This window comes from Thalassophryne amazonica, chromosome 5 (assembly GCF_902500255.1).
Source record: "Thalassophryne amazonica chromosome 5, fThaAma1.1, whole genome shotgun sequence".
NCBI classification, from domain to species: domain Eukaryota; kingdom Metazoa; phylum Chordata; class Actinopteri; order Batrachoidiformes; family Batrachoididae; genus Thalassophryne; species Thalassophryne amazonica.
This window is the reverse complement of record NC_047107.1, coordinates 90,451,471-90,520,849: the sequence shown is the minus strand read 5'-3', so window position 1 is coordinate 90,520,849 and position 69,379 is coordinate 90,451,471. Positions and strand designations below refer to the sequence as shown.

Here is a 69,379-nt window from a genome sequence, read left to right as displayed (position 1 = left end):
AGTCCTGACTCATGTCAGGCAAGTTCATGTCTAAGCTTATACATCCATCTCTACCATTCAAGCATTTGTATTGTAATTATGACTATAAAATAAGGCTTTATTTTATATTGATTAATTATAGAGCTGATAACGTAAAAAAAAAAATGTATCAGTCACGTCATTTTGTGTCCCGCGGCCATTCTGGATTACGATACACTACGTGCATTTGGCGATCAATTGCAGAAGCTTCAACAATGGTCAACTTTTGTGCTGTCGTTGGTTGTTCAAACAGAGGTGATAAAAATGAGGCAGGTCGTTCATTTTACAGGCTACCAGCAGTTATTGTGCATCAAGCAGTGGAGTGTTATGAGCTTTCTAAGCGACACAGAGACCTGGCTCAGCAGATCGGAAGGAAGCTTTAATATGGCCAGAACAAAGCAGACCGCCCGGAAGAGCGCTCAGCTACGATCGGTGTGAAGAAGCCTCAGCGTTACAGGCTCGACACTGTGGCGCTGAGAGAGATCCGCCGCTACCAGAAATCCACCGAGCTGCTGATCCGCAAGCTGCCCTTCCAGCGCCTAGTGAGAGAAATCGCTCAAGACTTCAAAACCAGCCTCCGCTTTCAGAGCTCTGCTGTGATGCTCTGCAGGAGGCCGGCGAGGCTGACCTGGTCAGCAGTTTCCTCCAAGGTGTACAGTGGCGAAGTGGAAAACACCAAAAAGTTCACAATATCACAGTGTGACACTGTCGGCCAGTTCGTTACATCACCAATAAATTCACTATCTGGTATAAGATACGGATCCACTGAACCAACTGCTACACATCTATCATGATAAATAGCTTTATCTCGAGGGTTTAAAGCATCGTAATAACCGTACATTCTCTCCATTTTTCTATCACGCACCAGCCTCCTTGTAATCCAGAATGGAGACGGCACCTGTCCTGCAGCAAATTGGTCACATGATTGAAAACCCTCTATTCGTTCCACTGAAAGAATGTAAAACATTCATTATTTGTGTTATATAATGGCTAAAATAGATCCTTGTCATTTGATATTTTATTAATTTAGAAACAACAGAAAAGGGACTTACATTTTGGTGTTCCACTGTAACGTGTAGTCCAGTGATGTTGTGCACTGACTTCGGACTTCCATAAAAAAAAAAGACTTTGTGTAGTTCCTCGGTCCAGCCAAAAATCACATCAGCATTTCATGTGAACAGGTCTTCATGCATCCAGACGGCTTACAGTGGAGTGGATTTTGTGTGTGTGTGAGTGTGTGTGTGTGTGTGTGTGCGAGTGTGTAGCAGCGTCAGTTAGCTCAATCAAATCATCGTGCGTGCACACACATGCAACTGGCTCGGTCGACTGTGTATGTCCTCAGTCCAACGAAAAAAAAACGTCAGCAATGAGTCCAGCTTTTCTTCTCTCTTCCTGCCAACAGCCTCCAGGCAGCACAGCGGATTTGTTTTGTGTGTGTGTGTGCGCACATGTCCTCGTGCACACGCGATCATGTGCGCACGTGCGCGATCACGTGTGCGAGTGCACGAGGACATGCGCGCGTGTGTGTGTGTGCAGAGTCCAATGGTACCAAAAGTATGAAACCAAATTTGCACTTTAAATGGAACCAAGCTGCACTCTAAATGCAATGCAACACAAATGGGATGAATTAATTCCATTTCATGTGACATACAAAGCACCAATCAAATGACAAGGATCCACTCAGCAGTTATATAAAATATACAAATAATGAATGTTATGAGTTCAATGGTACAAATATTTCATGAGGTGAAAGCTGGAACGCCATTCAGCTCGATTGTTGGTTTGTTCCAGCTTTCACCAAATTAAATATTTGTTCCATTGAAAGAATGTAAAAACATCCATTGTTTATTTTTATAACGACTAAAATAGATCCTTCTCATTTGACATTTTATTAACTTCTAAACATCAGAAAAGGCACTTACATTTTGGCATTCCACTGCTGCTAAAGTCCAAATTGTAATGTGTAGTGTGGTGATGTTGTGCACTGACTTCAGACTTCCATAAAAAATGAAAAAAAATGACTGTGTAATTCCTCAGTCCAGCCAAAAATCATGTCACCTTTTCATGTGAACAGGTCTTCATGCATCCAGACGCTTACAGCGGAGTGGATTTTGTGTGTGTGTGTGTGTGTGTGTGTGTGTGTGTGTGTGTGTGTGTGTGTGTGTGTGTGTGTGTGTGTGTGTGTGTGTGCGTGTGTGTTACAAGAATTAGCTGCGTCAGTTAGTGCAATCTAATCAATGTGTCGTCCCCGCGCACGCGCACATGCACACGCAACCTGTTCGGCTCTTCTGCACCAAAAAAAAAACAAAAAAAGACTTTGTACATCCTCAGTGCAGCGGAAAAAAAAATCACGGCAGAAATTAGTCCAGCTTTTCAATCCAACTTCCTGCCAACAGCCTCCAGACAGCATAGTGGATTTGTTTGTGTGTACGCGCATGCATGTGCGTGCATGCACATGTGCGTGCACGAGCACCTGTGCGCGCGTGTGCAAGCAAACATGCGTGTGTACAGAGTGCAATGGTACCAAATGTATGGAACCAAATTTGCACCCTAAATGGAACCAAGCTGCACTCTAAAAGCAATGCAACACAAATGGGATGAATTAATCCATGTCATGTGACATACAAAGCACCAATCAAATGACAAGGATCCGCTCAGCTGTTATGTAACACATGTATGATTATGAAATTTACATGCATAAACATAGTAAGTATAGTGTGCAAAGGATTGAGCTCAGAAACAGTATGGCTTCAGATCGCTTGTTGTCATCCCTCTCAGTATGTAGGCACTCTACTGCTGCTAATTTAGTAACGTGTGGTCATTATCTGTATTGTATCATTCTTTTTCACTTTCTGTGGCACCAGCCCATGAGCTCTCACAGGATTTCCACCAACGAAAAAGCTGAAATAGGTTTCACAAAAAGACTGAGCATTTTAGAGTGTGATTTAAAAAAAATCTCTCATAAAGTAACGTATTGGTCCAAATATGAGACAGGGTTGCTGTTATTTATTTATTTAGTGGTGGTGGAGGGTTCATACATCTGAAAAATATGGGGTCATCTTACAATAGTGGACTAGACTTTGATGTGCCATATATACATCACACTTAGTAGCAGCAAGTCAACGGAGTTACGCACTGCCAAGAATGTGACATTTGGAACTGCCCCATTGGTGCTTCACACCCAGTCTTCAAAAAACATACATTGGGACGTTGTGTACGCAAATAAACACAGATTACAATGATTTGCAAAACCTCTTTAACCTATATTCAATTGAATACACCACAAAGACAAGATATTTAATGTTCAAACTGATAAACTTTATTGTTTTTGTGCAAATATTTGCTCATTTTGAAATGGATGCCTGCAACACATTTCAAAAAAGCTTGGACAGTGGTATGTTTACCACTGTGTTACATCACCTTTCCTTCTAACAACACTCAATAAGCGTTTGGGAACTGAGGAGACTAACTGTTGACACTTTGTAGGTGGAATTCTTTCCCATTCTTACTTGATGTACAACTTCAGTTGATCAACAGTCCAGGGTCTCTGTTGTCATATTTTGCACTTCATAATGCGCCACACATTTTCAATGGGTGACAGGTCTGGACTACAGGCAGGCCAGTCTAGTACCAGCACACGTTTACTATGAAGCCATGCTGTTGTAACACGTGCAGAATGTGGCTTGACATTGTCTTGCTGAAATAAGCAGGGACGTCCCTGAGAAATAAGTTGCTTGGATGGCAGCATGTGTTGCTCCAAAACCTGGATGTACCTTTCAGCATTGATGGTGCCATCACAGATGTGTAAGTTGCCCATGTCATGGGCACTAACACACCCCCATACCATCACAGATGCTGGCTTTTGAACTTTGCAGTGGTAACAATCTGGATGGTCTTGTCCCTCTTTGTCCAGCGGACACAACATCCATGATTTCCAAAAACATTTGAAATGTGGACTCATCAGACCACAGCACACTTGTCCACTTTGCGTCTGTCCACTTCAAATGAGCTCGGGCCCAGAGAAGGCGGCAGCGTTTCTGGATGTTGTTGATGTGTGGCTTTTGCTTTGCATGGTAGAGTTTTGACTTGCACTTGTAGATGTAGCGACGAACTGTGTTAACTGACAATGGTTTTCTGAAGTATTCCTGAGCCCACGCGGTAAGATCCTTTACACAATGATGTTGGTTTTTAATGCAGTGCCGCCTGAAGGATCGAAGGTCACGGGCATTCAGTGTTGGTTTTCAGCCTTGCCGCTTACGTGTAGAAAGTTCTCCAGATTCTCTGAATCTTCAGATTATATTATGGACTGTAAATGATGGAATCCCTAAATTCCTTGCAATTGGACTATTTTTCCACAGTTGTTCACAAAATGATGATCCTCGCCCCATGTTTGCTTGTAAATGGCTCAGCCTTCTGGGGATGCTCCTTTTATACCCATCATGACACTCACCTGTTTCCAATTAACCTGTTCACCTGTGGAATGTTCCAAACAGGTGTTGAGCATTCATTAACTCCCCCAGTCTTTTGTGGCCACTGTCCCAGCTTTTTTGAAACATGTTGCAGGCATCCATTTCAAAATGAGCAAATATTTGCACAAAAACAAAAAAGTCTATCAGTTTGAACATTAAATATCTTGTTGTGGTGTATTCAATTGAATATAGGTTGAAGAGGATTTGCAAATTGCATTCTGTTTTTATTTACATTTCACACAATGTCCCAATTTCATTGGAATTTGGGTTGTATTTCTGTGTAGCATCTAGACAGCTCCAAATGAGCATTTATTGAATATTTGCTCTAGAAGTGCAGGGCTTGGAACAAACATCTGTTTTTTATTATTTCACGTTTGTTTACGTGTTTAGCCAAAGTGACTGTACATTATTAGTCTTGGTATTTCAAAATGATCATAAATATAAATAAATCAGTGATGGAAATGAATGGTTGTCTTTTGACCATGGGTAGCTCTTATAAAAAAAATTAAATTAGTGTAAATGGAGTAGAATGGGAGGCAGAGCCTTCAGCTTTCAGGCTCCTCTCCTGTGGAACCAGCTCCCAATTCAGATCAGGGAGACAGACACCCTCTCTACTTTTAAGATTAGGCTTAAAACTTTCCTTTTTGCTAAAGCTTATAGTTAGGGCTGGATCAGGTGACCCTGAACCATCCCTTAGTTATGCTGCTATAGAACGTAGACTGCTGGGGGGTTCCCATGATGCACTGTTTCTTTCTCTTTTTGCTCTGTATGCACCACTCTGCATTTAATCATTAGTGATCGATCTCTGCTCCCCTCCACAGCATGTCTTTTTCCTGGTTCTCTCCCTCAGCCCCAACCAGTCCCAGCAGAAGACTGCCCCTCCCTGAGCCTGGTTCTGCTGGAGGTTTCTTCCTGTTAAAAGGGAGTTTTTCCTTCCCACTGTAGCCAAGTGCTTGCTCACAGGGGGTCGTTTTGACCGTTGGGGTTTTACATAATTATTGTATGGCCTTGCCTTACAATATAAAGCGCCTTGGGGCAACTGTTTGTTGTGATTTGGCGCTATATAAAAAAAATTGATTGATTGATTGATTGATTGATTGATTGATTTCATTTTTTTCACATTTCATCTTCTTTGTGACTCAAAGACTTTGATAAGCCTATTTCTGACACCAAAACAGTTCATCCACCTGAATAAAGGTGTATTTTCACCAAATATTTGAAGAATTTCTAAAAAATAAATTATTTCACATTTTCAGCATTTTAGCCAAATTATTTCTCTATAGAGTGAGTGTTGTGGACAAGTAGTATAGGTCACATTCAGAAAGTTGAGGTTATTCTTGACATTTTGATATGTAACACACAAGTATTATACTTTGTACACATACCTTAAAAGGCGAAGCTTTTTCTTACTCTTTTTAAACCTCAGTGGACATTTTTCTTGTCCCTTCATGTGAATCTCTGAGGAGCTTTTAGGGATTTACCTATCTGAAAAACCTGCCATAGCTTCTCAGAGTGTTGGCATGCCAATGGAAATTTCTCATACCTGTAGCCACTCCCACTTGGGAAATGAGTCTGGTGCTTGTAGTCAAAAATAAAATAATAATTTGTTTTGTGAAAAGATAAAGGTCAGGTACAGTTTATTCACAATAGTTCTCCAAGTACATGAATCTTTCTTTCGGAGTCTTGGAGTTATGCTTTTATTTTTATTTTTAATTACTCTGATTTCAAACAGAAGTAGAGCAAATAAAGCTTTATCAACTGCAAATCTGTTTACCAGAATTCTGTTATCTTGTTCAAGCAGTTACACCTCCAGAGGTCAGCTTTTGAATTGTGCAGAACTCTTTCTATTTATCCTTATTTATTGCTTTGTTATCTCTCTTAATGGTGATCAAACTTTCTATGCAAGACTTACAGCTTATATTTGTGACAGTGGAGTGATTTTATTTTGTTACAGCTCCTTACAGGAGACCGAACTGGAGTGCACAAAAAGGGATTTCTGACATTTGTTTTGATTGTTATTTGGAGGCTTCTTTGACTGTGAAGAACGTTCATCTTTCAAAATCCTGCGTGTGTTGCTGGTCCCAGCTGGACAGACTGCTCTCTATGCACTCAGTACTCTCAGCTTATTTCCCTGAATGTCAAATTAATTAGGAGACTGAAGGAAAAACGATACTGGAATAAGAAGAAATTCCACACAAAAGTCATTCATAAAGGTTAAGATGATGACAAGTGTCAACTAGTGGGGACAACAAAAAAAAAAAAAAAGTCTGGAAAACTTTCTAGACAAACACCTGTGCTGGCACCTGAATCTACTCACTTCTCAAAATGTAAAGTTTACAGTACTTATTGTGCTAAATTATTTTGATTACGTAATTACTGTGCTGTATATACATACATATATATATTTGCATTGTGTAAATAATACACAAGGTGTGATTATTTCATTGATGAAATATGTAATATTGTTGGTGGTTTTAAGCTGCTGTGGGATTTAAGCCACGATATTAAAACTTTATTACTGAAAAGGTACAGCAGCTGGACTTTAAGATTGGATAACCCTTCATAGGCCTGTTTCTTTCTTTAGATTTGGTGCAATGCTGAAGCAGAATGTACTAATGACAAGTATTATTTACGCACAAAACCTTTTTTCCAAGTAAATTTCAGTCCATATTCCCCAGTGAAAGAACCATTGAGACAAATTGGGACAAGCTGAAGCTTATGTTTGTGCAACTCATGTTGTAAGGAATAATCAAATAACACAGCTCAATAAAATATAATAAAACTGTTTTAAAACTAGATGGACGTTGCTTGCAGGTAATTTTATGGAGAGACTGGACAGTACAAATATGTTACCTTCAAGCAGTGGTTATTATCTTATCAGCAACCAGCTAGCTAGCCTAGCCCATTCTATACCAAACCAGCTAGCTTGACTGGTTAGCATATAACTGGCTTGAATACATTTCTACTGATGTTTGTCAGAAAATACTGTATTCCAGCTACATATGTTCATCAAGTAATGTAAGATTGTGATTTATTGATCTGCTGACAACACAAAAACATCCACCTTCCCACCATGCACTGCAATTTCACAGAAGACATTTCCTGCGAACATCACATGACGTGAAGGTAGCATGAAGGCTAGGAGACATCAGAATTCCAGACATTAAGGAACATCGTGTCCGTGTAAACATGGCAGCCATTAGCTCTGGTGGCTAACACAAGATTCTTACAGTCTGCATGTGTCATATTTTTAATTTTTTCTTAGCTACAGTACTTTACTGTGTATGAGACTTTGTTGCTGTCCAGCATGCTAACAGTAGTAATTGCTTTCTGTTTAAAGGAGTAAAGTTGAAAATATGACAGCATCAGAGTAATGAACCAGTTTTTCACTTTATTTTTATTTTATTCAGTCCTTGTCATATTTCTACAAATTCTACACATCTTACTGATATTTTTTCTGCATAGCGGACAACAATGCTATCAGATTTAAGAGGGAACTCTAAGATGTTTTTAACCCACATTCCAGTTTTATTTGTTTTTAGGTTTGCCTTTTCACTCAGAACAAAAGTGCTTTTAATCGGTTCAGTACTGATTTAGAACTCAAATATGTCATGGGCTAAACTGCTGCACAATTTAATTTGACAGGGCTAGCAAAAATAAATACATAAATAAAAATGTATATATATCTATAAAAAATAGATATCACAATATACCACTTCATGCTGCCACCAGATACATGAAAATGTGATCAGAAGTGTCTGGTAACATGTAGGGGCTCCATAAAAAATTAAACATATGGATCTTTAACTTATTAAATGTCAAGATTATACCTTTTGATAATGACGCTCTCCACTCAGTCATTAAGAGTGAGTTGTTAATGAGTGGCCTGTTTCTAAGTAGAAGAACAAATCCTGTGTGATTCCCTTCTAAATCAACAATGGACCTGTTAAAATTGTTCTTGTCCTGAAGGACAAGCTAAGATCAAAAACATGTGAAATCTGAGCCCAAGTTGAAAATTTCTGGAGTTTCCTTTTAACATAAATCCACCCAGACTGCAAGTACTAGATAAAATTAATTTGTCCAAAAAAAAAAAAAAAAAAAATGCTGTTGTGTTTACTGGTTTAAAAGTTGATTTATTTCTCCTTTTTTGTACATTTCAAAAGCTTTATATTTTAAACTTACAGGTTGTATCTTAACTGTATTTTTTAACTGGATTATTCTGGCACCAGTGCCACCTTTGGACTGGAATGCTTGGACGGCACATGGCACACCTTCTGGAAATAAGCTTACTGCTTTCGTTGGCTTCGTTGACCTTTATCATCACAAAATGTTCAGAATCCCGATGTCAAAAGTGTTGCTTTGTTTACCTTGGTGTGCAAAATGACATTCTGAGGAAATGTTCTTTGCGAATTCCTTGTTGCAAACCAGTAGCAAGACCCCAGTATTGATCATCTCACCGTGGTGAATGGTGCCTGGAAAAGAAACCAGCAGGAAATAATCAAAGGACTCCTTTGCTATTTTAAAATTCCAATAATGAGGCCACAGCAATCGTGATCCTGGCTTAAGTGTTGAATTATGCATATTTTCTTGTTTTCCATGAGAAGGAGAATACTGCTTCACATTTGATCTTGAACTCCACGTTGTAATAAAGTGTCTCCTGGGAACTGAACCGACCTCACCGCGTGTTTACAAGAAGCTATTATAAAACGTTATTCCCTGAATAATGTATGGCTCGTTTTGATTCTCCTCAGGCCTTTTGACAAAAAGGACTTCTTAGCTGTTTTGTTTTATCCGTACTGTGACATCAGTATGCTTGACTTCCATTCTTATCTATTAAAAAGCCAGTGAGTCACCAGCAGAGGCAGATCCAGCTCTGTACTGACATCTGCTTAGTAACTTAATTTGGTCAAAAAAGGAGGCTGGCCTATGGTCAGCTGTTGCGACTACACTGAAAAAAAAAATCAAACCAAAACTTTTGGTTGATCCTGAGTCTTTAATTTAATTTTGCAGCTCAGGAAGTGTATTCGTATTTTATAACACTATTATTATTATTATTATTGTTGTTGTTTAAAATTTTTTTCCGCTGTTTTAGCCCTTGCGTTATGCAGATTTTGGATATTGTTTTACAGTGCGGGTGCGCTCCAGATCCATCCAGCCCTTTCCAGACACTTGTTTTGTGTCGTCGCGTCGTCCGGTATAAAGCACACAGCCAGGAAGGATTAAATCAGTTTACTTTAGAATTTAAGAAGATTTACTTGCAGTTTTTATGCTGGATCAATAGTTGACCGGAGTGCGTAACGGTGATGCGTAAAAGTATTCAAAAAGAGCTAAAGTTTTATCAGACGTAGACAAAAAGTACTGGTACTGCTTTGAAAGTAACTTTTTGATTCCTGGGTAACTTTGTACCGGGTTTTTATTTATTTATTTATTTAATCGCCGCTCAGCTGGACATGGCGGAAGGAGACTTCTACACGATGGGAAGCCGACAGAGGTTTCCGAGGGATCCGTTCAGCGAGTCTCCGTTCAGAGACCAGTCCCCATTCAGGGATCAGCTCGCGACCCGGTTTATGGATGATGACTTTGGGATGACTTTCCCCAACGATCTGTCGATGGACTGGCCGGGCTGGGCTCGGCCGGGCCCCCGGATCAGCACGCGCCTCAGCCCGTCGCCTTTCTCCAGCACTTTACGCACAGGGCTCTCCCCGCGTCAGTCCACGGGAGGTCCCGCGCTCTACACCAGCAGGTACAGCGATCCCTCCTCCAGGAGCTCACCCACGACCACAGGGGGAGAACCGTGGAAAGTTTGCGTGAACGTACACAGCTTCGCGGCGGAGGAATTACACGTGAAAACGAGAGACGGCTTCGTAGAAGTGTCAGGTGAGTGTTATGTCGAAATGCCCAACATGATCGGATGATGGGAAAGAAAAGATCCTATAGAGAGGAAACCAGTTGGGGACAAAGGTTCTCTCATCTATGTTTGCATTTCACCATATATGAAAAAAAAATGTCTTAAATAACAGACACCACTAGGGGATTATTTCTATACAAATAAATTCAAGTTCAATTTTGGGGGGTACATTTCGAGCTCACTTTTTCATGATATTTAGGTCTATGCAAAATTGTAATTCCGTTGCTTATGGACACGGTGGAAGGAATGTAGCACTGCTTTCAGTTCAGCAAAGGTCAAAATTTATAGTTTTGTAAACACAATGGTGAACAGTGAGATCTTACTGACGGGAAAAGTTCTGTCCCTACACGATGGATATAAGCTTTAAAGAAAATATAAAATACATAATTCCATATGGATGCACATTCATGAATTGTCCAACAGGTGGTTGTGTACAGTGGGTCTTCCTTTTGATACTGGCTCTGGAAAAATGTTCCAAACATGTTGTAGACTTTTCAAAGCACTGTTAAACAGCGGTTTGAGTTGGCATCGCAAACTTGTAGTACCTACAAAAAGTTTTGACGCTGTCCCCAACCATATGTTCTATCCATTCTTTAATTTTCGGTTTATTTTCTGGTTATGCGGTATATTTTTTCCCAAATTTGGCCAATGTTATGGGCATGATATTTCTTCCAACGGGTTCTAGCTTAAGGTCCCTTTTCCATATAGTATGGAATATATATATATATATATATATATATATATATATATATATATATATATATATATATATATATATATGCTGTTTTTCCATTTTGAGTTTTCTGTTGGAGGGGGCAAGTCAAGTCAAGTTTGGCAGCATGCACTGGTGCTGCACATCACCACATGCAACACACCACAGAACTGCACTGGATCCTGGATGGCAACCAGCCAGACAAGCAACTGTTCCATCCCCAAATCTCTAATATAACCAACCGTCTCTGTCGGTGACTCACTGGCTTGGATGGAATAAAATATTTTTTAATTCATTCAGCTAAATATTCATTCAGGTATTTTGTATTGTATTTTTTTTTAAATGCTAATGATTTGCACCATTAAAAGCAAATTTAAAGGTACAAGGTGGACTAGTGATGTATTAAAAAAATAGTAAACGAGCGGATTTGTTATTCATTAATTGTCATTGGGGCTAGGTGTAGGGACAAACTAAACCATTAGTTTACAAAGCATATAAACTTCAGACATAATAGGTTTAATGATGCAAAATCAATAAATAAATGCTGGCAGATCATACAGTGAGATTTCAGAGGGCCATAAATCAACAAATTGTGAAGCAAAGTCTAAATGACAGCTGACAAGTCCAGCATTAATTTGCCTCAGTATGGAGAAGTTGGGTCCATTTGGGGGACTGGGACTTACACATTGGCAGGCAGAGCCTCAAGCTTAGACACCTGTTACAGATTTCAAGAGACTCACTCCCTCAGTCACCCATGAGCTACATTTAGATTTAAGGCAAGGCCCCTGACAACAGTCTCAGTTTACAACAAAGATCCTGGTGGAGCTCTGGTATCTTTGGTTTACAATAAGACAAGGCCGTCAAACACCGGCCAGAAAGTTCTGGAAACATGACGAAGCTCAGGCTTCAGACATGGTTGTTATTTCATGAGGCAGACAGAAACTGAACTAAACAGATGGGCCAGGCGTCCAACACCGTGACTCTTCTGCAACATATTGTTTGTATGGCAGTTGGGTCATTCCAGCAGAGCCTCTTGCAGTGACTCAACCCTGTTCTAAAACTGACCCTGTGGATGTGGAACAAGTATGTGTGATGACCACTGCCCACAAAGAATGAAACATGGTGGTCGTCTTTATACGTATCACACAAAGTCAAAGTCCTAAAAAATTTAAAAAAAAAACCCTGCTGTCATAACTTGAAAGTGCAGGATGTGCTTGATCCTTTCAGAGAAAATATTTTAGTGTGTTCACTAAAACGGTTTCTGTCACAGCAGCATCTTACATTATTGATTACAAGAAGTGCTAAAACGATTGACAGGAAATCATCAAGTGAGATTTGCTCATTACTTCTGCCAAGGGGTGTGTTTTCACTCTCATTTGTCTGTCACTTCTGTAGTCACTTAATTAGTTAGTTAATTTAGTCAGAAATATATCTGAAAAAAGCTATATTCATGAATGTTAATGAATTTCACTTAAAGTTGGAGTAGAGGTAGGTCGGGTCCGGGAAGAGATGATCAAATTTAGGTCCATGTCTGGAGGGGTGGATTTTTCCTCTGATCTTTCATATTGATTCCTTTGATCCTGATCCTGCCATTAATCTTTGATCACTGATCTTGATTGTGGGTGTTCAGGATCAAATGTCAGAAATCCAGATCAAAGCTCAGCAAGTAGGTTTCTACTATCAAGATCAAAGAAGAATGATCATAATTAAAAATCATGATCAAAGTCCAGGAATAAAGTTTTAGGCTCAAGATTGAATGATCAAAATTAAAGATTGTGATGAAGTTCAGAAATAAAGGTTTTAAGGTGAAGATCAGAGCTGGGTGCTCAGAATCCAAAGTCAGATGTTCAGGTCAGAGCTCGGCAATCAAGATTTTGCTGTCATGATCAAAGATGAAATATCATAATCAAAGATAATAATCCAAGTTTAGGAATAAAAGTTTTAAGAACCGGATCAAAGATGAGTGATCAGAATCAAAGGTCACAATCAAAGTTCAACAATAAAGGTTTTAAGGTTCAGATAAATGTTATGTAATCAGAATAAAACAATAGCAGTTAGGGTTCTATCCTCAGGATTGATGTGTGAACACAATCAAAGATTATGATCAAAGTTCAGGAATAAAAGTTCAAAGGTCAAGATCAAAGTCAATGAGGGTTTTACTTTCTTCTAATTTGTTGAATGAGAGAAATGTTGGTTTGACCGATGTTCACCAAAGAACATCAGTCAATCCAAAGACAAACAAATGTGTTTAAATGTGTTTCGAGATTTAAAAAATAAGTTGAGTAGGCTGCTTACACATAGGGTAGAGTGATAGGACCAGCTGACACCTAGCTGACTCATCCTCACTCCAAAGGTCTTGTGCAGTGGTCAGCAAAATGGTCGCCACAGTGTCGTAATAGCATTCTGCATCATCAAGAAGCACACAGAGTAAACATCAGTGCATTTCTACTGTGATTGTAGAGCCTATATTAATTAAAGTGCTGGGATCCCTGCTTGGATCCCTGCTTGCACAGCACACAACTATCAGTTATCATGTAAGCAGTCTAAATGCTGGTTTTTATTATTATTATTTTACTTCTGCATGGCTTCTTGTCTGTCAGCGCTACTGACATTCAGAGAAAGTTGTTTGCTTTTACATTCCCTGCAACAGAAACAGCAGAAGGTGTACATAGTAGAATCGTTTTCACCCTGATAGCATAGGCTAGCCTAGTCTAGCATAGCCTAGCCTAGTCTAGCATAGCCTAGCCTAGCATAGCATTGCATAACATATAGTTCTGTCTTATTGTAAAATTTCTAACATTATGCTCTTCAACCTCACTGTAAAAATTGTCTACAACACAACATATATGAAATAAAAACACAATAGCCTGGAATAGCACATTAATGGAATGCTTAAATATCGACACCTTTGATTGTCATCACAGCATCTTCAGTTTTACAGCCAGTCTCATTTAGACAAGTTTGGGGATGGATGCATGAACATTTGCAAGCATTGGAATTTGTCTTGGACTTTATTATATCAATTACAAAGAACACTGTGGTACTATATATATTAAATCTGTTTAGAGTAAGAGGGTTTTTAAAAACTGAGTGAATGACACAAATGAGGAAAGCCACCAAGACTTTCAAGAAGCTGTCATGCGTGGATTTTTTTTTTTAATTGCATAATTCATTATATCTCAGTTTTAAGTGGTTTAAAACTGTATAATACATTGAGTTTGAGGCGTTAGGCAGCTATAAATAGGTTTCAACCTAATGCAAAAGTGATATTTTTGGTTTTGAGTTGATTGTAAACAATGACTAGCCAATGAAAGATAAGTTTAAAAAGTATTTAAAGTGGGTTTGAATTACTGTCAAAAAGTCAACTGTTCCAAATTTAATTTTGTGGACAAGACAATCTATTACTCAGAAAATTAAGGGGTATACGATTTAAAGAAAATACTTGGAGGTCTAATAAGACACTGTGTGCCGTCTCTATTCCGAGGACATATTACACACACCATCTGGTATTTAACATGACGTGAGGCTTGAAAAGAAGGCGAGGCGCCTTACTGGACTTGTGACCAAACCGTCATTCTTCACGAAGACAATCAGGGAAGCAGCTGTACTTCTTCTGCTGCTGATGAATTTAAACGATGAATCACACGACTTCTTCTGTGATCTTTGCTCAGCGTTCTCTGGGGCATTACACATCCAGTGCCTGGTTGCTGTTGGAGCCGTCACAGTGGGGGTATAAGGTAGCAAGCAGTCACACCAGAAGTGCACAGCAGGGTTGACAGGTGGGGTGGGACACGCTGCTGTTGACATTTAGCAGCCCCAGAGCAGCTGCTAGCAGGCTCGAGAGATCGGACTGCAAAAACGGAATTGTTTCTCTCAGCGGGCTTTCTGGAACTGGCAGTTCTTTCTGAGCTCTTCAATTAATGGAAGAAAGTAACACCATGATCATTTCAAGATGTTTATTAAAGCTCAGCGCAGAGATCACCGCACAAAAGCACAGCTGGGAAAACAGCCTGTGTCCCAAACAAAATGCCTGATTTCAGGTTTTTGCTCATCTGGACCCATGGGGGTGAAGACTCTGAAATTCACCCAAAATTCTTCTTAACCTTCAATTCTTGATTGATTTGGTTTCTGATGGTTTTGGTTGCTTCATCTAAGCACTGTACACAATAGCATAAATGCTAAAATGACTCAGAAAATTCACAGCTATTGATTAAGAAATTTACAGTATGTCATCATTTTCTTCATCTGCATAATGTGAGGAGATAGTTTGGAGAGTAAACCCAGATGAGGTCTGCATTATAGATGCTGTGGTTTGTTCATACTACGGGACAGATTTAAAATATTTGTGAATGCAGTGTACATGTTCCTACGTCGTACTGAAGGCATAATTTGCCATCTACATCATCGATGACCATAGGCAGCTCTATGTCTGTGGTGGGACCTGATGGAGCTGTGATCCAGTTATTATTTTCATCACTGTTCGAGCCTAATTTAAAGAACTCGATTGTTTCCTCAACAAAAACATCTCTGTCCAGGACCCAGACCTTGGTGATATGGGGAAACAGGAGAAGCCCAACATTCAGAAAACAGTGTAACAGAATACACCAACAAAACACAAACCAGTCTTTTCCCCATCTGCATTGTTGTTGTTGTTGTTATTTCTCTTCTTCTGCCTCAAACAGGCATGTGAATTCTTCATGGGTTCGACAACATCTGCATTTGCGCAAGACTGGTGTTCTACAGCAGTTATGGCTGTTGAAACAAGGAAATATGTCGCACATGCCGGTACTCAAGGCACATTTGTATTGCTCAACAGAGTCTTTTACCACAATATCAATGCAAATGGCTTTCATTTAGATGACATCACTCAAGAAAGTTCATGGAATTTTGGTCAGTTGTCTACCATAGCATCATCTAAGCATGGCCATTGAGATGATGTCGTGTAGACGACTGACTGAAACTCTTAACTATGTGAAGTCAATCTGGAACATGGCGCTGATGCAGTAACTACCATATCACAAAACCGCCACAGGGCCTGGATAGCAACCACCAAAAGCAGACAACTGATCCATTCCCACTATTCAAAACTAACCAACCATCTATCTGCCACAGCCAGTTGAAACATGAGCAAACCATTGTCCTTCTGTAGCCACTGGGGTCCTGACCAAAATGTTATATCTGATATTTACCCAATAGATGTGATATTCGTTATCCCGTCTCTCAGTCTCCCCATGCAACCATTCGTTTGATGCAAAGTCATTCCAGCAGGACGTAAGGATTCTCTAAAGAGACCTTGTACATAAGATATTCAGTGGTCACCTTAAGTCACTGGTTAGCGGTCAAGTGTCGCAACCATACATTAAAACAGGAAGCACCAGGAGCCTCAAGATGTGGATCTTCATTCTGGCATCACCAAACACATCTGTCCAGGGATCTCATGACTCCATTAGTTCTTCCAAGATGTCTCTAGGCCAAGAGCCTATAGGCATGAATGTCACTGCCAAGATAAGCCAAGCAATAAAAATGCACCTTATACAGCACAGGAATATGCTACACACTCCTTTGTATCAATTGTCATAATTGTGGTTGCACAACAACATTGTGCCAACTTTGATATTCATGGATCTGTGGGGAATTCTTATGACTGACCTGAAAGCTTTCCCACATTTTCCAAAATTTCACTTGCATCATGTTAGAAGAATAATTGTGATATTTTTTGAAATAATCACTGCTTTTGTCATGCTATGTGTTGTGATTTGTTTGTGTATGGTACTTTAAATGAACTTTTATATGAATATTTGTAAGGCACTACAAATTCACCCCTCCACTGAAAATCATGCTCCATCTAGACCCACCAAGAAAAACCTCTGTGTGACTTTGCAAAGTTGTCCAACATGTTGTACCTGATCCTTTCTGGAGTTGTTTAAGGATCCTCTGCTCACTCACTTCTTGTTTTCCAACACAGGAAAACATGAAGAGAAGCAGGAAGAAGGAGGCATAGTGACAAAGAATTTCACAAAGAAGATACAGTGAGTAATGAGTGTGAACTCTGCAACTCGCCAAATGTTTCCACAATAATTCTCTTATGTCTCACAAATTCACATGGCACAAAGACCACAAGCCTTGTTCTAACCTGCAGCACAGGTCACACAGACAGTTGCACAAAGGAATAACTTTGTAAGACTAGAAGCATACAGGATTTTCATATTCTGCCTGAATTCTGTCCAGAAAAGCATAAAACAGGTGGTGCTATAAATCTTTACAATTTATGTAATAATGTTTCAATTGCTGAATGTTTTCTGATTGCAAATGCAAGAACAAGCAACACAACAATCATCATAGTCTTCTTCTGAAGAATATATATTCTGCACAAATCCTCTGTAACGTCACCCATAGGTTTTCTGAAGAGTGGGATTGAAGTTGAAATGCTGCAGCTCCGGGTGTTGCCAACTTGGTAGTGTCTAACTCTGCCTAACTCTCAGCCGTCCCATAAGTGGGCAAAGCAGTAGAGCGTGTGTAAAACTGATGTGACCTGGGTGGGATAAATTAAGCCTGAACACGCCCCATCTCAGAGTTAACTAACAACAGAAATTTGAGAAGCTTTAACAAGCTCACCACAAGAACCAGCATAAAGTTTTCTGAATAACAGAATAGACAATTATTTGCCATTACAGTTGTCCCAGAATCCTTTGCGCTCTAGTGGTGTCACCACACAGATGTTTTTATTAAAGGGTGATTCTTAGACTACGGGCACTTATTATGTCCTTTGATCATATTGTATGAAAAACAGAAAAAAGGGGAAATTTCACACTTTTGTAGTTATCTTTACAATGAAAGTGTGTTAAGAAATTTGTTCTAGTAGTCTGTGATGACTTTTTCACCTTTTTTCAGCATCATTATATGCAAATATTGCTGTTTTGTGCTTGTCCCACACCCAGACTTTTGATCTTCAATGATAAAAATGAATGGTAAAGAAACATTTTTTCTAATGTTTTAAAATATCTCTGAATAAAATATCAGTAAAATAATCAAAACATAATTGGGGTATTCAATGTCATACAACTGTTGTGATTTTTTTTAAACAAAATGTAGTTGTCCCACACTATTGCCGTAATTTCCACCACAACACTGTAATGTCCCTAAACAGTTTGTATGAAAGATTGTTGGGGTAGTTTCTATGGAGATAAACAGTGACATCAGAGCACATGTATATAGCGCCAAATCACAACAAACAGTTGCCCCAAGGCACTTTATATTGTAAGGCAATGGTGTGGTGGAAATTACATTTACAAGGCCAATTATAGTTATAAAAGAGGCTCCTGATTTTTTTGTTTCTTATTGTGTTTATTATTATTATTATTATTACTATCAATCAATCAATCAATTTTATTTATATAGCGCCAAATCACAACAAACAGTTGCCCCAAGGCGCTTTATATTGTAAGGCAAGGCCATACAATAATTACGTAAAAACCCCAATGGTCAAAACGACCCCCTGTGAGCAAGCACTTGGCGACAGTGGGAAGGAAAAACTCCCTTTTAACAGGAAGAAACCTCCAGCAGAACCAGGCTCAGGGAGGGGCAGTCTTCTGCTGGGACTGGTTGGGGCTGAGGGAGAGAACCAGGAAAAAGACATGCTGTGGAGGGGAGCAGAGATCAATCACTAATGATTAAATGCAGAGTGGTGCATACAGAGCAAAAAGAGAAAGAAACACTCAGTGCATCATGGGAACCCCCCAGCAGTCTAAGTCTATAGCAGCATAACTAAGGGATGGTTCAGGGTCACCTGATCCAGCCCTAACTATAAGCTTTAGCAAAAAGGAAAGTTTTAAGCCTAATCTTAAAAGTAGAGAGGGTGTCTGTCTCCCTGATCCGAATTGGGAGCTGGTTCCACAGGAGAGGAGCCTGAAAGCTGAAGGCTTTGCCTCCCATTCTACTCTTACAAACCCTAGGAACTACAAGTAAGCCTGCAGTCTGAGAGCGAAGCACTCTATTGGGGTGATATGGTACTATGAGGTCCCTAAGATAAGATGGGACCTGATTATTCAAAACCTTATAAGTAAGAAGCAGAATTTTAAATTCTATTCTAGAATTAACAGGAAGCCAATGAAGAGAGGCCAATATGGGTGAGATATGCTCTCTCCTTCTAGTCCCCGTTAGTACTCTAGCTGCAGCATTTTGAATTAACTGAAGTCTTTTCAGGGAACTTTTAGGACAACCTGATAATAATGAATTACAATAGTCCAGCCTAGAGGAAATAAATGCATGAATTAGTTTTTCAGCATCACTCTGAGACAAGACCTTTCTAATTTTAGAGATATTGCGCAAATGCAAAAAAGCAGTCCTACATATTTGTTTAATATGTGCTTTGAATGACATATCCTGATCAAAAATGACTCCAAGATTTCTCACAGTATTACTAGAGGTCAGGGTAATGCCATCCAGAGTAAGGATCTGGTTAGACACCATGTTTCTAAGATTTGTGGGGCCAAGTACAATAACTTCAGTTTTATCTGAGTTTAAAAGCAGGAAATTAGAGGTCATCCATGTCCTTATGTCTGTAAGACAATCCTGCAGTTTAGCTAATTGGTGTGTGTCCTCTGGCTTCATGGATAGATAAAGCTGGGTATCATCTGCGTAACAATGAAAATTTAAGCAATGCCGTCTAATAATACTGCCTAAGGGAAGCATGTATAAAGTGAATAAAATTGGTCCTAGCACAGAACCTTGTGGAACTCCATAATTAACCTTAGTCTGCGAAGAAGATTCCCCATTTACATGAACAAATTGTAATCTATTAGATAAATATGATTCAAACCACCGCAGCGCAGTGCCTTTAATACCTATGGCATGCTCTAATCTCTGTAATAAAATTTTATGGTCAACAGTATCAAAAGCAGCACTGAGGTCTAACAGAACAAGCACAGAGATGAGTCCACTGTCTGAGGCCATAAGAAGATCATTTGTAACCTTCACTAATGCTGTTTCTGTACTATGATGAATTCTAAAACCTGACTGAAACTCTTCAAATAGACCATTCCTCTGCAGATGATCAGTTAGCTGTTTTACAACTACCCTTTCAAGAATTTTTGAGAGAAAAGGAAGGTTGGAGATTGGCCTATAATTAGCTAAGATAGCTGGGTCAAGTGATGGCTTTTTAAGTAATGGTTTAATTACTGCCACCTTAAAATCCTGTGGTACATAGCCACTAATAAAGATAGAATGATCATATTTAAGATCGAAGCATTAAATAATGGTAGGGCTTCCTTGAGCAGCCTGGTAGGAATGGGGTCTAATAGACATGTTGATGGTTTGGATGAAGTAACTAATGAAAATAACTCAGACAGAACAATCTGAGAGAAAGAGTCTAACCAAATACCGGCATCACTGAAAGCAGCCAAAGATAACGATACGTTTTTGAGATGGTTATGAGTAATTTTTTCTCTAATAGTTAAATTTTATTAGCAAAGAAAGTCATGAAGTCATTACTAGATGAAGTTAAAGGAATACTCGGCTCAATAGAGCTCTGACTCTTTGTCAGCCTGGCTACAGTGCTGAAAAGAAACCTGGGGTTGTTCTTATTTTCTTCAATTAGTGATGAGTAGTAAGATGTCCTAGCTTTACGGAGGGCTTTTTTATAGAGCAACAGACTCTTTTTCCAGGCTAAGTGAAGATCTTCTAAATTAGTGAGACGCCATTTCCTCTCCAACTTACGGGTTATCTGCTTTAAGCTGCGAGTTTGTGAGTTATACCACGGAGTCAGGCACTTCTGATTTAAAGCTCTCTTTTTCAGAGGAGCTACAGCATCCAAAGTTGTCTTCAATGAGGATGTAAAACTATTGACGAGATACTCTATCTCACAGAGTTTAGGTAGCTACTCTGCACTGTGTTGGTATATGGCATTAGAGAACATAAAGAAGGAATCATATCCTTAAACCTAGTTACAGCGCTTTCTGAAAGACTTCTAGTGTAATGAAACTTATTCCCCACTGCTGGGTAGTCCATCAGAGTAAATGTAAATGTTATTAAGAAATGATCAGACAGAAGGGAGTTTTCAGGGAATACTGTTAAGTCTTCAATTTCCATACCATAAGTCAGAACAAGATCTAAGATATGATTAAAGTGGTGGGTGGACTCATTTACATTTTGAGCAAAGCCAATTGAGTCTAATAATAGATTAAATGCAGTGTTGAGGCTGTCATTCTCAGCATCTGTGTGGATGTTAAAATCGCCCACTATAATTATCTTATCTGAGCTAAGCACTAAGTCAGACAAAAGTTCTGAAATTCACAGAGAAACTCACAGTAAACGACCAGGAGGACGATAGATAACAACAAATAAAACTGGTTTTTGGGACTTCCAATTTGGATGGACAAGACTAAGAGTCAAGCTTTCAAATGAATTAAAGCTCTGTCTGGGTTTTTGATTAATTAATAAGCTGGAATGGAAGATTGCTGCTAATCCTCCGCCTCGGCCCGTGCTACGAGCGTTCTGGCAGTTAGTGTGACTCGGGGGTGTTGACTCATTTAAACTAACATATTCATCCTGTTGTAACCAGGTTTCTGTAAGGCAGAATAAATCAATATGTTGATCAATTATTATATCATTTACTAACAGGGACTTAGAAGAGAGAGACCTAATGTTTAATAGACCACATTTAACTGTTTTAGTCTGTGGTGCAGTTGAAGGTGCTATATTATTTTTTCTTTTTGAATTTTTATGCTTAAATAGATTTTTGCTGGTTATTGGTGGTCTGGGACCAGGCACCGTCTCTACGGGGATGGGGTAATGAGGGGATGGCAGGGGGAGAGAAGCTGCAGAGAGGTGTGTAAGACTACAACTCTGCTTCCTGGTCCCAACCCTGGATAGTCACGGTTTGGAGGATTTAAGAAAATTGGCCAGATTTCTAGAAATGAGAGCTGCTCCATCCAAAGTGGGATGGATGCCGTCTCTCCTAACAAGACCAGGTTTTCCCCAGAAGTTTTGCCAATTATCTATGAAGCCCACCCCACCCTTACTACTACTACTACTACTACTACTACTACTAATAATAATAATAATAATAATAATAATAACTAAGCAGATCCAGTATTTATTTTATCTTTATTTATTTGTTGGTAGAAACATTAATTGATATTAACTGCCTGAAAAGGCAAAAAAAAAAAAAAAAAAAACATCTCATGGCTGTAGACTTCCTATTTGATTTAACGTATCTTCATGTGGGATTATCAGCGGTCCATCAGAAGGCACTGGGAGATATTTGCTGTTCAGCACTATGGCTGAAGCACCTGCATTGCTGGGAAACTTATTGTTTTTGCCTCCCGTGTACATGTGATACCGCAGCCTAAATGGTACAACCTATCATAGTGAAATTTTCCAAACTGATCCAAACCCTGTGCATGCCTCAGGCACAAAAATTCTACACATCTACCTGTAGATGGCACTGTACAACCAAAATTTCTTTTTGGCCTATCACTTACATATTGAAAATTTTTATCTGCTGATGTATGACACACCCATTTCTAGCAAGATAGTTTTCACACACACACAAAAAAATCACAAAAATATGCTAAACTCTTTGTTGGAAGCAGTGGCTAGTTTGTTGGGGCAGTGGCTGGACTTTGCATGGAGCCTGTCTAGAATGGAGCAGTGAGGCACCTCCTTCCCTCCACTAGCCTTGGTTGTGCACCTTGGGCGAGTGCTAGTGCACCCCTAGCCTCCCTTGCCAGGGTTACAGCATTTCCATGCTGCCTTGCATGTTAGCTCCAGGAAGAGTGAAGGCTAAGGGAGTAAACCCTGTCAGAAAATCTACATCCTCTTGGACTTGATGGACGTCCTGGTTTCCTTGCCTCCTCCAAGGTTCTGCAGGACTAAAGAAGGGCATTCGTCCTAGGGCAAGCATGTCCCCTTTCATTTCTGCCCAGGCTCAAGAGCTGAAGGTCTTTGTTGGAACCTCTTCTACACCGTGACTCCAATCAATATAACCTCACTCACTCACTCACTCACTCATCTTCAACCACTTAATCCAATCAAGGGTCGTGGGGGATGGAACCTATCCCAGCAGTCCATAGAGCATGAGGCGGGGTAGACCCTGGACAGGGCGCCAGTTAATCTATGGGCCCTTAAGATAAACAGTTATGAAGATCATTTGATTGTCTACAACTGCCTGTGTTATAAAGCAAGAAATTCTTGTTAAACAACATTTCACACAAAAAAATGTTGTCATGTCTTTGCAATAGAAACTTTGATTATCTCAAACTCAGGCCCTAGCCACTGTACCTACCAGCACCTTCTCATCACCTGGTCATTTGCCTTCATGCCCACTGAAGCCCACTTGAAGTACCTCTCTTTCTTCATTGGGTGCACTTTCCAAAACTTAATCTAGCACTTACTAGAACTCTGCATTCTCCTCCATCTCCAACCCTACTTGTGGGACATATGTGCTGATGGCATTCTTTATCACCCCTTCAGTGCCCTACTTTCCATCTCAAACTATTTAATTGGATGGTAGAAAGACTAAACACCAATGCAAATCTGTGATGCAAATCAACGTCTCATGGCCGTAGACTTACAGTTCTGCCGATTTCCTCTTTGCTAATTAGTAAGCAATTGTGTTAGCTCCACACTGTTCATATCACAGTCTTTTTAATTAGAATGCTTCTACATCAGGCTTGTGATCCTCAGCAAATGACAGAGTCAGTATCAATCAATCAATCAACTTTTTTTCTTGTATAGCGCCAAATCACAACAAACAGTTGCCCCAAGGCGCTCCACATTGCAAGGCAAGGCCATACAATAATTATGAAACACAGTTCTACGTCTAAAGCAACATAACCAAGGGATGGTCCAGGGTCACCCGATCCAGCCCTAACTATAAGCCTTAGCGAAAAGGAAAGTTTTAAGCCTAATCTTAAAAGTAGAGAGGGTATCTGTCTCCCTGATCTGAATTGGGAGCTGGTTCCACAGGAGAGGAGCCTGAAAGCTGAAGGCTCTGCCTCCATTCTACTCTTACAAACCCTAGGAACTACAAGTAAGCCCGCAGTCTGAGAGCGAAGCGCTCTAATGGGGTAATATGGTACTACGAGGTCCCTAAGATAAGATGGGACCTGATTATTCAAAACCTTATAAGTAAGAAGAAGAATTTTAAATTCTATTCTAGCATTAACAGGAAGCCAATGAAGGGAGGCCAACACGGGTGAGATATGCTCTCTCCTGCTAGTCCCCGTCAGTACTCTAGCTGCAGCATTCTGAACCAACTGAAGGCTTTTTAGGGAACTTTTAGGACAACCTGATAATAATGAATTACAATAGTCCAGCCTAGAGGAAATAAATGCATGAATTAGTTTTTCAGCATCACTCTGAGACAAGACCTTTCTGATTTTAGAGATATTGCGTAAATGCAAAAAGGCAGTCCTACATATTTGTTTAATATGCGCTTTGAATGACATATCCTGATCAAAAATAACTCCAAGATTTCTCACAGTATTACTAGAGATCAGGGAAATGCCATCCAGAGTAACGATCTGGTTAGACACCATGCTTCTAAGATTTGTGGGGCCAAGTACAATAACTTCAGTTTTATCTGAGTTTAAAAGCAGGAAATTAGAGGTCATCCATGTCTTTATGTCTGTAAGACAATCCTGCAGTTTAGCTAATTGGTGCGTATCCTCTGGCTTCATGGATAGATAAAGCTGGGTATCATCTGCGTAACAATGAAATTTAAGCAATACCGTCTAATAATACTGCCCAAGGGAAGCATGTATAAAGTGAATAAAATTGGTCCTAGCAAGAACCTTGTGGAACTCCATAATTAACTTTAGTCTGTGAAGAAGATTCCCCATTTACATGAACAAACTGTAATCTATTAGACAAATATGATTCAAACCACCGCAGCGCAATGCCTTTAATACCTATGGCATGCTCTAATCTCTGTAATAAAATTTTATGGTCAACAGTATCAAAAGCAGCACTGAGGTCCAACAGACAAGCACAGAGATAAGTCCACAGAATAAGTAGAACAGAATAGATCAGAGTCGCAGTAGAGGAAGCTAGAGGTCATGTAGAATAAAATGCCCTTGATGCACAAATAATGAGGTACACTACATTTGTACAGTTAGTATATGCTTTGAGTCAAAGTACTACTTTTGTTTTATTGTATTTTGTTTAGTAATCTTACTCATATTGGCTACAAATTTCATTGTTTTTTTTTGGGGGGGGGGGGGTTGTTGTTTTTGTAAAATGCTATAAAACTATTTCATGGGAGGAGGTAGTGGACAAGTGGTTAGTGCACTTGGTTTCAGTATGGAAAGTTCCTGGTTCAAACCCCACCCCCCTGCCACATTTCTCCAGGGCATCCGACATAAAACTTGTGCCAAATCAGCATGCAGATCACCTTGTATCTGGTGTGGTGACCCAAGTGAAAAACAAGGGAGCAGCTGAAGCGCCTGACTTACTGTAAAACAGTTTCATAAAAAACTAGTAGTGATTTCCACAGTTTATCTGTTGAATTAATATCAATTGTAAAAATAACACAGGGAGTAAAATACCTGAATACATGCTGTACTTAATACATCATAGAAGGCAACACCTTTCCACTAATGACTGTAAGCTTCCCCCATACCGTTATTAATATGTCTTGGACTTTATTTACATCAACTTTGAAAATACAGTCAGTACAGTACTGTGCAGTCAGTAGGCACTTACTGTGCAGAAGGAGATGAGTGAGGGACGCCACCAAGACACTAACTTCCTTACTATTCAGGTGGTGGTAAATGTTGCTTGCCTCAAACTAAAATGATGTAACATGTGTGGGAGTGTTAGAAGTGCACAGACTCGGTGCTCTGCACAGACACTCCACAGACAGTCCACACTGACTGTCTTGTCTCTCCGTGCTGACAGCTGCCTGCTCAGGCTCTGTGAGGTAAAGAATATTTGACCGCTTTTGGGCAGCTGTACAAAATCAATGTCTGAGATAAAATGTGCACTTGTCAGAAGTAAATAAACTTGCCATGCTGTGCAGATAAACCTTCTGCCAGATTCCCATATAATGATCTGACTGAGATGTTTGAAATTGTTGGAATGGGCAACTTTGTGTTGCAGCAACTGGCTCCTTGAAAAAGGAAGCAGGGGCCAGAGATACTGGAACGTGTGTGTGGGGGGTGGGAGCAAGTTAGCAAATACAGGTACTGACGCAGATCCAATTTTAGAAACCAGCTCCATCTAGCTCCCAATGTGATAAGAAGAAGAGAAGTAAGTGCCACATAGGCCTTGAGACCTATTGGTTCCATTGCTTATCTCTGGATTCCACAGCATGAAGTAGATGAGTGTCTGCGACTCCCCCTGGACGGGGTGCCAGTCCATTGCAGGTTACTTCCCCAACCAAGGCTGGCACCCATTTACAACTGAGTGAAGTGAGACAATACAGATCAAGTGTCTCATCCAGCGACCCGAACCTGTAGCATGAGTAGGAACCAAACCCAGGTCAACATGTTGGTAGTCCATCTCCTTATTCCACTGAGCTACCTGCTCTACGATGTGATAACTGGAGATATATTCAGATCTATAGCAGATTGTTTTATTATTGTGTGTGTTTTTGTCTTAAAACAATGCACTAAAGTACTAGAGAGAAACTTTTAGACCTTGAGATGTCAGTTTAAGAAGGACATGCTATACATGTTGAAGATTCTTTTGTCCAGCTGTTAACAGTGTCTCAATGTAAAATATAGTGGCTTCATGTAAAATATTGTAGGTCCACATTCAAACAGCTGTGTCCACTGGAGATTTATCTGTTTGATTCATCACTTTATTGTCTATCACTTGAGCTCAGCGCTCACACTGACATCATGTGTTTTTCTGTAAGATTTTCATCATAGCAACAAGACGTTCCTAAAAAGCACATACCTCCTCCAAGGGCTAAGAGAGTTCTTTTCATCTGTCCTAACTGAGGCAAGTGGGGACGTTGTTTTGCCAAAGCATCATGAAAATCCAATCCAATCCTCTTTATTTATATAGCACATTTAACAACAAAAATGTTCCAAAGTGCTGCACATACAATAGAATCATGATAGATAAACCCCAGTAGTCAAGAAATAAATTAAAAATAAGAAAATTAACAATAAAAATAACTAAAATGTGCAAGATAAATAAATAAATACATACAGCATACAAAAGATAAAACCAATAAAATCTACCAAAATAAAAACAAAACCAATAAAACAGAGGACCACACAACTCACTCAGTATTAAAAACCAGAGAATAAAAGTGGGTCTTCAGACGAGACTTAAAACACTCCACTGTGGGGGCTGTTCGGACATGAGGAGCAGAGCATTCCAAAGTCTGAGGCCAGCCACAGAGAAAGCCCTGTCCCCCCTGGTTGTAAGTCTCGTCTTGGGTACCACGAGCTGGAAATGGCCCTCAGACCTCAGAGCACGCGCCAGAGAGTAAATTTGTAGGAGGTCAGTGATGTATTGAGGGGCCATTCCATTCAAAGCTTTAAAAACAAACAATAAAATCTTAAAATCAATTAAAAGTCGCGCGGCAGCGTTCTGGACTAACTGCAAATGGGAAAGAGCCCGTTGGCTAATGCCGAAATAAAGTGCGTTACAGTAGTCCAGACGACTTGAAATAAAAGAGTGCACAACTTGTTCAAAAACGTTGAAAGATAAAAACGGTTTTACCTTTGATAAAAGACAAAGATGATAAAAGCACGATTTCAAAACACCATTGCTTTGTTTATCAAATTTAAAATCGCTGTCTATCGTGACGCCAAGGCTGGTGACCTTGGGACGTACAAAATCCTTAAGAGGTCCCAAGTCAACGAGGGCACTTCCAAACAACATAACCTCTGTCTTGCCCTCATTAAGTTTCAAAAAATTCTATGACAACCAAGCCCTGACGTCACACAGACAGTCGAGTAGGGGTGTCAGAGGGCAAAGGCTGTTTTTAGCAATAGGCATGTAGATTTGACAATCATCAGCATCAAAATGGTAGGCCACGTCATGTTTTTTAAAATTCTCTCTGAGTGGGAGGAGATAAAGAGCAAAAAGGATGGGTCCCAGGATAGAACCCTGGGGGACTCCACAATGAAGAGGGGCTGAAGACGAGGTGGAGTCCCCCAGCCTGACGAAGAAAGACCTCTTCGACAGGTACGACCTAAACCACTCCAGAACAGTCCCCCTGACACCCACACAGTCTCTCAGGTGGTCTAAAAGAATTGCGTGGTCAACTGTATCAAAAGCTGCAGTGAGGTCTAAAAGCACTAAAATGGCCTGAACTGCCAGAATCAGTTGTTAAAAGGAGATCATTAAAAAACCTTTAAAAGTGCAGACTCAGTGCTGTGAAATGCTTTGTACCCTGATTGAAATGGATCCAATGTGCCATTTGTATCTAAAAAAGGGCTGCAACTGTGCAAAGACGCATTCTCTAAAATTTTCGACACAAGCGGTAACTTAGAGATAGGTCGATAATTTGAAAAATCCGTGGGATCCAAACCCGGTTTTTTGATCAGTGCTCCACAATAGCTTTTTTACAAAAGGAAGGCACAATTCCACAAGAAAGACTACTGTTAATTTCTCTGACTAAAGAGCCAATGGGTCCCAAACCTCTTAAAAAAGCAAGGGGGGACTGGGTCAGTGGGACAGGAAGAGAGTTTTAGATTCCTAACTATTCCTGTCAGCACAGTCATTGAGACAGGCTGAAACTTACTAAAAACACACGAGCACTGATTGCTACACAATGACACACCGGGGACGGTGATATATGGGCCCTAATGGATCAACCTTATCAATAAAAAAGTTGGAGAAATTTTTCACACGTTTCACTTGTGATTTCAGTTAAGTGGATGGACTGGGATTAAAACAGAATCAATTGTTTTAAAAAGAATACAAGGCTTGCAAGATTGTTTAAAATCAATTCTGAAAATACTTATTTTTTTCAGCTTTAACCACCCTCTGATAATTATTCCAGCTCTCTTTAAGAATCTGTTTTGAAACCTCCACACGGTCTTGTTTTCCACCTGCGATCTGCCCTGACAGTCACGCCGAGCTGCGTGGGTGATGTCATTAAGCCACGGTTCTTACTTAAGCTTAGAACGCATGACTTTACAGGGAGCAACAACATCCAGAACCTCAGAGCAAGTGGAAATAAAAGAGTTCATCATCTGTTCTGTGCCAAAAGCAGCAGAATCTAACAAATTCTGCTCAAATGCACTAAAAAGAGGAATAAAAGCAGCGGTGTCAGGCTTAATAACACCCGTGACGCACGACAGGCATCGTCATGTCAATGTGCAGACTAAAATCAAACATGATGGGGCTGTGGTCAGAGAACACAGCGTCACTAATAACAACATTTTGGACAGGAAGACCAAGTGCCAAAATGTGACACTTTTCGTGACGTTATCATGAACCAGTACACTCATTTACTTTTCATGATGCCATCACGAAATGGCATGAGATTGGATTTAAATTATACACATTGTCACTGCCCAAATAGTTATGGACCTGACTGCACATATTTATATAGAAAATAGTTGGTGACTGTTATGTTAAAGGGGACGTTCTTCCATAATGAGCCCCTCCTCAGGAGTGGACTTGTAGTCGGAGAGGACAGCATGGCTAAGGTAAGTGGTTACCTGTATAATCAGCCATCTTAAAAAGGTTTTACCGTTAGTAAGGTAAACATGCATATGTTTACATCTGCAGAGAAACTGTCCATGCATGTCCACACTTCTCAGGATGTTTTCACCTGCTCAGTGATGACAAGAAGTGTTTTTAATTGTCCCCTCGAATAGTATTAATTAGCCAGGTAGCCTGCAGTGACTTTTGTGTTCTAAATAAATCATGCGAGCATGGTGCTTTAGTTTTTTGTTTGTTTGTTTTTGCATTTCTTATGTTGTATCTAAATTTGATTTCCAGAAATCCTGCTGAAATTGAAATTGTGACCTGACGTTTCATATGTTTGTTTCATTGTCTTTTTCCTCATCTACGGCTCCTGTTCCACTGAAATGTCTGCAGAGCAGAACACGGAGATCTCACCTTGACTTTATTGACGCCAAACCTTCACTTAACGTCATTCTCCAGTTTTTATCATTTTGTTTCCAATCACAGCAGAAGCGCTGACTTTTCACTCTACTCCGTCGACTTTTATCAAACACAGGTTGAGGCCTTTTTCTGTCTCTACTCCATATTTCACAGTGTGATGTGAAGCCAGTGGAGGCTCTAATTAAAAGGACAGAGCCACAGTCTGCTCTCCGAAAAGGCCTTGACAGTCTCATGTTTATATTAACTCTCAAAGCTGCTTGGCCACCCTCACACAAAACCCACAATCCCCATATTTGGCCTCGCTGTGAGACAGAAAGTAGAAATGGATCTCTGTGTTTAAACCTTCAGCCTCACTGTGGAAAATTTAATTTGAAAATAGTATTGTTTATTTTGTTTACCAAAAAAATGGTATTATGTTGAAAATGTATTACTTGCAGAAATTAATGCAGAATATCCATTTTCACGCATTTTTCTTGCAAAGGGTTGGTGGTTTATGCATGATTTTACTGTCAAAATTACAATTATAATTGTTAGTAGTAATCATAGTGCTCATAGTAAGTATAGGCTGAGATCACTTGGACAAAGTTTGGATGTTCAGCCAATTTATGGTGTAAGTTAGCTTTGGAAAATTGCCATTAAAATAACAAAAATTGGTTACGTTAGCTACACCAGAAAATGGTGGATTGTCCCCTCTGGGTCAGGGGAGAGTTATTGCCCCAAGTGGAGGAGTTTAAGTATCTCAGATCTTGTTCACAAGTTGGGGTAAGTTGGAGATTGAGATCGATAGACAAGTTGGCGCAGCACCTAAAATTTTACAGATACTGTATTGGACTGTCGTGAAGAAGAAGTGAGCGGGAACATGAGGTTCTCATATTACCAGTCGATTTATGCTCCTATCCTCACCGATGGTCATGAGCTTTGGGTAATGACTGGAAGAATAAGACTGTGGATACAAGTGGCAGAAATGAGATTCCTCCGTTACCTGGGCTTACACCTGGACAGGGTGAGAAGCTGGATTATCTGGGAGAGACTGGGACAAGACCCGCTACTCTACACATCGAAAGAAGCCAGTTGAGGTGGTTTGGGGGCTGGTGAGGATGCCCCAGGTCATTTTCCCCCAGATTCCCTTTCCTGGACCACATTGACCACCTCTGACTGGGGGATCCCGAGGCGTTCCCAGGCCAGTGTGGAGATATAATCTCTCTACCTCGTCTGGGTCTTCCCTGGGGTCTCCTCCCAGATGGACGTGCCTGAACACCTTCTTAGGGAGGCGCCCAGGAGGCATCCTTACCAGATGTCCGAACCACCTCAGCTGTTACCTACACAATTACATCCCATTATTAGACCTGCTAACCAGTCTGCAAAAATATGCCCGAATCAAACACTTGCACCGACTTTGGGCAGCACGGAGGCTTAGTGGTTAGCACTGCTGTCGCAGAGCAAGAAGGTCCTGGGATCGCTTCCCATCCGATCCTTTCTGTGTGGGGTTTGAATGTTCCCTCCATGTTTGCATGTGGCCCTCCCTCCAACAAAAACATGCAGGTCAGGTGAATTGGAAAGTTGAAATTGACCGTAGGTGTGAGTGAGTGTGTGAATATGTTTCCCTGTGTAAGGCTGGTGGCCTGTCCAGTGTGTACCCCATTTCTCTCCTTGTGACCACTGGGAAAGGCTCCAGCTCCCCCGTGACCCTGTACTGGAATAAATGGGTACAACAAATGACTGAGTTTACCCAAGTTTAATTAGCCTGTTAGCCTTAGCTAGTTCGGTAACTTTGAGATTGTGGGTGTGTTTGGGTTTTATTTGTTCTGCCTAGGTCACAGTGGTCTTGCCCACGCTCCACCCCTTTACCCTTTTTGGGTTGGCTGGTAGTTAGGCAGAGTCAGGCACTGCCAAGATGGCAACTTCTAGAGCCGCCCCATTTGAGCTTTGAACCCACTTTTCAGAAAACCTACACTGTAAAAAAAAAATCTGTAGTTTTACCAAAAAAGTCTGGCAGCTGTGGTTACCAGGGGAATTCTGTAAAAATTAGAGTGAATATGTAAAAGGTTTTACATAAAATATGTAGATTTTACAGTTTAAACGTAATTTACAAATAAACCCGTTTTTCTTTTCAGTTTGATTTTGCAGGATTTCCCTGTTAATTTCACAGACTTTTTATTTACAGCGTATGGCGGGTTTGTCTAGTGTATGAAAAATCTATGATAGGGTCTCAGAATGTCACAATGTTTAGACACGATGTTTCCTCAAAGTCCAGTGATCATACTTCCTAGAGTACATATCTAGTATGCCTGTCTCAATTGTTATATTTTGTGTGTTCTACTAAGATATGGAAGTCAACTAGTAAATTTCACTCTGCTCTAGAAAATATGAAGATAAGGTGTTCAAAATTGCCCGGTACAGTGACAGTGGATACAGCAGATTGGGAACTTTTTACAGTAATGGAAATTTCCAGGTGTGAAATGTCTTCTGCCCAACATTCCCGTGACTTGGAATCAGGCTTAATTTAGCAAAGCTCACAACAGGAGTTTTAATAAAAACCGGCACTGGCGTTCCATTTCCTGGGCGCGATATCGTTTTGTGAGTCTGAAATGACATCAGCCGAGGTGGACAAGGTGAACGTTTCTAATAACTTTCCTGACATGCTAAAATCTTCTCACTGGAGGCTGTTTATGAGTATTGACAAAATGTTATTGGAATCCCAGCATTTATTATTCTAGTTTTTACAGAGCAGCTCTTATGGAGGAAAGACCGCAGTTTTGTTTGACCTTCAAACTGGAGCTACTTTTTTCTGTCTCAGCAGTTTCTCCACACTGCTCGTAATCATGGGATGTAATGCGCCGTCCATGCCATTTTTTTATGTTTACAGCTAAACCTCACCGTCTGCCCCAAACGCACACCATCTATACTCTGTCTTCTCTTCTTCTCCTTACAGGATCCGATAGATGTGGACCCTCTGACGGTCTTTGCCTCCTTGTCACCCGAGGGCGTCCTCATTATCGAAGCTCGACAAACGCCGCCATATTACCTCTTCAGCAGCGAGGGCTCCCAGGGAGGCGACACGCAGGAGGGGGAGGCCCTCAAGTACCAGGAGGCACCCATGGTCTAAACAACACCTCACACACTCACATAACAGATAATCCAGCACAAGCTTGATATGAAACGTGTGGCCTGAAGCTTTGCCGGAAATATTCACATATGTCAAATTTCCTGTCAGGCACAGATGCGTCCTGTTTGATAGCTACATTAAAGCTGCACTAGGCAAGATTTTTTTTTTCTGTAAAAATCACATTTAAATTTAAAACTCAGCTGCTGATGTCCATGGGGCTTGATTTCAGAGAATCTGCTTCCAGCGGCTGATTAAAATGTTCTTCTCCCTTTGGAGGGTTTCTGGGCATGTCCAACTGGGAGGCCACCCAGAGGTAGACCCAAACACACCGGACGGATTACATTTTCCATCTGGCCGACAAATGCCTCAGGCTCTCCCAGGAGAAGTGAGAAGATGAGGCTCAGGAGAGGGAACGGCTGTTACCTTACTTAACCTGCTGCCACAATACAGCACCAGTGGAAAATGAATTCATCAGCGTGTGGTTTGGTTAAACAAGAAATCCAAAAGTATTTGATGTTAGATCATTTTCAAACGTGGACAAATTGTCCCAAAGCAGTTGTACTGTATGTACTTTTTGCAGTTAAATAGTGATTCATCATACTAGGATTTGAGCAACAGGAGTGTCTGTTCTTGTACATCAACCCAGGTCCTGACAGTCGACCCCAGAATAATCCTTAAAGGGTTTGTTTTAGCAAAAGTCAAGGTTATTGCAGTCAAAGGTCAAAATTTTGGTTTTTACTCTGATGCCCAGTCAAAACACAAGCAGATGGATTCTGGTGACGTCAAATTTACCGAAGTTTAATCACTGGAGTCAAGGTCATTAGGGTCAAAGGTACAATTTTAAGTATTTCACTCTGATTTGCACCGGACTTTCCACATATGGTGATGGAATCTGGAATTGATCAATCATATTTGTGGAAAAAATGCAATTGGATTAGAATAATCAATAATACAAGAATTTCCACTGACACACTGCCAAATGACCTGTTATTTTGACAGTCCAAGGTCGACCTGTGCAATAATCATGCTGTTTAATCAGCATATGGACAGGCCCCATCTGCCATGTGGCTGGTTTATCTTAGTAAAGGTGAATTGATCACGATCATGAACTTTAACAAATTGTCAACAATTGTCACAGAAACAAAAGTGTGACTTTTGAACCAGTCATATGATCTGCATTGGAAACCATCCTTTGTATCATTTTTGGACACAGTGACAACCTGTTTTGTGGTTTCAGTAACTTCACAGAGTTCATTTCGTTGGTTCTCCACAGTGCCAGAAAGCGACCAATCCCTTATTTCCGACCCAGTCCTTCCTCAAGCAGTCGATCCACCAGTGTGTCATCATGGAGCAGCCTCTTCACTCGCAGCCGCAGCCCGATCCACAGCCTCAGCAGGAGTCGGAGCAGGAGCCGGGGCCACAGCTACTCCTCCTACAGAAGCTACAGTCGCAGTTCATCCTGGAACTCCATCTTTGGAACACGCAGTCGGAGTAGGAGCCACGGTTCGTTGAACAAACGTAGCAAAAAACGCCGCAGGCATTAGGATTTTAGAGGACATCAAAGAAGTGAAACAGGAGTGATGCTCCCAAATGAGAGCGAGAATAACGGCCGTTGAAGCAGTCCAGTGTTCAGCCGGCCTCGCTCCACTTTGATGCTTGAGTGGAAAATATCCCAGCAGGGGTCTAACAATGTCTTTTACTGAAGAAGTCTTGTTTGCTCCACTGGAGACCGAATGTCTTTTTGTCTGTTTCTTTTATTCATGTACAACGTCTTGCATCCACAGTGACAGTGGCCTCACACTGTTTACCCCATACTTTTATTCCTGCATACCTCCCGTTAAATTATTTTCAATAAATTCTTTAAAATAAGTTAACAGCTATTTAAAATGGATGCTCCAGGAAATGGTGTGCAGATGCAGGCAAAGACATTTGTTGCTGGTTGGCTTTAACACATAGGTCTCTTGGATTTGGCGTGTCTGTAGGTAGCGATTCAGCCTTTTGATCCAAGAAGACTGTCATCAAGAATGACGGAAGATTTATCGCTCTGATCTCAGCACTTCACAAAGATATTTTGTTTGAAAAATTAAAAGACGAGGGTGGCCTGACAGCGAGCAAACCGCCTGTCAGCTCAAATGTCAAATTAATTTATTCTCTGATCAAGTGGAAAACAACTGAAATGTCAGACCATGGGGGGAAAAAAGGTGGTTGAAACACTGCAGACAGAGCGGCAGGAATATTTCTTTTGATAAAAACTCATAGTATCAGCAGAGATGTTATCCTTCACAACTCAGCTAATAATACTAATACAATAACATGCTTTTGGAGGGCGGTAGGCACTTTCAGAGTCCCTCCGTCCATGCCCAGTCGTCCAAAATGACCAATATTCACCCGAGATAGACGAGGGCGGATATCTGTCATTTTGGCCGACTGGGCATGGACGGAGGGACTCTGAAAGTGCATACCACACGACAACTGCATGTTATTTGCATTATTATCACTTACTGAGATACACAACACGTGGAATCACATTAACAATATTTAATGTCATTTTAAAATGCACGACACCCAGCAAACGCATACATAAAAAGTTGGCTCAGTTTAACTTTTGTCTGTGTGGCTGGTACCGCACTGCTGTGCAAGCTAGCTGCTTTGGCTGCTGTTCATTGTCGGACTATCCATGAGAAATCATCAGTAATATCCATATTGGGACCAACACACACTTCTCACGTTTCCATCTTTTCGTCTGCAGACAGTTCTTGGGCTGTGCGCTATGACGTCATCAGTTTATGCACAGCGGGCGGGTATTGGGATACCTGCCCACAGTAACGGGCAGGTATCCCAATACCGGCCCAGCAACACCTCAGTAGGTGATAATAATGAGGGATGTGCCAGCAGGTATGAGACTCGTATCCCAAGCAGGAGTACTGGTATGAGACATTTCTACAACCGAATGCAGTAGAGTAAAGAATGAATGAGTCATGTACTATGGCTACTTAGAGCACCTACATACTGAGAGCGGCGATATTCAACATCCCAGGGTTTTGACTGACGGTTGCCATATTGTGGCTACCCACATTAATCACACTCTAAATCACAAACGTCCTCAACACAGCGGGTTTTTGGATGCATGCCTTTATCTTCCAAAAAGTTTCAAAATGATGGGATACTGTGTACAGTATATGGGTGCAAACATCAATCTGACAATGGGTATAAAAATATCCAGATTTCTTGCAGATACAGAAAGAAGGAAATTTATGGGAAAATAATTTCAAAAGAATTGAAAGAAACCAAGTCCTGACTCATGTCAGGCAAGTTCATGTCTAAGCTTATACATCCATCTCTACCATTCAAGCATTTGTATTGTAATTATGACTATAAAAATAAGGCTTTATTTTATATTGATTAATTATAGAGCTGATAACGTAAAAAAAAAAAAATGTATCAGTCACGTCATTTTGTGTCCCGCGGCCATTCTGGATTACGATACACTACGTGCATTTGGCGATCAATTGCAGAAGCTTCAACAATGGTCAACTTTTGTGCTGTCGTTGGTTGTTCAAACAGAGGTGATAAAAATGAGGCAGGTCGTTCATTTTACAGGCTACCAGCAGTTATTGTGCATCAAGCAGTGGAGTGTTATGAGCTTTCTAAGCGACACAGAGACCTGGCTCAGCAGATCGGAAGGAAGCTTTAATATGGCCAGAACAAAGCAGACCGCCCGGAAGAGCGCTCAGCTACGATCGGTGTGAAGAAGCCTCAGCGTTACAGGCTCGACACTGTGGCGCTGAGAGAGATCCGCCGCTACCAGAAATCCACCGAGCTGCTGATCCGCAAGCTGCCCTTCCAGCGCCTAGTGAGAGAAATCGCTCAAGACTTCACAAACCAGCCTCCGCTTTCAGAGCTCTGCTGTGATGCTCTGCAGGAGGCCGGCGAGGCTGACCTGGTTCAGCAGTTTCCTCCAAGGTGTACAGTGGCGAAGTGGGAAAACACCAAAAAGTTCAACAATATCACAGTGTGACACTGTCGGCCAGTTCGTTACATCACCAATAAATTCACTATCTGGTATAAGATACGGATCCACTGAACCAACTGCTACACATCTATCATGATAAATAGCTTTATCTCGAGGGTTTAAAGCATCGTAATAAACCGTACATTCTCTCCATTTTTCTATCACGCACCAGCCTCCTTGTAATCCAGAATGGAGACGGCACCTGTCCTGCAGCAAATTGGTCAACATGATTGAAAACCCTCTATTCGTTCCACTGAAAGAATGTAAACATTCATTATTTGTGTTATATAATGGCTAAAATAGATCCTTGTCATTTGATATTTTATTAATTTAGAACAACAGAAAAAGGGACTTACATTTTGGTGTTCCACTGTAACGTGTAGTCCAGTGATGTTGTGCACTGACTTCGGACTTCCATAAAAAAAAAAAGACTTTGTGTAGTTCCCGGTCCAGCCAAAAATCACATCCAGCATTTCATGTGTAACAGGTCTCATGCACCAGACGGCTTACAGTGGAGTGGATTTTGTGTGTGTGTGAGTGTGTGGTGTGTGTTGTGTGCGAGTGTGTAGCAGCGTCAGTTAGCTCAATCAAATCATCGTGCGTGCACCACACATGCAACCTGGCTCGGCGACTGTGTATGTCCTCAGTCCAACGAAAAAAAACGTCAGCAATGATTCCAGCTTTTCGTATCTCTTCTGCAACAGCCTCCAGGCAGCACAGCGGATTTGTTTGTGTGTGTGTGTGCGCACATGTCCTCGTGCACACGCGATCATGTGCGCACGTGCGCGATCACGTGTGCGAGTGCCCGAGACATGCTGGCGTGTGTGTGTGTGCAGAGTCCAATGGTACCAAAAGTATGAAACCAATTTGCACTTTAAATGAACCAAGCTGCACTCTAAATGCAATGCAACACAAATGGGATGAATTAATTCCATTTCATGTGACATACAAAGCACCAATCAAATGACAAGGATCCACTCAGCAGTTATATAAAATATACAAATAATGAATGTTTATGAGTTCAATGGTACAAATATTTCATGAGGTGAAAGCTGGAACGCCATTCAGCTCGATTGTGGTTTGTTCCAGCTTTCACCAAATTAAATATTTGTTCCATTGAAAGAATGTAAAACATCCATTGTTTATTTTTATAACGACTAAAATAGATCCTTCTCATTGACATTTTATTAACTTCTAAACATCAGAAAGGCACTTACATTTTGGCATTCCACTGCTGCTAAAGTCCAAATTGTAATGTGTAGTGTGGTGATGTTGTGCACTGACTTCAGACTTCCATAAAAAATGAAAAAAATGACTGTGTAATTCCTCAGTCCCAGCCAAAAATCATGTCACCTTTTCATGTGAACAGGTCTTCATGCATCCAGACGCTTACAGCGGAGTGGATTTTGTGGTGTGTGTGTGTGTGGAGTGTGTGTGTGTGTGGTGTGTGTGTGTGGTGTGTTGTGTTGTGTGTGGTGTGGTGTGTGTGGTGCGTGTGTGTTACAAGAATTAGCTGCGTCAGTTAGTGCAATCTAATCAATGTGTCGTCCCCTGCGCACAGCGCACATGCACACGCAACCTGTTTCGGCTCTTCTGCACCAAAAAAAAAAACAAAAAAAGACTTTGTACAATCCTCAGTGCAGCGGAAAAAAAAATCACGGCAGAAATTAGTCCAGCTTTTCAATCCACCTTCCTGCCAACAGCCTCCAGACAGCATAGTGGATTTGTTTGTGTGTACGCGCATGCATGTGCGTGCATGCACATGTGCGTGCACGAGCACCTGTGCGCGCGTGTGCAAGCAAACATGCGTGTGTACAGAGTGCAATGGTACCAAATGTATGGAACCAAATTTGCACCCTAAATGGAACCAAGCTGCACTCTAAAGCAATGCAACACAAATGGGATGAATTAATCCATGTCATGTGACATACAAAGCACCAATCAAATGACAAGGATCCGCTCAGCTGTTATGTAACACATGTATGATATGAAATTTACATGCATAAACATAGTAAGTATAGTGTGCAAAGGATTGAGCTCAGAAACAGTATGGCTTCAGATCGCTTGTTGTCATCCCTCTCAGTATGTAGGCACTCTACTGCTGCTAATTTAGTAACGTGTGGTCATTATCTGTATTGTATCATTCTTTTTCACTTTCTGTGGCACCAGCCCATGAGCTCTCACAGGATTTCCACCAACGAAAAAGCTGAAATAGGTTTCACAAAAAGACTGAGCATTTTAGAGTGTGATTTAAAAAAAATCTCTCATAAAGTAACGTATTGGTCCAAATATGAGACAGGGTTGCTGTTTATTTATTTATTTAGTGGTGGTGGAGGGTTCATACATCTGAAAAATATGGGGTCATCTTACAATAGTGGACTAGACTTTGATGTGCCATATATACATCACACTTAGTAGCAGCAAGTCAACGGAGTTACGCACTGCCAAGAATGTGACATTTGGAACTGCCCCATTGGTGCTTCACACCCAGTCTTCAAAAAACATACATTGGGACGTTGTGTAACGCAAATAAACACAGATTACAATGATTTGCAAAACCTCTTTAACCTATATTCAATTGAATACACCACAAAGACAAGATATTTAATGTTCAAACTGATAAACTTTATTGTTTTTGTGCAAATATTTGCTCATTTTGAAATGGATGCCTGCAACACATTTCAAAAAAGCTTGGACAGTGGTATGTTTACCACTGTGTTACATCACCTTTCCTTCTAACAACACTCAATAAGCGTTTGGGAACTGAGGAGACTAACTGTTGACACTTTGTAGGTGGAATTCTTTCCCATTCTTACTTGATGTACAACTTCAGTTGATCAACAGTCCAGGGTCTCTGTTGTCATATTTTGCACTTCATAATGCGCCACACATTTTCAATGGGTGACAGGTCTGGACTACAGGCAGGCCAGTCTAGTACCAGCACACGTTTACTATGAAGCCATGCTGTTGTAACACGTGCAGAATGTGGCTTGACATTGTCTTGCTGAAATAAGCAGGGACGTCCCTGAGAAATAAGTTGCTTGGATGGCAGCATGTGTTGCTCCAAAACCTGGATGTACCTTTCAGCATTGATGGTGCCATCACAGATGTGTAAGTTGCCCATGTCATGGGCACTAACACACCCCCATACCATCACAGATGCTGGCTTTTGAACTTTGCAGTGGTAACAATCTGGATGGTCTTGTCCCTCTTTTGTCCAGCGGACACAACATCCATGATTTCCAAAAACAATTTGAAATGTGGACTCATCAGACCACAGCACACTTTTCCACTTTGCGTCTGTCCACTTCAAATGAGCTCGGGCCCAGAGAAGGCGGCAGCGTTTCTGGATGTTGTTGATGTGTGGCTTTTGCTTTGCATGGTAGAGTTTTGACTTGCACTTGTAGATGTAGCGACGAACTGTGTTAACTGACAATGGTTTTCTGAAGTATTCCTGAGCCCACGCGGTAAGATCCTTTACACAATGATGTTGGTTTTTAATGCAGTGCCGCCTGAAGGATCGAAGGTCACGGGCATTCAGTGTTGGTTTTCAGCCTTGCCGCTTACGTGTAGAAAGTTCTCCAGATTCTCTGAATCTTCAGATTATATTATGGACTGTAAATGATGGAATCCCTAAATTCCTTGCAATTGGACTATTTTTCCACAGTTGTTCACAAAATGATGATCCTCGCCCCATGTTTGCTTGTAAATGGCTCAGCCTTCTGGGGATGCTCCTTTATACCCATCATGACACTCACCTGTTTCCAATTAACCTGTTCACCTGTGGAATGTTCCAAACAGGTGTTGAGCATTCATTAACTCCCCCAGTCTTTTGTGGCCACTGTCCCAGCTTTTTTGAAACATGTTGCAGGCATCCATTTCAAAATGAGCAAATATTTGCACAAAAACAAAAAAGTCTATCAGTTTGAACATTAAATATCTTGTTGTGGTGTATTCAATTGAATATAGGTTGAAGAGGATTTGCAAATTGCATTCTGTTTTTATTTACATTTCACACAATGTCCCAATTTCATTGGAATTTGGGTTGTATTTCTGTGTAGCATCTAGACAGCTCCAAATGAGCATTTATTGAATATTTGCTCTAGAAGTGCAGGGCTTGGAACAAAACATCTGTTTTTTATTATTTCACGTTTGTTTACGTGTTTAGCCAAAGTGACTGTACATTATTAGTCTTGGTATTTCAAAATGATCATAAATATAAATAAATCAGTGATGGAAATGAATGGTTGTCTTTTGACCATGGGTAGCTCTTATAAAAAAAAATTAAATTAGTGTAAATGGAGTAGAATGGGAGGCAGAGCCTTCAGCTTTCAGGCTCCTCTCCTGTGGAACCAGCTCCCAATTCAGATCAGGGAGACAGACACCCTCTCTACTTTTAAGATTAGGCTTAAAACTTTCCTTTTTGCTAAAGCTTATAGTTAGGGCTGGATCAGGTGACCCTGAACCATCCCTTAGTTATGCTGCTATAGACGTAGACTGCTGGGGGGTTCCCATGATGCACTGTTTCTTTCTCTTTTTGCTCTGTATGCACCACTCTGCATTTAATCATTAGTGATCGATCTCTGCTCCCCTCCACAGCATGTCTTTTTCCTGGTTCTCTCCCTCAGCCCCAACCAGTCCCAGCAGAAGACTGCCCCTCCCTGAGCCTGGTTCTGCTGGAGGTTTCTTCCTGTTAAAAGGGAGTTTTTCCTTCCCACTGTAGCCAAGTGCTTGCTCACAGGGGGTCGTTTTGACCGTTGGGGTTTACATAATTATTGTATGGCCTTGCCTTACAATATAAAGCGCCTTGGGGCAACTGTTTGTTGTGATTTGGCGCTATATAAAAAAAATTGATTGATTGATTGATTGATTGATTGATTGATTTCATTTTTTTCACATTTCATCTTCTTTTGTGACTCAAAGACTTTGATAAGCCTATTTCTGACACCAAAACAGTTCATCCACCTGAATAAAGGTGTATTTTCACCAAATATTTGAAGAATTTCTAAAAAATAAATTATTTCACATTTTCAGCATTTTAGCCAAATTATTTCTCTATAGAGTGAGTGTTGTGGACAAGTAGTATAGGTCACATTCAGAAAGTTGAGGTTATTCTTGACATTTTGATATGTAACACACAAGTATTATACTTTGTACACATACCTTAAAAGGCGATGCTTTTTCTTACTCTTTTTAAACCTCAGTGGACATTTTTCTTGTCCCTTCATGTGAATCTCTGAGGAGCTTTTAGGGATTTACCTATCTGAAAAACCTGCCATAGCTTCTCAGAGTGTTGGCATGCCAATGGAAATTTCTCATACCTGTAGCCACTCCCACTTGGGAAATGAGTCTGGTGCTTGTAGTCAAAAATAAAATAATAATTTGTTTTGTGAAAAGATAAAGGTCAGGTACAGTTTATTCACAATAGTTCTCCAAGTACATGAATCTTTCTTTCGGAGTCTTGGAGTTATGCTTTTATTTTTATTTTTAATTACTCTGATTTCAAACAGAAGTAGAGCAAATAAAGCTTTATCAACTGCAAATCTGTTTACCAGAATTCTGTTATCTTGTTCAAGCAGTTACACCTCCAGAGGTCAGCTTTTGAATTGTGCAGAACTCTTTCTATTTATCCTTATTTATTGCTTTGTTATCTCTCTTAATGGTGATCAAACTTTCTATGCAAGACTTACAGCTTATATTTGTGACAGTGGAGTGATTTTATTTTGTTACAGCTCCTTACAGGAGACCGAACTGGAGTGCACAAAAAGGGATTTCTGACATTTGTTTTTGATTGTTAATTTGGAGGCTTCTTTGACTGTGAAGAACGTTCATCTTTCAAAATCCTGCGTGTGTTGCTGGTCCCAGCTGGACAGACTGCTCTCTATGCACTCAGTACTCTCAGCTTATTTCCCTGAATGTCAAATTAATTAGGAGACTGAAGGAAAAACGATACTGGAATAAGAAGAAATTCCACACAAAAGTCATTCATAAAGGTTAAGATGATGACAAGTGTCAACTAGTGGGGACAACAAAAAAAAAAAAAAAAGTCTGGAAAACTTTCTAGACAAACACCTGTGCTGGCACCTGAATCTACTCACTTCTCAAAATGTAAAGTTTACAGTACTTATTGTGCTAAATTATTTTGATTACGTAATTACTGTGCTGTATATACATACATATATATATTTGCATTGTGTAAATAATACACAAGGTGTGATTATTTCATTGATGAAATATGTAATATTGTTGGTGGTTTTAAGCTGCTGTGGGATTTAAGCCACGATATTAAAACTTTATTACTGAAAAGGTACAGCAGCTGGACTTTAAGATTGGATAACCCCTTCATAGGCCTGTTTCTTTCTTTAGATTTGGTGCAATGCTGAAGCAGAATGTACTAATGACAAGTATTATTTACGCACAAAACCTTTTTTCCAAGTAAATTTCCGTCCATATTCCCCAGTGAAAGAACCATTGAGACAAATTGGGACAAGCTGAAGCTTATGTTTGTGCAACTCATGTTGTAAGGAATAATCAAATAACACAGCTCAATAAAATATAATAAACTGTTTTAAAACTAGATGGACGTTGCTTGCAGGTAATTTTATGGAGAGACTGGACAGTACAAATATGTTACCTTCAAGCAGTGGTTATTATCTTATCAGCAACCAGCTAGCTAGCCTAGCCCATTCTATACCAACCAGCTAGCTTGACTGGTTAGCATATAACTGGCTTGAATACATTTCTACTGATGTTTGTCAGAAAATACTGTATTCCAGCTACATATGTTCATCAAGTAATGTAAGATTGTGATTTATTGATCTGCTGACAACACAAAAACATCCACCTTCCCACCATGCACTGCAATTTCACAGAAGACATTTCCTGCGAACATCACATGACGTGAAGGTAGCATGAAGGCTAGGAGACATCAGAATTCCAGACATTAAGGAACATCGTGTCCGTGTAAACATGGCAGCCATTAGCTCTGGTGGCTAACACAAGATTCTTACAGTCTGCATGTGTCATATTTTTAATTTTTTCTTAGCTACAGTACTTTACTGTGTATGAGACTTTGTTGCTGTCCAGCATGCTAACAGTAGTAATTGCTTTCTGTTTAAAGGAGTAAAGTTGAAAATATGACAGCATCAGAGTAATGAACCAGTTTTTCACTTATTTTTATTTTATTCAGTCCTTGTCATATTTCTACAAATTCTACACATCTTACTGATATTTTTTCTGCATAGCGGACAACAATGCTATCAGATTTAAGAGGGAACTCTAAGATGTTTTTAAACCCACATTCCAGTTTTATTTGTTTTTAGGTTTGCCTTTTCACTCAGAACAAAAGTGCTTTTAATCGGTTCAGTACTGATTTAGAACTCAAATATGTCATGGGCTAAACTGCTGCACAATTTAATTTGACAGGGCTAGCAAAAATAAATACATAAATAAAAATGTATATATATCTATAAAAAATAGATATCACAATATACCACTTCATGCTGCCACCAGATACATGAAAATGTGATCAGAAGTGTCTGGTAACATGTAGGGGCTCCATAAAAAATTAAACATATGGATCTTTAACTTATTAAATGTCAAGATTATACCTTTTGATAATGACGCTCTCCACTCAGTCATTAAGAGTGAGTTGTTAATGAGTGGCCTGTTTCTAAGTAGAAGAACAAATCCTGTGTGATTCCCTTCTAAATCAACAATGGACCTGTTAAAATTGTTCTTGTCCTGAAGGACAAGCTAAGATCAAAAACATGTGAAATCTGAGCCCAAGTTGAAAATTTCTGGAGTTTCCTTTTAACATAAATCCACCCAGACTGCAAGTACTAGATAAAATTAATTTGTCCAAAAAAAAAAAAAAAAAAAAAATGCTGTTGTGTTTACTGGTTTAAAAGTTGATTTATTTCTCCTTTTTGTACATTTCAAAAGCTTTATATTTTAAACTTACAGGTTGTATCTTAACTGTATTTTTAACTGGATTATTCTGGCACCAGTGCCACCTTTGGACTGGAATGCTTGGACGGCACATGGCACACCTTCTGGAAATAAGCTTACTGCTTTCGTTGGCTTCGTTGACCTTTATCATCACAAAATGTTCAGAATCCCGATGTCAAAAGTGTTGCTTTGTTTACCTTGGTGTGCAAAATGACATTCTGAGGAAATGTTCTTTGCGAATTCCTTGTTGCAAACCAGTAGCAAGACCCCAGTATTGATCATCTCACCGTGGTGAATGGTGCCTGGAAAGAAACCAGCAGGAAATAATCAAAGGGACTCCTTTGCTATTTTAAAATTCCCAATAATGAGGCCACAGCAATCGTGATCCTGGCTTAAGTGTTGAATTATGCATATTTTCTTGTTTTCCATGAGAAGGAGAATACTGCTTCACATTTGATCTTGAACTCCACGTTGTAATAAAGTGTCTCCTGGGAACTGAACCGACCTCACCGCGTGTTTACAAGAAGCTATTATAAAACGTTATTCCCTGAATAATGTATGGCTCGTTTTGATTCTCCTCAGGCCTTTTGACAAAAAGGACTTCTTAGCTGTTTTGTTTTATCCGTACTGTGACATCAGTATGCTTGACTTCCATTCTTATCTATTAAAAAGCCAGTGAGTCACCAGCAGAGGCAGATCCAGCTCTGTACTGACATCTGCTTAGTAACTTAATTTGGTCAAAAAGGAGGCTGGCCTATGGTCAGCTGTTGCGACTACACTGAAAAAAAAAATCAAACCAAAACTTTTGGTTGATCCTGAGTCTTTAATTTAATTTTGCAGCTCAGGAAGTGTATTCGTATTTTATAACACTATTATTATTATTATTATTGTTGTTGTTTAAAATTTTTTTCCGCTGTTTTAGCCCTTGCGTTATGCAGATTTTGGATATTGTTTTACAGTGCGGGTGCGCTCCAGATCCATCCAGCCCTTTCCAGACACTTGTTTTGTGTCGTCGCGTCGTCCGGTATAAAGCACACAGCCAGGAAGGATTAATCAGTTTACTTTAGAATTTAAGAAGATTTACTTGCAGTTTTTATGCTGGATCAATAGTTGACCGGAGTGCGTAACGGTGATGCGTAAAAGTATTCAAAAAGAGCTAAAGTTTTATCAGACGTAGACAAAAGTACTGGTACTGCTTTGGAAAGTAACTTTTTGATTCCTGGGTAACTTTGTACCGGGTTTTTATTTATTTATTTATTTAATCGCCGCTCAGCTGGACATGGCGGAAGGAGACTTCTACACGATGGGAAGCCGACAGAGGTTTCCGAGGGATCCGTTCAGCGAGTCTCCGTTCAGAGACCAGTCCCCATTCAGGGATCAGCTCGCGACCCGGTTTATGGATGATGACTTTGGATGACTTTCCCCAACGATCTGTCGATGGACTGGCCGGGCTGGGCTCGGCCGGGCCCCCGGATCAGCACGCGCCTCAGCCCGTCGCCTTTCTCCAGCACTTTACGCAACAGGGCTCTCCCCGCGTCAGTCCCGGGAGGTCCCGCGCTCTACACCAGCAGGTACAGCGATCCCTCCTCCAGGAGCTCACCCACGACCACAGGTGGAGAACCGTGGAAAGTTTGCCGTGAACGTACACAGCTTCGCGGCGGAGGGAATTACACGTGAAACGAGAGACGGCTTCGTAGAAGTGTCAGGTGAGTGTTATGTCGAAATGCCCACATGATCGGATGATGGGAAAGAAAAGATCCTATAGAGAGGAAAACCAGTTGGGGACAAAGGTTCTCTCATCTATGTTTGCATTTCACCATATATGAAAAAAAAATGGTCTTAAATAACAGACACCACTAGGGGATTATTTCTATACAAATAAATTCAGTTCAATTTTGGGGGGTACATTTCGAGCTCACTTTTTCATGATATTTAGGTCTATGCAAAATTGTAATTCCGTTGCTTATGGACACGGTGGAAGGAATGTAGCACTGCTTTCAGTTCAGCAAAGGTCAAAATTTATAGTTTTGTAAACACAATGGTGAACAGTGAGATCTTACTGACGGGAAAAGTTCTGTCCCTACACGATGGATATAAGCTTTAAAGAAAATATAAAATACATAATTCCATATGGATGCACATTCATGAATTGTCCAACAGGTGGTTGTGTACAGTGGGTCTTCCTTTTGATACTGGCTCTGGAAAAATGTTCCAAAACATGTTGTAGACTTTTCAAAGCACTGTTAAACAGCGGTTTGAGTTGGCATCGCAAACTTGTAGTACCTACAAAAAGTTTTGACGCTGTCCCCAACCATATGTTCTATCCATTCTTTAATTTTCGGTTTATTTTCTGGTTATGCGGTATACTTTTTTCCCAAATTTGGCCAATGTATGGGCATGATATTTCTTCCAACGGGTTCTAGCTTAAGGTCCCTTTTCCATATAGTATGGAATATATATATATATATATAATATTATATATATATATATCTTATATATATATATATATATATATATAATGCTGTTTTTCCATTTTGAGTTTTCTGTTGGAGGGGCAAGTCAAGTCAAGTTTGGCAGCATGCACTGGTGCTGCACATCACCACATGCAACACACCACAGAACTGCACTGGATCCTGGATGGCAACCAGCCAGACAAGCACTGTTCCATCCCCAAATCTCTAATATAACCAACCGTCTCTGTCGGTGACTCACTGGCTTGGATGGAATAAAATATTTTTTAATTCATTCAGCTAAATATTCATTCAGGTATTTTGTATTGTATTTTTTTTTTAAATGCTAATGATTTGCACCATTAAAAGCAAATTTAAAGGTACAAGGTGGACTAGTGATGTATTAAAAAAATAGTAACGAGCGGATTTGTTATTCATTAATTGTCATTGGGCTAGGTGTAGGGGACAAACTAAACCATTAGTTACAAAGCATATAAACTTCAGACATAATAGGTTTAATGATGCAAATCAATAAATAAATGCTGGCAGATCATACAGTGAGATTTCAGAGGGCCATAAATCAACAATTGTGAAGCAAAGTCTAAATGACAGCTGACAAGTCCAGCATTAATTTGCCTCAGTATGGAGAAGTTGGGTCCCATTTGGGGACTGGGACTTACACATTGGCAGGCAGAGCCTCAAGCTTAGACACCTGTTACAGATTTCAAGAGACTCACTCCCTCAGTCACCCATGAGCTACATTTAGATTTAAGGCAAGGCCCCTGACAACAGTCTCAGTTTACAACAAAGATCCTGGTGGAGCTCTGGTATCTTTGGTTTACAATAAGACAAGGCCGTCAAACACCGGCCAGAAAGTTCTGGAAACATGACGAAGCTCAGGCTTCAGACATGGTTGTTATTTCATGAGGCAGACAGAAACTGAACTAAACAGATGGGCCAGGCGTCCAACACCGTGACTCTTCTGCAACATATTGTTTGTATGGCAGTTGGGTCATTCCAGCAGAGCTCTTGCAGTGACTCAACCCTGTTCTAAAAACTGACCCTGTGGATGTGGAACAAGTATGTGTGATGACCACTGCCCACAAAGAATGAAACATGGTGGTCGTCTTTATACGTATCACACAAAGTCAAAGTCCTAAAAAAATTTAAAAAAAAACCCTGCTGTCATAACTTGAAAGTGCAGGATGTGCTTGATCCTTTCAGAGAAAATATTTTAGTGTGTTCACTAAAACGGTTTCTGTCACAGCAGCATCTTACATTATTGATTACAAGAAGTGCTAAAACGATTGACAGGAAATCATCAAGTGAGATTTGCTCATTACTTCTGCCAAGGGTGTGTTTTCACTCTCATTTGTCTGTCACTTCTGTAGTCACTTAATTAGTTAGTTAATTTAGTCAGAATATATCTGAAAAAGCTATATTCATGAATGTTAATGAATTTCACTTAAAGTTGGAGTAGAGGTAGGTCGGGTCCGGGAAGAGATGATCAAATTTAGGTCCATGTCTGGAGGGGTGATTTTTCCTCTGATCTTTCATATTGATTCCTTTGATCCTGATCCTGCCATTAATCTTTGATTCACTGATCTTGATTGTGGGTGTTCAGGATCAAATGTCAGAAATCCAGATCAAAGCTCAGCAAGTAGGTTTCTACTATCAAGATCAAAGAAGAATGATCATAATTAAAAATCATGATCAAAGTCCAGGAATAAAGTTTTAGGCTCAAGATTGAATGATCAAAATTAAAGATTGTGATGAAGTTCAGAAATAAAGGTTTTAAGGTGAAGATCAGAGCTGGGTGCTCAGAATCCAAAGTCAGATGTTCAGGTCAGAGCTCGGCAATCAAGATTTTGCTGTCATGATCAAAGATGAAATATCATAATCAAAGATAATAATCCAAGTTTAGGAATAAAAGTTTTAAGAACCGGATCAAAGATGAGTGATCAGAATCAAAGGTCACAATCAAAGTTCAACAATAAAGGTTTTAAGGTTCAGATAAATGTTATGTAATCAGAATAAAACAATAGCAGTTAGGGTTCTATCCTCAGGATTGATGTGTGAACACAATCAAAGATTATGATCAAAGTTCAGGAATAAAAGTTCAAAGGTCAAGATCAAAGTCAATGAGGGTTTTACTTTCTTCTAATTTGTTGAATGAGAGAAATGTTGGTTTGACCGATGTTCACCAAAGAACATCAGTCAATCCAAAGACAAACAAATGTGTTTAAATGTGTTTCGAGATTTAAAAATAAGTTGAGTAGGCTGCTTACACATAGGGTAGAGTGATAGGACCAGCTGACACCTAGCTGACTCATCCTCACTCCAAAGGTCTTGTGCAGTGGTCAGCAAAATGGTCGCCACAGTGTCGTAATAGCATTCTGCATCATCAAGAAGCACACAGAGTAAACATCAGTGCATTTCTACTGTGATTGTAGAGCCTATATTAATTAAAGTGCTGGGATCCCTGCTTGGATCCCTGCTTGCACAGCACACAACTATCAGTTATCATGTAAGCAGTCTAAATGCTGGTTTTTATTATTATTATTTTACTTCTGCATGGCTTCTTGTCTGTCAGCGCTACTGACATTCAGAGAAAGTTGTTTGCTTTTACATTCCCTGCAACAGAAACAGCAGAAGGTGTACATAGTAGAATCGTTTCACCCTGATAGCATAGGCTAGCCTAGTCTAGCATAGCCTAGCCTAGTCTAGCATAGCCTAGCCTAGCATAGCATTGCATAACATATAGTTCTGTCTTATTGTAAAATTTCTAACATTATGCTCTTCAACCTCACTGTAAAAATTGTCTACAACACAACATATATGAAATAAAAACACAATAGCCTGGAATAGCACATTAATGGAATGCTTAAATATCGACACCTTTGATTGTCATCACAGCATCTTCAGTTTTACAGCCAGTCTCATTTAGACAAGTTTGGGGATGGATGCATGAACATTTGCAAGCATTGGAATTTGTCTTGGACTTTATTTATATCAATTACAAAGAACACTGTGGTACTATATATATTAAATCTGTTTAGAGTAAGAGGGTTTTAAAAACTGAGTGAATGACACAAATGAGGAAAGCCACCAAGACTTTCAAGAAGCTGTCATGCGTGGATTTTTTTTTTTTAATTGCATAATTCATTATATCTCAGTTTTAAGTGGTTTAAAACTGTATAATACATTGAGTTTGAGGCGTTAGGCAGCTATAAATAGGTTTCAACCTAATGCAAAAGTGATATTTTTGGTTTTGAGTTGATTGTAAACAATGACTAGCCAATGAAAGATAAGTTTAAAAAGTATTTAAAGTGGGTTTGAATTACTGTCAAAAAGTCAACTGTTCCAAATTTAATTTTGTGGACAAGACAATCTATTACTCAGAAAATTAAGGGGTATACGATTTAAAGAAAATACTTGGAGGTCTAATAAGACACTGTGTGCCGTCTCTATTCCGAGGACATATTACACACACCATCTGGTATTTAACATGACGTGAGGCTTGAAAAGAAGGCGAGGCGCCTTACTGGACTTGTGACCAAACCGTCATTCTTCACGAAGACAATCAGGGAAGCAGCTGTACTTCTTCTGCTGCTGATGAATTTAAACGATGAATCACACGACTTCTTCTGTGATCTTTGCTCAGCGTTCTCTGGGGCATTACACATCCAGTGCCTGGTTGCTGTTGGAGCCGTCACAGTGGGGGTATAAGGTAGCAAGCAGTCACACCAGAAGTGCACAGCAGGGTTGACAGGTGGGGTGGGACACGCTGCTGTTGACATTTAGCAGCCCCAGAGCAGCTGCTAGCAGCTCGAGAGATCGGACTGCCAAAAACGGAATTTGTTTCTCTCAGCGGGCTTTCTGGAACTGGCCAGTTCTTTCTGAGCTCTCAATTAATGGAAGAAAGTAACACCATGATCATTTCAAGATGTTTATTAAAGCTCAGCGCAGAGATCACCGCACAAAAGCACAGCTGGGAAAACAGCCTGTGTCCCAACAAAATGCCTGATTTCAGGTTTTGCTCAATCTGGACCCATGGGGGTGAAGACTCTGAAATTCACCCAAAATTCTTCTTAACCTTCAATTCTTGATTGATTTGGTTTCTGATGGTTTTGGTTGCTTCATCTAAGCACTGTACACAATAGCATAAATGCTAAACATGGACTCAGAAAATTCACAGCTATTGATTAAGAAATTTACAGGTATGTCATCATTTTCTTCATCTGCATAATGTGAGGAGATAGTTTGGAGAGTAAACCCAGATGAGGTCTGCATTATAGATGCTGTGGTTTGTTCATACTACGGGACAGATTTAAAATATTTGTGAATGCAGTGTACATGTTCCTACGTCGTACTGAAGGCATAATTTGCCATCTACATCATCGATGACCATAGGCAGCTCTATGTCTGTGGTGGGACCTGATGGAGCTGTGAATCCAGTTATTATTTTCACTGTTCGAGCCTAATTTAAAGAACTCGATTGTTTCCTCAACAAAAACATCTCTGTCCAGGACCCAGACCTTGGTGATATTGGGAAACAGGAGAAGCCCAACATTCAGAAACAGTGTAACAGAATAGCACCAACAAAACAAAACCAGTCTTTTCCCCATCTGCATTGTTGTTGTTGTTGTTATTTCTCTTCTTCTGCCTCAAACAGGCATGTGAATTCTTCATGGGTTCGACAACATCTGCATTTGCGCAAGACTGGTGTTCTACAGCAGTTATGGCTGTTGAAACAAGGAACATATGTCGCACATGCCGGTACTCAAGGCACATTTGTATTGCTCAACAGAGTCTTTTACCACAATATCAATGCAAATGGCTTCATTTAGATGACATCACTCAAGAAAGTTCATGGAATTTTTGGTCAGTTGTCTACCATAGCATCATCTAAGCATGGCCATTTGAGATGATGTCGTGGTAGACGACTGACTGAACTCTTAACTATGTGAAGTCAAATCTGGGAACATGGCGCTGATGCAGTAACTACCATATCACAAAACCGCCACAGGGCCTGGATAGCAACCACCAAAAGCAGACAACTGATCCATTCCCACTATTCAAAACTAACCAACCATCTATCTGCCACAGCCAGTTGAAACATGAGCAACCATTGGTCCTTCTGTAGCCACTGGGGTCCTGACCAAAATGTTATATCTGATATTTACCCAATAGATGTGATATTCGTTATCCCGTCTCTCAGTCTCCCCATGCAACCATTCGTTTTGATGCAAAGTCATTCCAGCAGGACGTAAGGATTCTCTAAAGAGACCTTGTACATAAGATATTCAGTGGTCACCTTAAGTCACTGGTTAGCGGTCAAGTGTCGCAACCATACATTAAAACAGGAAGCACCAGGAGCCTCAAGATGTGGATCTTCATTCTGGCATCACCAAACACATCTGTCCAGGGATCTCATGACTCCATTAGTTCTTCCAAGATGTCTCTAGGCCAAGAGCCTATAGGCATGAATGTCACTGCCAAGATAAGCCAAGCAATAAAAATGCACCTTATACAGCACAGGAATATGCTACACACTCCTTTGTATCAATTGTCATAATTGTGGTTGCACAACAACATTGTGCCACTTTGATATTCATGGATCTGTGGGGAATTCTTATGACTGACCTGAAAGCTTTCCCCACATTTTCCAAAATTTCACTTGCATCATGTTAGAAGAATAATTGTGATATTTTTTGAAATAATCACTGCTTTTGTCATGCTATGTGTTGTGATTTGTTTGTGTATGGTACTTTAAATGAACTTTTATATGAATATTTGTAAGGCACTACAAATTCACCCCTCCACTGAAAAATCATGCTCCCATCTAGACCCACCAAGAAAAACCTCTGTGTGACTTTGCAAAGTTGTCCAACATGTTGTACCTGATCCTTTCTGGAGTTGTTTAAGGATCCTCTGCTCACTCACTTCTTGTTTTCCAACACAGGAAAACATGAAGAGAAGCAGGAAGAAGGAGGCATAGTGACAAAGAATTTCACAAAGAAGATACAGTGAGTAATGAGTGTGAACTCTGCAACTCGCCAAATGTTTCCACAATAATTCTCTTATGTCTCACAAATTCACATGGCACAAAGACCACAAGCCTTGTTCTAACCTGCAGCACAGGTCACACAGACAGTTGCACAAAGGAATAACTTTGTAAGACTAGAAGCATACAGGATTTTCATATTCTGCCTGAATTCTGTCCAGAAAAGCATAAAACAGGTGGTGCTATAAATCTTTACAATTTATGTAATAATGTTTCAATTGCTGAATGTTTTCTGATTGCAAATGCAAGAACAAGCAACACAACAATCATCATAGTCTTCTTCTGAAGAATATATATTCTGCACAAATCCTCTGTAACGTCACCCATAGGTTTTCTGAAGAGTGGGATTGAAGTTGAAATGCTGCAGCTCCGGGTGTTGCCAACTGGTAGTGTCTAACTCTGCCTAACTCCTCAGCCGTCCCATAAGTGGGCAAAGCAGTTAGAGCGTGTGTAAAACTGATGTGACCTGGGTGGGATAAATTAAGCCTGAACACCGCCCCATCTCAGAGTTAACTAACAACAGAAATTTGAGAAGCTTTAACAAGCTCACCACAAGAACCAGCATAAAGTTTTCTGAATAACAGAATAGACAATTATTTGCCATTACAGTTGTCCCAGAATCCTTTGCGCTCTAGTGGTGTCACCACACAGATGTTTTTATTAAAGGGTGATTCTTAGACTACGGGGCACTTATTATGTCCTTTGATCATATTGTATGAAAAACAGAAAAAAGGGGAAATTTTCACACTTTTGTAGTTATCTTTACAATGAAAGTGTGTTAAGAAATTTGTTTCTAGTAGTCTGTGATGACTTTTTCACCTTTTTTCAGCATCATTATATGCAATATTGCTGTTTTGTGCTTGTCCCACACCCAGACTTTTGATCTTCAATGATAAAAATGAATGGTTAAAGAAACATTTTTCTAATGTTTTAAAATATCTCTGAATAAAATATCAGTAAAATAATCAAAACATAATTGGGGTATTCAATGTCATACAACTGTTGTGATTTTTTTTAAACAAAATGTAGTTGTCCCACACTATTGCCGTAATTTCCACCACAACACTGTAATGTCCCTAAAACAGTTTGTATGAAAGATTGTTGGGTAGTTTCTATGGAGATAAACAGTGACATCAGAGCACATGTATATAGCGCCAAATCACAACAAACAGTTGCCCCAAGGCACTTTATATTGTAAGGCAATGGTGTGGTGGAAATTACATTTACAAGGCCAATTATAGTTATAAAAGAGGCTCCTGATTTTTTTGTTTCTTATTGTGTTTATTATTATTATTATTATTACTATCAATCAATCAATCAATTTTATTTATATAGCGCCAAATCACAACAAACAGTTGCCCCAAGGCGCTTTATATTGTAAGGCAAGGCCATACAATAATTACGTAAAAAACCCCAATGGTCAAACGACCCCCTGTGAGCAAGCACTTGGCGACAGTGGGAAGGAAAAACTCCACCCTCTTAAACAGGAAGAAACCTCCAGCAGAACCAGGCTCAGGGAGGGGCCGTCTTCTGCTGGGGACGGGTTGGGGCTGAGGGAGAGAACCAGGAAAAAGACATGCTGTGGAGGGAGCAGAGATCAATCACTAATGATTAAATGCAGAGTGGTGCATACAGAGCAAAAGAGACAGAAACACTCAGTGCATCATGGGAACCCCCCAGCAGTCTAAGTCTATAGCAGCAAACTAAGGGATGGTTTCAGGGTCACCTGATCCAGCCCTAACTATAAGCTTTAGCAAAAAGGAAAGTTTTAAGCCTAATCTTAAAGTAGACGAGGGTGTCTGTCTCCCTGATCCGAATTGGGAGCTGGTTCCACAGGAGAGGAGCCTGAAAGCTGAAGCTTTGCCTCCCATTCTACTCTTACAAACCCTAGGAACTACAGTAGCTGCAGTCTGAGAGCGAAGCACTCTATTGGGGTGATATGGTACTATGAGGTCCCTAAGATAAGATGGGACCTGATTATTCAAAACCTTATAAGTAAGAAGCAGAATTTTAATTCTATTCTAGAATAAACAGGAAGCAATGAAGAGAGGCAATATGGGTGAGATATGCTCTCTCCTTCTAGTCCCCGTTAGTACTCTAGCTGCAGCATTTTGAATTAACTGAAGTCTTTTCAGGGAACTTTTAGGACAACCTGATAATAATGAATTACAATAGTCCAGCTAGAGGACAATAAATGCATGAATTAGTTTTCAGCATCACTCTGAGACAAGACCTTCTAATTTTAGAGATATTGCGCAAAGGCAAAAAAGCAGTCCTACATATTTGTTTAATATGTGCTTTGAATGAACATATCCTGATACAAAATGACTCCAAGATTTCTCACAGTATTACTAGAGGTCAGGGTAATGCAATCCAGAGTAAAGGATCTGGTTAGACACCATGTTTCTAAGATTTGTGGGGCCAAGTACATAACTTCAGTTTATCTGAGTTTAAAAGCAGGAAATTAGAGGTCATCCATGTCCTTATGTCTGTAAGACAATCCTGCAGTTTAGCTAATGGTGTGTGTCCTCTGGCTTCATGGATAGATAAAGCTGGGTATCATCTGCGTAACAATGAAAATTTAAGCAATGCCGTCTAATAATACTGCCTAAGGGAAGCATGTATAAAGTGAATAAAATTGGTCCTAGCACAGAACCTTGTGGAACTCCATAATTAACCTTAGTCTGCGAAGAAGAGTTCCCATTTACATGAACAATTGTAATCTATTAGATAAATATGATTCAAACCACCGCAGCGCAGTGCCTTTAATACCTATGGCATGCTCTAATCTCTGTAATAAATTTTATGGTCAACAGTATCAAAAGCAGCACTGAGGTCTAACAGAACAAGCACAGAGATGAGTCCACTGTCTGAGGCCATAAGAAGATCATTTGTAACCTTCACTAATGCTGTTTTCTGTACTATGATGAATTCTAAAACCTGACTGAAACTCTTCAAATAGACCATTCCTCTGCAGATGATCAGTTAGCTGTTTTACAACTACCCTTTCAAGAATTTTTGAGAGAAAAGGAAGGTTGGAGATTGGCCTATAATTAGCTAAGATAGCTGGGTCAAGTGATGGCTTTTTAAGTAATGGTTTAATTACTGCCACCTTAAAATCCTGTGGTACATAGCCAACTAATAAAGATAGAATGATCATATTTAAGATCGAAGCATTAAATAATGGTAGGGCTTCCTTGAGCAGCCTGGTAGGAATGGGGTCTAATAGACATGTTGATGGTTTGGATGAAGTAACTAATGAAAATAACTCAGACAGAACAATCTGAGAGAAAGAGTCTAACCAAATACCGGCATCACTGAAAGCAGCCAAAGATAACGATACGTTTTTGAGATGGTTATGAGTAATTTTTTCTCTAATAGTTAAAATTTTATTAGCAAAGAAAGTCATGAAGTCATTACTAGATGAAGTTAAAGGAATACTCGGCTCAATAGAGCTCTGACTCTTTGTCAGCCTGGCTACAGTGCTGAAAAGAAACCTGGGGTTGTTCTTATTTTCTTCATTAGTGATGAGTAGTAAGATGTCCTAGCTTTACGGAGGGCTTTTTTATAGAGCAACAGACTCTTTTTCCAGGCTAAGTGAAGATCTTCTAAATTAGTGAGACGCCATTTCCTCTCCAACTTACGGGTTATCTGCTTTAAGCTGCGAGTTTGTGAGTTATACCACGGAGTCAGGCACTTCTGATTTAAAGCTCTCTTTTTCAGAGGAGCTACAGCATCCAAAGTTGTCTTCAATGAGGATGTAAAACTATTGACGAGATACTCTATCTCACAGAGTTTAGGTAGCTACTCTGCACTGTGTTGGTATATGGCATTAGATAACATAAAGAAGGAATCATATCCTTAAACCTAGTTACAGCGCTTTCTGAAAGACTTCTAGTGTAATGAAACTTATTCCCCACTGCTGGGTAAGTCCATCAGAGTAAATGTAAATGTTATTAAGAAATGATCAGACAGAAGGGAGTTTTCAGGAATACTGTTAAGTCTTCAATTTCCATACCATAAGTCAGAACAGATCTAAGATATGATTAAGTGGTGGGTGGACCGTCATTTACATTTTGAGCAAAGCCAATTGAGTCTAATAATAGATTAAATGCAGTGTTGAGGCTGTCATTCTCAGCATCTGTGTGGATGTTAAAATCGCCCACTATATTATCTTATCTGAGGCTAAGCACTAGTCAGACAAAAGTTCTGAAAATTCACAGAGAAACTCACAGTAACGAACCAGGAGGACGATAGATAACAACAAATAAAAACTGGTTTTTGGGACTTCCCAATTTGGATGGACAAGACTAAAGAGTTCAAGCTTTCAAATGAATAAAGCTCTGTCTGGGTTTTTGATTAATTAATAAGCTGGAATGGAAGATGGCTTGCTGCTAATCGCTCGCATCGGCCCGTGCTACGAGAGTTCTGGCAGTGAGTGTGACTTCGGGGGGGGGTTGACTCATTTTAAACTAACATATTCAATCCTGTGTAACCAGGTTTCTGTACGGCCAGAATAAATCACTATGTTGATCCATTATTATATTCATTTACTACAGGGACTTAGAAGAGAGAGACCTAATGTTTAATAGACCACATTTAACTGTTTTAGTCTGTTGTGGTGCAGTTGAAGGTGCATATTATTTTTTCTTTTTGAATTTTTATGCTTAAATAGATTTTGTGCTGGTTATTGGTGTCTGGGGACCAGGCACCGTCTCTACGGGGAGGGGGTAATGAGGGGATGGCAGGGGGAGAGAAGCTGCAGAGAGGTGTGTAAGACTACAACTCTGCTTCCTGGTCCCAACCCTGGATAGTCACGGTTTGGAGGATTTAAGAAAATTGGCCAGATTTCTAGAAATGAGAGCTGCTCCATCCAAAGTGGGATGGATGCCGTCTCTCCTAACAAGACCAGGTTTTCCCCAGAAGTTTTGCCAATTATCTATGAAGCCCACCCCACCCTTACTACTACTACTACTACTACTACTACTACTAATAATAATAATAATAATAATAATAATAACTAAGCAGATCCAGTATTTATTTTATCTTTATTTATTTGTTGGTAGAAACATAATTGATATTAACTGCCTGAAAAGGCAAAAAAAAAAAAAAAAAAAACATCTCATGGCTGTAGACTTCCTATTTGATTTAACGTATCTTCATGTGGGATTATCAGCGGTCCATCAGAAGGCACTGGGAGATATTTGCTGTTCAGCACTATGGCTGAAGCACCTGCATTGCTGGGAAACTTATTGTTTTGCCTCCCGTGTACATGTGATACCGCAGCCTAAATGGTAACAACCTATCATAGTGAAATTTTCCAAACTGATCCAAACCCTGTGCATGCCTCAGGCACAAAATTCTACACATCTACCTGTAGATGGCACTGTACAACCAAAATTTTCTTTTTGGCCTATCACTTACATATTGAAAATTTTTATCTGCTGATGTATGACACACCCATTTCTAGCAAGATAGTTTTCACACACCACAAAAAATCACAAAAATATGCTAAACTCTTTGTTGGAAGCAGTGGCTAGTTTGTTGGGCAGTGGCTGGACTTTGCATGGAGCCTGTCTAGAATGGAGCAGTGAGGCACCTCCTTCCCTCCACTAGCCTTGGTTGTGCACCTTGGGCGAGTGCTAGTGCACCCCTAGCCTCCCTTGCCAGGGTTACAGCATTTCCATGCTGCCTTGCATGTTAGCTCCAGGAAGAGTGAAGGCTAAGGGAGTAAACCCTGTCAGAAAATCTACATCCTCTTGGACTTGATGGACGTCCTGGTTTCCTTGCCTCCTCCAAGGTTCTGCAGGACTAAAGAAGGGCATTCGTCCTAGGGCAAGCATGTCCCCTTTCATTTCTGCCCAGGCTCAAGAGCTGAAGGTCTTTGTTGGAACCTCTTCTACACCGTGACTCCAATCAATATAACCTCACTCACTCACTCACTCACTCATCTTCAACCACTTAATCCAATCAAGGGTCGTGGGGGATGGAACCTATCCCAGCAGTCATAGAGCATGAGGCGGGGTAGACCCTGGACAGGGCGCCAGTTAATCTATGGGCCCTTAAGATAAACAGTTATGAAGATCATTTTGATTGTCTACAAACTGCCTGTGTTATAAAGCAAGAAATTCTTGTTAAACAACATTTCACACAAAAAAATGTTGTCATGTCTTTGCAATAGAAACTTTGATTATCTCAAACTCAGGCCCTAGCCACTGTACCTACCAGCACCTTCTCATCACCTGGTCATTTGCCTTCATGCCCACTGAAGCCCACTTGAAGTACCTCTCTTTCTTCATTGGGTGCACTTTCCAAAACTTAATCTAGCACTTACTAGAACTCTGCATTCTCCTCCATCTCCAACCCTACTTGTGGGACATATGTGCTGATGGCATTCTTTATCACCCCTTCAGTGCCCTACTTTCCATCTCAAACTATTTTAATTGGATGGTAGAAAGACTTAAAACACCAATGCAAATCTGTGATGCAAATCAACGTCTCATGGCCGTAGACTTACAGTTCTGCCGATTTCCTCTTTGCTAATTAGTAAGCAATTGTGTTAGCTCCACACTGTTCATATCACAGTCTTTTTAATTAGAATGCTTCTACATCAGGCTTGTGATCCTCAGCAAATGACAGAGTCAGTATCAATCAATCAATCAACTTTTTTCTTGTATAGCGCCAAATCACAACAAACAGTTGCCCCAAGGCGCTCCACATTGCAAGGCAAGGCCATACAATAATTATGAAACACAGTCTACGTCTAAAGCAACATAACCAAGGGATGGTCCAGGGTCACCCGATCCAGCCCTAACTATAAGCCTTAGCGAAAAGGAAAGTTTTAAGCCTAATCTTAAAGTAGAGAGGGTATCTGTCTCCCTGATCTGAATTGGGAGCTGGTTCCACAGGAGAGGAGCCTGAAAGCTGAAGGCTCTGCCTCCCATTCTACTCTTACAAACCCTAGGAACTACAAGTAAGCCCGCAGTCTGAGAGCGAAGCGCTCTAATGGGGTAATATGGTACTACGAGGTCCCTAAGATAAGATGGGACCTGATTATTCAAAACCTTATAAGTAAGAAGAAGAATTTTAAATTCTATTCTAGCATTAACAGGAAGCCAATGAAGGGAGGCCAACACGGGTGAGATATGCTCTCTCCTGCTAGTCCCCGTCAGTACTCTAGCTGCAGCATTCTGAACCAACTGAAGGCTTTTTAGGGAACTTTTAGGACAACCTGATAATAATGAATTACAATAGTCCAGCCTAGAGGAAATAAATGCATGAATTAGTTTTTCAGCATCACTCTGAGACAAGACCTTTCTGATTTTAGAGATATTGCGTAAATGCAAAAAGGCAGTCCTACATATTTGTTTAATATGCGCTTTGAATGACATATCCTGATCAAAAATAACTCCAAGATTTCTCACAGTATTACTAGAGATCAGGGAAATGCCATCCAGAGTAACGATCTGGTTAGACACCATGCTTCTAAGATTTGTGGGGCCAAGTACAATAACTTCAGTTTTATCTGAGTTTAAAAGCAGGAAATTAGAGGTCATCCATGTCTTTATGTCTGTAAGACAATCCTGCAGTTTAGCTAATTGGTGCGTATCCTCTGGCTTCATGGATAGATAAAGCTGGGTATCATCTGCGTAACAATGAAAATTTAAGCAATACCGTCTAATAATACTGCCCAAGGGAAGCATGTATAAAGTGAATAAAATTGGTCCTAGCACAGAACCTTGTGGAACTCCATAATTAACTTTAGTCTGTGAAGAAGATTCCCCATTTACATGAACAAACTGTAATCTATTAGACAAATATGATTCAAACCACCGCAGCGCAATGCCTTTAATACCTATGGCATGCTCTAATCTCTGTAATAAAATTTTATGGTCAACAGTATCAAAAGCAGCACTGAGGTCCAACAGAACAAGCACAGAGATAAGTCCACAGAATAAGTAGAACAGAATAGATCAGAGTCGCAGTAGAGGAAGCTAGAGGTCATGTAGAAATAAAATGCCCTTGATGCACAAATAATGAGGTACACTACATTTGTACAGTTAGTATATGCTTTGAGTCAAAGTACTACTTTTGTTTTATTGTATTTTGTTTAGTAATCTTACTCATATTGGCTACAAATTTCATTTGTTTTTTTTTGGGGGGGGGGGTTGTTGTTTTTGTAAAATGCTATAAAACTATTTCATGGGAGGAGGTAGTGGACAAGTGGTTAGTGCACTTGGTTTCAGTATGGAAAGTTCCTGGTTCAAACCCCACCCCCTGCCACATTTCTCCAGGGCATCCGACATAAAACTTGTGCCAAATCAGCATGCAGATCCACCTTGTATCTGGTGTGGTGACCCCAAGTGAAAAACAAGGGAGCAGCTGAAGCGCCTGACTTACTGTAAAACAGTTTCATAAAAAACTAGTAGTGATTTCCACAGTTTATCTGTTGAATTAATATCAATTGTAAAAATAACACAGGGAGTAAAATACCTGAATACATGCTGTACTTAATACATCATAGAAGGCAACACCTTTCCACTAATGACTGTAAGCTTCCCCCATACCGTTATTTAATATGTCTTGGACTTTATTTACATCAAACTTTGAAAAATACAGTCAGTACAGTACTGTGCAGTCAGTAGGCACTTACTGTGCAAGAAGGAGATGAGTGAGGGACGCCACCAAGACACTAACTTCCTTACTATTCAGGTGGTGGTAAATGTCTGCTTGCCTCAAACTAAAATGATGTAACATGTGTGGGAGTGTTAGAAGTGCACAGACTCGGTGCTCTGCACAGACACTCCACAGACAGTCCACACTGACTGTCTTGTCTCTCCGTGCTGACAGCTGCCTGCTCAGGCTCTGTGAGGTAAAGAATATTTGACCGCTTTTGGGCAGCTGTACAAATCAATGTCTGAGATAAAATGTGCACTTGTCAGAAGTAAATAAACTTGCCATGCTGTGCAGATAAACCTTCTGCCAGATTCCCATATAATGATCTGACTGAGATGTTTGAAATTGTTGGAATGGGCAACTTTGTGTTGCAGCAACTGGCTCCTTGAAAAAGGAAGCAGGGCCAGAGATACTGGAACGTGTGTGTGGGGGGTGGGAGCAAGTTAGCAAATACAGGTACTGACGCAGATCCAATTTTAAGAACCAGCTCCATCTAGCTCCCAATGTGATAAAGAAGAGAAGTAAGTAAGTGCCACATAGGCCTTGAGACCTATTGGTTTCCATTGCTTATCTCTGGATTCCACAGCATGAAGTAGATGAGTGTCTGCGACTCCCCCTGGACGGGGTGCCAGTCCATTGCAGGTTACTTCCCCAACCAAGGCTGGCACCCATTTACAACTGAGTGAAGTGAGACAATACAGATCAAGTGTCTCATCCAGCGACCCGAACCTGTAGCATGAGTAGGGAACCAAACCCAGGTCAACATGTTGGTAGTCCATCTCCTTATTCCACTGAGCTACCTGCTCTACGATGTGATAACTGGAGATATATTCAGATCTATAGCAGATTGTTTATTATTGTGTGTGTTTTTGTCTTAAAACAATGCACTAAAGTAATAGAGAGACAACTTTTAGACCTTGAGATGTCAGTTAAGAAGGACATGCTATACATGTGAAGATTCTTTTGTCCAGCTGTTAACAGTGTCTCAATGTAAAATATAGTGGCTTCATGTAAATATTGTAGGTCCACATTCAAACAGCTGTGTCCACTGGAGATTTATCTGTTTGATTCATCACTTATTGTCTATCACTTGAGCTCAGCGCTCACACTGACATCATGTGTTTTTCTGTAAGATTTTCATCATAGCAACAAGACGTTCCTAAAAAGCACATACCTCCTCCAAGGGCCTAAGAGAGTTCTTTTCATCTGTCCTAACTGAGGCAAGTGGGGACGTTGTTTTGCCAAAGCATCATGAAAATCCAATCCAATCCTCTTTATTTATATAGCACATTTAACAACAAAAATGTTCCAAAGTGCTGCACATACAATAGAATCATGATAGATAAAACCCCAGTAGTCAAGAAATAAATTAAAAATAAGAAAATTAACAATAAAAATAACTAAAATGTGCAAGATAAATAAATAAATACATACAGCATACAAAAGATAAAACCAATAAAATCTACCAAAATAAAAACAAAACCAATAAAACAGAGGACCACACAACTCACTCAGTATTAAAAACCAGAGAATAAAAGTGGGTCTTCAGACGAGACTTAAACACACTTCCACTGTGGGGGCTGTTCGGACATGAGGAGCAGAGCATTCCAAAGTCTGAGGCCAGCCACAGAGAAAGCCCTGTCCCCCCTGGTTGTAAGTCTCGTCTTGGGTACCACGAGCTGGAAATGGCCCTCAGACCTCAGAGCACGCGCCAGAGAGTAAATTTGTAGGAGGTCAGTGATGTATTGAGGGGCCATTCCATTCAAAGCTTTAAAAACAAACAATAAAATCTTAAAATCAATTAAAGTCGCGCGGCAGCGTTCTGGACTAACTGCAAATGGGAAAAGAGCCCGTTGGCTAATGCCGAAATAAAGTGCGTTACAGTAGTCCAGACGACTTGAAATAAAAGAGTGCACAACTTGTTCAAAAACGTTGAAAGATAAAAACGGTTTTTACCTTTGATAAAAGACAAAGATGATAAAAGCACGATTTCAAAACACCATTGCTTTGTTTATCAAATTTAAAATCGCTGTCTATCGTGACGCCAAGGCTGGTGACCTTGGGACGTACAAAATCCTTAAGAGGTCCCAAGTCAACGAGGGCACTTCCAAACAACATAACCTCTGTCTTGCCCTCATTAAGTTTCAAAAAATTCTATGACAACCAAGCCCTGACGTCACACAGACAGTCGAGTAGGGGTGTCAGAGGGCAAAGGCTGTTTTTAGCAATAGGCATGTAGATTTGACAATCATCAGCATCAAAATGGTAGGCCACGTCATGTTTTTTAAAATTCTCTCTGAGTGGGAGGAGATAAGAGCAAAAAGGATGGGTCCCAGGATAGAACCCTGGGGGACTCCACAATGAAGAGGGGCTGAAGACGAGGTGGAGTCCCCCAGCCTGACGAAGAAAGACCTCTTCGACAGGTACGACCTAAACCACTCCAGAACAGTCCCCCTGACACCCACACAGTCTCTCAGGTGGTCTAAAAGAATTGCGTGGTCAACTGTATCAAAAGCTGCAGTGAGGTCTAAAAGCACTAAAATGGCTGAACTGCCAGAATCAGTTGTTAAAAGGAGATCATTAAAAAACCTTTAAAAGTGCAGACTCAGTGCTGTGAAATGCTTTGTACCCTGATTGAAATGGATCCAATGTGCCATTTGTATCTAAAAAAGGCTGCAACTGTGCAAAGACGCATTTCTCTAAAATTTTCGACACAAGCGGTAACTTAGAGATAGGTCGATAATTTGAAAAATCCGTGGGATCCAAACCCGGTTTTTTGATCAGTGGCTCCACAATAGCTTTTTTACAAAAGGAAGGCACAATTCCACAAGAAAGACTACTGTTAATTTCTCTGACTAAAGAGCCAATGGTGTCCCAAACCTCCTTAAAAAAGCAAGGGGGGACTGGGTCAGTGGGACAGGAAGAGAGTTTTAGATTCCTAACTATTCCTGTCAGCACAGTCATTGAGACAGGCTGAAACTTACTAAAAACACACGAGCACTGATTTGCTACACAATGACACACCGGGGACGGTGATATATTGGCCCTAATGGCATCAACCTTATCAATAAAAAAGTGGAGAAATTTTTCACACGTTTCACTTGTGATTTCCAGTAAAGTGGATGGACTGGGATTAAAAACAGAATCAATTGTTTTAAAAAGAATACAAGGCTTGCCAAGATTGTTTAAAATCAATTCTGAAAAATACTTATTTTTTTCAGCTTTAACCACCCTCTGATAATTATTCCAGCTCTCTTTAAGAATCTGTTTTGAAACCTCCAAACGGTCTTGTTTCCACCTGCGATCTGCCCTCTGACAGTCACGCCGAGCTGCGTGGGTGATGTCATTAAGCCACGGTTCTTACTTAAGCTTAGAACGCATGACTTTACAGGGAGCAACAACATCCAGAACCTCAGAGCAAGTGGAAATAAAAGAGTTCATCATCTGTTCTGTGCCAAAAGCAGCAGAATCTAACAAATTCTGCTCAAATGCACTAAAAAGAGGAATAAAAGCAGCAGCGGTGTCAGGCTTAATAACACCCGTGACGCACGACAGGCATCGTCATGTCAATGTGCAGACTAAAATCAAACATGATGGGGCTGTGGTCAGAGAACACAGCGTCACTAATAACAACATTTTGGACAGGAAGACCAAGTGCCAAAATGTGACACTTTTCGTGACGTTATCATGAACCAGTACACTCATTTACTTTTCATGATGCCATCACGAAATGGCATGAGATTGGATTTAAATTATACACATTGTCACTGCCCAAATAGTTATGGACCTGACTGCACATATTTATATAGAAAATAGTTGGTGACTGTTATGTTAAAGGGGACGTTCTTCCATAATGAGCCCCTCCTCAGGAGTGGACTTGTAGTCGGAGAGGACAGCATGGCTAAGGTAAGTGGTTACCTGTATAATCAGCCATCTTAAAAGGTTTTACCGTTAGTAAGGTAAACATGCATATGTTTACATCTGCAGAGAAACTGTCCATGCATGTCCACACTTCTCAGGATGTTTTCACCTGCTCAGTGATGACAAGAAGTGTTTTTAATTGTCCCCTCGAATAGTATTAATTAGCCAGGTAGCCTGCAGTGACTTTTGTGTTCTAAATAAATCATGCGAGCATGGTGCTTTAGTTTTTTGTTTGTTTGTTTTTGCATTTCTTATGTTGTATCTAAATTTGATTTCCAGAAATCCTGCTGAAATTGAAATTGTGACCTGACGTTTCATATGTTTGTTTCATTGTCTTTTTCCTCATCTACGGCTCCTGTTCCACTGAAATGTCTGCAGAGCAGAACACGGAGATCTCACCTTGACTTTATTGACGCCAAACCTTCACTTAACGTCATTCTCCAGTTTTTATCATTTTGTTTCCAATCACAGCAGAAGCGCTGACTTTTCACTCTACTCCGTCGACTTTTATCAAACACAGGTTGAGGCCTTTTTCTGTCTCTACTCCATATTTCACAGTGTGATGTGAAGCCAGTGGAGGCTCTAATTAAAAGGACAGAGCCACAGTCTGCTCTCCGAAAAGGCCTTGACAGTCTCATGTTTATATTAACTCTCAAAGCTGCTTGGCCACCCTCACACAAAACCCACAATCCCCATATTTGGCCTCGCTGTGAGACAGAAAGTAGAAATGGATCTCTGTGTTTAAACCTTCAGCCTCACTGTGGAAAATTTAATTTGAAAATAGTATTTGTTTATTTTGTTTACCAAAAAAATGGTATTATGTTGAAAATGTATTACTTGCAGAAATTAATGCAGAATATTCCATTTTCACGCATTTTTCTTGCAAAGGGTTGGTGGTTTATGCATGATTTTACTGTCAAAATTACAATTATAATTGTTAGTAGTAATCATAGTGCTCATAGTAAGTATAGGCTGAGATCACTTGGACAAAGTTTTGGATGTTCAGCCAATTTATGGTGTAAGTTAGCTTTGGAAAATTGCCATTAAAATAACAAAAATTGGTTACGTTAGCTACACCAGAAAATGGTGGATTGTCCCCTCTGGGTCAGGGGAGAGTTATTGCCCCAAGTGGAGGAGTTTAAGTATCTCAGATCTTGTTCACAAGTTGGGGTAAGTTGGAGATTGAGATCGATAGACAAGTTGGCGCAGCACCTAAAATTTTACAGATACTGTATTGGACTGTCGTGAAGAAGAAGTGAGCGGGAACATGAGGTTCTCATATTACCAGTCGATTTATGCTCCTATCCTCACCGATGGTCATGAGCTTTGGGTAATGACTGGAAGAATAAGACTGTGGATACAAGTGGCAGAAATGAGATTCCTCCGTTACCTGGGCTTACACTCCTGGACAGGGTGAGAAGCTGGATTATCTGGGAGAGACTGGGACAAGACCCGCTACTTCTACACATCGAAAGAAGCCAGTTGAGGTGGTTTGGGGGCCTGGTGAGGATGCCCCCAGGTCATTTTCCCCCAGACTTCCCTTTCCTGGACCACATTGACCACCTCTGACTGGGGGATCCCGAGGCGTTCCCAGGCCAGTGTGGAGATATAATCTCTCTACCTCGTCCTGGGTCTTCCCTGGGGTCTCCTCCCAGATGGACGTGCCTGGAACACCTTCTTAGGGAGGCGCCCAGGAGGCATCCTTACCAGATGTCCGAACCACCTCAGCTGTTACCTACACAATTACATCCCATTATTAGACCTGCTAACCAGTCTGCAAAAATATGCCCGAATCAAACACTTGCACCGACTTTGGGCAGCACGGAGGCTTAGTGGTTAGCACTGCTGTCGCAGAGCAAGAAGGTCCTGGGATCGCTTCCCATCCGATCCTTTCTGTGTGGGGTTTGAATGTTCCCTCCATGTTTGCATGTGGCCCTCCCTCCAACAAAAACATGCAGGTCAGGTGAATTGGAAAGTTGAAATTGACCGTAGGTGTGAGTGAGTGTGTGAATATGTTTCCCTGTGTAAGGCTGGTGGCCTGTCCAGTGTGTACCCCATTTCTCTCCTTGTGACCACTGGGAAAGGCTCCAGCTCCCCCGTGACCCTGTACTGGAATAAATGGGTACAACAAATGACTGAGTTTACCCAAGTTTAATTAGCCTGTTAGCCTTAGCTAGTTCGGTAACTTTGAGATATGTGGGTGTGTTTGGGTTTTATTTGTTCTGCCTAGGTCACAGTGGTCTTGCCCACGCTCCACCCCTTTACCCTTTTTGGGTTGGCTGGTAGTTAGGCAGAGTCAGGCACTGCCAAGATGGCAACTTCTAGAGCCGCCCCATTTGAGCTTTGAACCCACTTTTCAGAAAACCTACACTGTAAAAAAAAAATCTGTAGTTTTTACCAAAAAAGTCTGGCAGCTGTGGTTACCAGGGGAATTCTGTAAAAATTAGAGTGAATATGTAAAAGGTTTTACATAAAATATGTAGATTTTACAGTTTAAACGTAATTTACAAATAAACCCGTTTTTCTTTTCAGTTTTGATTTTGCAGGATTTCCCTGTTAATTTCACAGACTTTTTATTTACAGCGTATGGCGGGTTTGTCTAGTGTATGAAAAATCTATGATAGGGTCTCAGAATGTCACAATGTTTAGACACGATGTTTCCTCAAAGTCCAGTGATCATACTTCCTAGAGTACATATCTAGTATGCCTGTCTCAATTGTTATATTTTGTGTGTTCTACTAAGATATGGAAGTCAACTAGTAAATTTCACTCTGCTCTAGAAAATATGAAGATAAGGTGTTCAAAATTGCCCGGTACAGTGACAGTGGATACAGCAGATTGGGAACTTTTTACAGTAATGGAAATTTCCAGGTGTGAAATGTCTTCTGCCCAACATTCCCGTGACTTGGAATCAGGCTTAATTTAGCAAAGCTCACAACAGGAGTTTTAATAAAAACCGGCACTGGCGTTCCATTTCCTGGGCGCGATATCGTTTTGTGAGTCTGAAATGACATCAGCCGAGGTGGACAAGGTGAACGTTTCTAATAACTTT

General features: G+C 40.4%; 2 protein-coding genes across 2 annotated transcripts in view; both read left to right on the top strand.

Moving 5' to 3' along the window:
- The first annotated feature begins 9,681 nt into the window (after nt 1–9,681).
- hspb8 (heat shock protein b8) lies at nt 9,682–33,569 on the top strand. The gene is given in 3 exon segments (XM_034170862.1): nt 9,682–10,364; nt 17,073–17,140; nt 33,078–33,569. Coding segments are annotated over 3 exon segments (669 nt in total). The 5' UTR covers nt 9,682–9,937; the 3' UTR covers nt 33,252–33,569.
- A 12,718-nt stretch (nt 33,570–46,287) lies between these two features.
- Nucleotides 46,288–69,379, top strand: part of LOC117510936 (heat shock protein beta-8-like) — a 24,693-nt gene continuing 1,601 nt past the window's right edge. The window contains 4 exon segments of the mRNA XM_034170860.1: nt 46,288–46,625; nt 46,628–46,848; nt 46,850–46,919; nt 53,629–53,692. Of these exon segments, the coding sequence (XP_034026751.1) occupies nt 46,493–46,625; nt 46,628–46,848; nt 46,850–46,919; nt 53,629–53,692 (488 nt within the window). The 5' untranslated portion in view covers nt 46,288–46,492.